At 43.4% G+C, this 60,948-nt stretch overlaps 2 protein-coding genes across 4 annotated transcripts; one reads left to right on the top strand and one right to left on the bottom strand.

Annotated features, from left to right (window-relative positions):
• Positions 1-2,578: 2,578 nt before the first annotated feature.
• On the top strand, positions 2,579-38,086 carry epn2 (epsin 2). 2 transcript variants are annotated; one of them, XM_088936589.1, is made up of 10 exons: positions 2,582-3,198; positions 14,641-15,461; positions 24,992-25,104; positions 27,034-27,093; positions 29,014-29,115; positions 30,842-30,956; positions 34,758-34,925; positions 35,508-35,597; positions 36,006-36,221; positions 37,046-38,076. In XM_088936589.1, exons 2-10 carry the CDS (start codon positions 14,867-14,869, stop codon positions 37,420-37,422), a joined length of 1,836 nt encoding a protein of 611 aa, XP_088792715.1. In that variant the 5' UTR covers positions 2,582-3,198; positions 14,641-14,866; the 3' UTR covers positions 37,423-38,076. The 2 variants fall into 2 exon arrangements, with proteins under 2 accessions (XP_088792716.1, XP_088792715.1); XM_088936590.1 differs by lacking the exon at positions 27,034-27,093 and having other exon boundaries at positions 2,579-3,198; positions 37,046-38,086.
• Positions 38,087-42,028: 3,942 nt separating this feature from the next.
• Positions 42,029-46,895, bottom strand: b9d1 (B9 domain containing 1). 2 transcript variants are annotated; one of them, XM_088936591.1, is made up of 7 exons: positions 46,684-46,895; positions 46,361-46,429; positions 45,204-45,315; positions 44,705-44,801; positions 44,476-44,538; positions 42,792-42,859; positions 42,029-42,425 (listed from the first exon to the last, which is right to left on the bottom strand). In XM_088936591.1, the coding sequence occupies exons 1-7, from the start codon at positions 46,741-46,743 to the stop codon at positions 42,280-42,282; spliced, it is 615 nt and encodes a 204-aa protein (XP_088792717.1). In that variant the 5' UTR covers positions 46,744-46,895; the 3' UTR covers positions 42,029-42,279. The 2 variants fall into 2 exon arrangements, with proteins under 2 accessions (XP_088792717.1, XP_088792718.1); XM_088936592.1 differs by lacking the exon at positions 46,361-46,429 and having other exon boundaries at positions 46,684-46,868.
• Positions 46,896-60,948: the final 14,053 nt, after the last annotated feature.

Genomic DNA, 60,948 nt, shown 5'->3' with positions numbered 1-60,948 from the left:
ATGGGCTTGGAGAGATCTTTAATCTTCACAGCCCTGACATGTTCTCTGAAGCGGCCTCCGAGTCTCCTTCCTGTTTCCCCAACGTAGATGGCTGTGAATGCATTTTCTGCAAGAGATGCAGTAAATAAAGTTGCTGGAGGTAGAGGTACATGATGTCATCTGAGCGATCCAGAATTGTCCTGAGGGGCCTTGAATGAGCGTGGTGTTAGATGTGTGCTTGCAGGTAATGCAGCGAGCTCTGTTGCATGCTGATCTTTATCTTCTGTGACATCACAGACCCCTCTGGATGCCTGCTTTGCTGTTATATTAATGTGCTGGTGACAAAAGAAAGGGAAATATCTAACAATAGACTCTTCCTTTCCTGACACCCAGTCACAGTAAAGCACAGAATACGAGTCTGAAATACTGAAAGGAATGTTCTTTTTTTCAAAAAATACAGAAACATTAAACATGGACCATGTAATGAATAAGCTCAGATCTTGCAGAGAAAAAGTAATCTCTTTCTTTTAAGCAGTCAACCAGACTGTAAAGATTGTCTTCACAGGCAGACGTGCAGAGATACAGACTTGCACTTAATGGAATAACAAGAAAAGCCCTGAGATCACAAAACAGCTGTACGAATCACAAATGATTAAATTGTTCGAATTATTATTATTATTGGTTTTGTGAAGAAACTCAAAGCACTGTACAACAGCACATGTGTAATACACACAGTAGAAGGAAAGAAAGAGAAAAAAGAAAAGCCATCAGACCCAGTAAAACAAGGAACAAACCTAAATGTATTCTTAGTTAAGCATTAGTTCCACGGGTCTTGAATTTTAAGGAACAGCGAACTGTCAAATCAATACAGCTCAGTGGTATGCCGCTCAATATTGTCATTTCTCGGCCACTAGGTGGAGATCATTACCAGTGCAAGCGTTTCAGCACGACACCTGAAGGAAGAAGGGTTATTCAGAGCTGCACAGGTGTTGCGTAAAGGTCATACCTCCAGCGTGCACACAGGTAGCGTTATTTTAGTGGTCTTCATGGCTCTCGGCTCAGTAAGCAACACCAGCTCTGCGGCTGAAGGCTACGTAATTCCAGTTAGCTTTACGCCTGATATTCCTCCCCGAGGGAATTAGCAGGATCAAATCCTTAGGAATCGTCTCTGGTGAAATGATACCTTGGTGTTTCTGTGTTCCTTAGGGCCCGGTAGATTCAGGAACAGTTCGCACGCAAAGATCCCCACACATGCAGGGCTCAGTCGGCACTGATTTACACTGTGGGCCGCTTACATCCCCGGGAGAAGCTCAGGGAGACCTGACCTGGCAGCCTGTAACCCTAGTTTGCTTTTAGATTGATTTTTCCGCTGATTCATCAGCGAACGGTATACTTTTATAAATCCTACATGTTTTAACGATCCTTTATTGATTGCCAAGGAATTGTAAAGGCCTGTTTTCCTCTGTCTTGCAAACAAATATCAGTCTTGAGCACCGCAAACCCCTTGTAGCTTGCAAGCAGGCTCACACGCCCTTTAAAGAAATGACGCAGGCTGAAACGTGAGCAGAGAAAGGGGGAGTTGAGGTTAATTTTGTTACTATTCTGGCTATTTTTATCCGCAGCGACACCCATTCAGAAGATGTCATGCGGGGTTGGCTTGTGAAAGGGGAATGTCGGCGCATAAGGTGGAGACGACATTATAAGTGGCAGCTTTGCGTTAAAGTCAGTTCCGGGAAGGGGGGGCGTCGGGGGTCGACTTCCGAGAGGGTTACGCAGGCTGGAGAACCTCTGGGAATCACACACAAACACAAAATCCCTCAGCAGAAATACCACAGGCTTCTCACAGTGTCCTTCGTAGAGCCAACACCTCGCTAGGCATAGTAACCCTGCACGAATTCAGCTGTCCTTGTCATAAGGCAGTGCCCCACAGCTGCAGCTACAATTGCAAATAAATGGACCGCCGAAGTTCATTCCTGGTACGAGTGACTTTTATTTGAGTAAAAATTACATCACCGAACCCGATTTACCTGTGCCCTACATCATACTGTAAATCCAGGCACGTAACCTGAGAAACAGGAGGTGAGCGCAGTCTAGGACATTCTCGTTTCAGGGTATGGTCCTGAAAGAAACAGTTTATTTCGTTTATGTTGTATGCTGGTGTTAGCGTTGTGTGGTATTGGTGGGAAATGCCATACGTCGAAACACTTTTGTTCCCATTTTATGCAGTCCTGAGGCTGTAGTTTTACATTTTCTGTGGTTTCCAGAAACCGTAGAAGTGACCAAGTCACCCTGTGCCCATTTACAGAGTCAGTCTGTCATTCTTTAAAAATGTAACTGGGATACGTCACAGCCAATTTACAATATTCTGTTCGCTGAATGAAAGTACTGAACTTTAGTAAGAATATTAGTTTATCAAAATATTAGGATCGTGTGTAACTACTGAAGCTTTCCATTACCTGCAGTGGTAAGGGTCCAAACTTTTAAATTGAGCACTGCTCGCCGAGATGCGTATTTATAATGATTTCTGACCCGACACGAAAAGTTTAAAATAACTCGCGAGTCTGTGCCGCACAAGGCAGTGATTGGAGAAACCAAAACCAGATAGCCGCGGGTTTGAAAATAGTGAACAAGTTTCATTCTAAGGTCCGAAAGACACAAGGAAAAACTGCCATTCCTTTCGTGTCGTCTTAGGACATGCGTGCCCATTTAGGGATAGCATATTTTACGTCCACGATTCTGATTCAAGGATTTACCCTTATTGTGGTCTCGGGGAATCGGTATTTTAATGTTGTTTCATTGATATACGGTAAAAACAAAAGTGCTATCAGACCCTGCTGTGTCTCTTGTTCTGGGTGATTCTCTGGCTGTGGTGAACCGTGCGTGGAAATGTTTGGAGCAAGCGGAGAAAGGAAGGCTGCCCGTCTTGTGCGAGCCAGTCACACCCTTCGCCGCCTGCCCCCTCCCTGAGTGAGTGAGTGTGTCTGTCTGTCCGCCATGTTGGATTATGTGGGTGTCACACGGAGGCAGACGAGTGCAACCGGAGACGCTCACAACAACACACGCAAACCCGAGCAACACGCCGATATAACCGCTCCAAGTTGAGACCGCGCCGCCCGTGTGAGCAGTCCTTCCTCCCGCATCCCTCTGAAGTTACGGAACGACGAATAAGTTCCCAACCCCAGTCACTACCACTCGGATAAAAAAAAAAAACGAGGAATGGTAAGTTATGATTTTGCCTTATTTTTTTCGGGAGGGGGGCCGTAGATCTCTGTGGTATGTCAACAGTGATATCTCCATCAAACGGTACCAGTTAGCTCTGTAGCTCGGCTGAGACATAGGAGCGGCCTGTCGAGCCTCCGGCTGGAGTTGGAGATTTTACCCGATTCGGGAGACAATCCACCGCCTAACGAATCTCTCGAAAGTGTCGGTCCCAGAAATCATTTCTTAAACTTTCCAAAATAAAAAAGCGAGCGACATATATAGCCTGCAGTATGTTTTGCTAGTGGCTAGTTGTGCGAGGAGGAAGCGCACATATGAGGGAAGACTCGGATTAAGACTTGCGCTTGTGTATCTTTAAAACTTTGTTTCCTCGTGTTTCTTTCGAGCTATGTGTTAATCAATACGCTGTCCCCGGTATAGTTCAGTTTATTTAATCGATATGTTGTGCCGTTTTATCATTTATATTACTTTTGACAAGTGCATTGCATCTAAATGTTAATGTATATTGTGGATAACCAGGCTGTAGTTGTCATCACCTTCTTCGAGTTGCATGAAGAAAGCAGTCGTAATTTGATTAGGAAATGCCCATATGTCAGTACAGGATCAGAAATATTTAATTACAGCGAAAGTCATTCAAGTGCCAGCGAGTTGGATTTCTCTCGTTTTAAGTATTTGCCAGAGCTTGGCTTTCTTTATTGGAAGTCGTTTGGTAATTGAACGCGATTAAAATTCCTTTGATCAAAAAAAAAAAGGGGGGGGGCGATGCCTATCTTTATCCGACTTGAATGAATGCAAAGTACTACGAAACGGGTACGAGTGTGTAAATAAACGGAAAGTGGGCTCAGCCCTCGCGTTTATTGTTCGCGAGTCTTGTACAGATGCCCACTGTTGCCGAGTGCGCTGTTGGTGCCCGTCATACTGACAGTAAGGCCGGTAGCCTTGCATTAAAGCGGAATTATTGCTGTACTCGAGTGCTCTACAGGGAGAAGATTTGGGGTTTCTGACGCCGAACAACCTCCAATGTGTTTTTATTCGAGGGTTTCTGAGGCACACCCCGTTGGCCGTCGCAAAATCCGTGCCTTTTGTCTGAGCCGTGCGTGACAGATGCGGCCCCCTGCCTGCTTGGGGGCGCCCCGGCTTTGTCTTGCCGGGGTCTCGGGGGCGAGCGGCAATGGAGGTGGTGAGGATCTCTCGCTACTTTTTTTTTTTTTGTTTTGTTTGCTTTTGCGCTGTTGCTCTGCCTGTTCCCTCCCTCGCTAATTAAGTTAATTCTGCAGAGTGGTAACACTTTGCAAAAATGTAGGCTCCCCCCCCCTGCTTGGAGCTCAGTGCCCTTGTGCGTGTTTACACAAATGCCGCGTTACATGTTATCTGCAATATAGCTGTGACTGCGTTTATTGGAAGGAAGTTGAAGGAATTTTGACTTTTTGTGAGCTTTGTGATGCCATTGTTTGATTTTTAATTTGCTGAATAAGCATGTTCGTTTTATGAGCCTGATGTTGTGTATTTTGTTTTAATTGGCTTCCTAAACCTATCCTAGTCATTTGGGCTCTTGTGTCTCAGAGATTTTGTGTTGAACTGACCCCTCATTTCCCAGGTCTGGAGGCCCTTATCCTGGAGGTCCACAGTCCTGCTGAGTTTCTCAGCTCAGCCTAAACACCTTATTGACGCCTTAGTTGAACCGATATCTAGCGCTTGGTTTGAATATTTGCTGACTTTTTTTTTCTACGTGGAAGCCTGGCATTTTGTTTTACTTTTAAAACCTCCATCTTTAAAAGGCAAATTCCAACATGTTTAAGAGCTGAAAAACAGCCACGCGGCTTGAATTAATTCTGTTAGCAAGTCAATTAAGTGTTTAATTATGAGTTGGGTGGAAGGTAGAGGCAAGAGGTGTGTGAGCCTGCAAGACCACAACTGAGATTCCCCTGCTATGGGGGAAGTTTGGGATGTGTGTGGATTGTGGCTTCATACAAGAGTCCAGTCGCAAAGTGACTTCACACTTTGAAAAGAAGCATTTGGCACTACAGATGACCAGTGTTTTTAAAACCAGTCCAGGTGCTTCTTTGTGTGTGCCTACAGGGGGGTTGGAGAAGGCGTTAGGGCTGGTGTCTGTTCATGCTTGTGTTGGATGAATATGGGACGTCACCTTTAAATTTCCTGTTTCACTGCAGAGTGCTACTCTCGCCTGTTTTCTCTTTGATGACAGTGCTGTCATCATTATCAGTGATCAACAATGTTCCATGCTGCTCTACCACCTCGTGTTAAAGAGGCAGGAACGTTATTAAGCTGTGCCGCAGTCCTGCACTGTAAGCTGTAGTCACAAGAACAGAGGTCAGACTTTGGTCTGTTTGATCTCTGGGTGCGTTTGACTCTGCATCAAATACCATTACATTACCTTATGAAGCAGTTGTATTCCCATTTATTGTGCAGATTCTTCTCAAGCAGTGCAAGTGCTGATTACTCGTGTGTTGAAATGCAGTACCACTGCTCGCTTCAACTTCTCATTTGTGGAGCTTTGCTGTTGTTAACTGTTTTAATATCATTGGTTTGGTTCCAGGAAGAAGGAAATAATGGGATCCCATGTAGTTTTCTAATGATACACGTAACCTTTCAGAATGTGCACGATCGTCTTCATGAGCTAAAGTCGCCTAAACCAGTTCAGATCTGTGGGGTTTTGCCTGAGGCAATTGGAACATGCTTTGAGCTGCTCTGTAGCGAGTTCACCCTGTCCAAGTGGACTTGAAGTGGACCTGCACTGAGGCAAAAGTCCCTTCCTGCATGTAGGTTATTGCTTATTCCCGTGTCAGCCAGACAGGTCTCAGTTTGCCTAGCCCAGACAAACCCTTGAGAAACCTCATTCTGTCTTTATCAGACATCTCACCCACATTAGGGCCTGTGTCTACATTTTAAGCGCTGGCAACTTTCACATCTCGGTCATTAAACATTTAACATTTATGTGTTTTCACCTGGATTAGAACGGCGTGGTGAATCGTGATAATACTCTGAAATGGCTGCCCGCCAGGCACGGCACAGCAAGGCAAACAGAAAGGAATGAAAGTGAGATTGTGCCAGGAACTGTGTATGACCTTCGCTTTAGACACCTGGTCCTTGTCACAATGGAAAGTAAAACGTTAAAGACGTTACATAAGCTGTTCTTTATGTGATCGCTTTGCAGATTCGTCTATAAAGATCTTGACAGATGTCCTTTACTTTGGTCAGTCAGCGGGATCTCTTTGTTGTAGGCAGTTGCAAAACTGCATTAAATTGATGAGCGTTTCAGAAGAGTAAGTTGTCTGTATTGGCGGTGCGAGAGGGTTTACTGGCTGTAATCATCGGAGTGGCAGTGAAACTTTATGGTGTCGCCAGCCTGACAGCGCACTGTCATCCAGTATAGGCACATTTCTTTGCAAGGAAATATTTGGTCTGTAATTCATTGTAAACCTTGCAACTATTCAGCAACTTTGGGGATTGGCTCCGTATCAGTAAAGAGGGGTGTGGCAACACACCTTTGCGCTGTCTTTAGCAGCCCAGGCTGCATTCCTATTGCTGTTGAATTCTGACTTTTCAAACACTCGGTACACACAGTCCTTCAGCCGAGACGCACAAACGTGTTGGTGCTTGCAGTGTGTTGTAGTGCACACTAGACCATCCGAGTGCATCTTAGTGTTGACGCACGCGCCATCAGCACAACCCTGTTTTGAGAAAGTCCACCGAAGTGTTGTTTCCTTTCATTGGGGAAATATTGGTAAAACCTAAAGTCTTCTGTCTTCTAATGCTGATTGTTCCTGTGTTGACTTGTCATCTCACCCATTCAGTCAGAGAGATTGTCCTATTCTGATCACAGCCAGGAGGCGCACCAGCAAAGATAACATGTGATGGTGCACTTATTTTTTCATGTGGTTAGTAGAATTTTATTCTTCAGTGTAAGTTTGGACAGTTTCGTTTCAGTTCTAGTGGACAGTATGCAGCCCCAACAGTTATCCATCTCCTGTTTTCATGCTAGTAGTGCTGTCCTTCAGGATCATCTTTTCGAAGTCAGCAGTCACAGCGACCTTATTGACATCCATGCTGTTTGTGGAAGCTGTGTCTAAAGAATTTTATCCATCCATCCATTCTCTAACCATTTTATCCAATACAGGGTTGCACGAGAGCTGGGGCCTATCGTGGCAAGCAATGAGCACAAAGCAGGATTCTGTGTGGGCAAATCCCAGCCAACAGTGTGATTCTGTGATTAGTAGCTCACAACGCTTGTTGAGTTTTGATCCAAACAAACTAACAAAAGATACACAAAAAAAGAAAAAAACTCTCAGGAAATGGGGGCGGCAAGGAGGAAGTCAGACGTTTTTTGGAAATGAGAATGGATCTCGTCACGCTTTCTCGATTTCTTCACTAGCACAGTGTAATCTGTCTATACTTCTCTCTGTTAGCAGAACAGGCCTCCAATAAATTCCAGTACAAGAATATTCGTTTCCTCTTGGCTTTACAAAATAGATTTCTTGGCTGTTGGCTGAAGGTTGATGGTAGTTTGAAAATCGTCATTTCAAGTCGAGGACTTGGAGTAGTAATTCAGGTCACAAGCCAAAGTATATTAGTCACTTAATGCCAATAGTGACCTATCACAGGTACCCCCGGACTCTTGTGTAGACAGGCTACCAGTGCACCTGTGATGGAGCAGGTTGAGCTCAGTCAGCATATGGAGACTAAGTGTCTGCCTTTCCTCCATTTCTGGTGTGTTTGCAGTAATCACATGCATTCAAAATTGGTCAGTTCTGCCTTTGCGTGCTGAAAGTAAAAGGTGTAATTTAGCATCCTTTACTGAGCACCATAAGACTGGAATCCAAGTGCAAGTGTAGAGCATAACAGTAATGTTTAAAAATTACAACCAAATGTTCTGAAGTACTTTGAGTTACAGACAAAAGCCTTGCCTGTTGAATCCAAATGAATCGGTTACAATAGCACGCAGGTGTTTTAATCATTGTGGGTGTGGGTGAAACGTCTTCTGGAAAAGAGGAAGCAAATGTGATGAGGCATGTTTCTTTTCATCATGGGAATCCTACTTCGTATCCTGCTAATTTTCATCAGGGCCTTGAGCACATTGTTTCATGTGATCTGCTGGAAGTCGTAAGAAATCTAACTGCCCAGATAAGTAAAACCCGCGAAAAGAGACTGAATACAAATAGGGCATGGAAGAGTAGGTGTTCTGGCAGCAGGACACTAAGGCGTAAGGATTAATTGATTATAGCCAGTCTGCCAGAGGTATTAAATAAGTCAAGAACGTGTTTGGACTGAGGTGCCGAGCTAGAGATATCGGAAAGAATGAGCAGAATGTAATGACGTTTGAACCCCGTGTGTCAGTGGTAATGCTGTTATATTGTCAATTGTTCTAATGAAATGACAGACAATTATAGCGATGATGAACAATCCTGTCAGGTACCTCTTCCCGGAGTAAAATTGAGGAGGCACTACTGACCTGGTTTGATCACAAGCGGTGAGACTCCTGTGTAACATGCTAATCATTAATACGTGAGTGGTAGAAAGTGCAGCCTCAAGGTAGGTCTGTTGTAATTGATCAGATGCCACTTTTGCATCGAAAAAAGGAATTGCACAGCATGTTAAGTTTCTGTGGAGCTTGTTCCGTTCCAAAAGTACTAGCCAGATTGGCCTGGAATATGTTTAAGACTTTACCATAATCTGGGGAAGTTCACGTCAAACACATCGAATGGTAAATTTTAACCAGTTCTAACTGAAACAGTTAGCTTGCAGTGAAAACTTTGTCAGCTGTATGCCTGTTCATCGCTTTGATTAAAATTGTATGGGGCTCACATGTGGCTCAGGCAGTAAAGACAGCATTGAAGGCGTCACGTGTTCGAGCTTGTCATCAGCTGTTGTTGCCAGCCGATGATGCGTTGCCAAGGGAAGGCTTGGTGTTGGTCTGCTCGAGGTGCTGCAGTTACCCCTTGTGGGCGCTCGTGCTGATGGCCGCGGAAGTGGTTCCGATTTGGAATGGCTAAAATCTGCACTGAACTTCCTGCATAGGCTGCATAGCCTGTGTGAAGTGTGAAAAGGATGAGGCGTTCACAGTTGGGCATCTCAGAGGAGTCTGCCTCTACTTCCTCGTTTTTTCCCCCGTGTGCGGTTACAGGGTTTGCAGCTATAAGCTGAGGTGTAAAAATGAGTTTATAACAAAACAGTTGGTGAGTCTGCAATAAAAAATGAAATTGTACCACCGCACGAGTGAACAGAATTAAATTCATAGCATTTACATTAATTTTCTGTGGGAAATTTGTATTCCTGTAGCTGTTTCACAAGTTTAATGGTTATATTTGTTTTCACTAAGGTGGCATTTAACATAATGTAACTAAGCAGCAGACTTTTTATTCTTCTGTTATCAGTGCTTGCCACATACATATGTGCCCACTGCGGTAGGAATTGCATTTCTACACGATAAAGAACAGTTCAGCAGTAGGGACAATTTTTTCAGTGCATAGTTCAACAAACACCGTCATTTGATCTTTGCTCTTTTAGAAATAATAATTCTAAAATTTAATCATAATATCTTAAATAACTCAGTACAAAAACTACCTTTTTTTCCCTAGAATTCGTCTCTGCTTACTTCAGTACAAAAACATTCCGGAAATGCCAGCTTTAGAATGCGATTGGAATGAAGCTGCCAAAACCTAAACCGGATAAAATTCATTGCACGTGACTGTTGAGGCTTTGAGTAACTGAAAACTTACCGATTTACATCGATTCCATTTTTTTAACTGCTTTATCCAGGATCAGGGGGAAGCTGGCACCTGTCCCAGCAAGCAACAGGTACAAGGGGTACACCCTGAAGAGCACGCCAGGCTGCAGGGCACCTACAGAGTTACAGACTCCTATTTTTTTGGGGGTTTTGGGTTCACAACAGTTTCCTGTTGTGTGTACTCACGCCATGTGACTGGGAGAGGCTGCAGGTGAGCAGGCGGCCCTCCAGCCCAGCGGTCTGGTCGGATGCTTCCCGGACTACACCGGACGAGCCGCGCGGAAGCACGGATTTCAGCTCCGCGTGTAGCTGCGCTCACACTTGGCGCACTGCAGCGGATCAGGCCCCTGAGGCGTCTTTTTCCTTTCGGTGTCACTCTTGAAATAACCCTGCCCAGTGTGGTTTCTCAGGCTGAGCTGCTTGGCATGACCTTAAACACCTGCGACCTCACAGATGCCTCTCGTCTTGTCATGGAAGCAGAGGTGGGCATCCGGTGGCTCTTATTTATGGTCTGTTTTGGAAATACTGAGTTGCACTGGGAGCCAGTGGGTGAAAGGCTTATGATGGAACTGATGTTGTTTGTTGTTTTTTTTCACTCCAGATAATAAGGTATGAAATCCTATCAGGTGACGCTGCCGTTGCTTGGCAGCCGCGCCCTTGGCAGGAGCAGTGCGCCAGTCTGCCAGGGTGTTGAAGGGCGTCGCTTTCTGAGCACGCCGACGTCGTAGTTCTTGAAATGTCAAGAGATTCCGAATTCTAAAATGAAATCGGTGTGCGAAAAGTCAGTACTCAGTTTTTCTTTGAGGGAGGGGATGTATTGACTAGTTTTAGGTGTTTTAGGAAGTGAATCATCAGGTTTTTTTCATGTAATTTGCAGTTTTCTTTAAAAAGGGAAACTGATGTATACCTGATTAACCACATCAAGTGGAATGTTGATTAGCTTTTGAAATCTAGCGTTTGGATGGAGCTTTGCGCACATGTTCTCTGATGGCTTGGAACTCACTTTAAGGTTGTATTGCCTGCCCCACCAATATTGTCAAGAAAGAACATCAGGTCAAGTTCACTGCAAAAGGCCTCTTTGTTGACTTCTTTTCATCATGATTGTGACTGTAATCATGCCAAGCTGGTGCCGATATCCTTAGAACAATAAAACGTATTTTTTCAATTAATTCATTGTGGTTATCTGCTGTTGTTCATTAAAAACTGTCTGTGCCAATATGTCTCCTTTGAATTTTCATCCATAGCTGGAAATTCTTGGACCAATAAGTTGCAAATAACCAGGCAAGATAGATGCTGGTTAAGTTTTCTCTGCTGTGATAGGATAGGCTTGTTGCTGCAGTAATATCACCATTGCCTGTTAGCTTGATGCCAAGAGCATCACTTATTTACAGCCTTCTGATCATTACCTCTTCATGTGGGGTTATAGTTTCTCTAGTTTTTTTTTCTGGTGAATTCAGCAGGCTAACCATCCAGAACTTTGAGTTGCAGTCATGTCTCCACAGGGCAAACGTGGCTGATTTGGTCTGGGCAAGCATACTGTTGTCATAGGCACACACAGCATGTGAAAGAAGGAGCAGAGGGAGTATCTGTTTTTAATTCAGTGGTCAATTTGCATTCTGATGTATATTCTCCTAAACATTCTGGGTGTGGATCTCCAGTCACATAACTGTGTTCTGGTCAAGCCCATTTTTTATTGTTAGTCTTTTAACAATTGCAACCACTTATGAGCTGTAAATGCAAAAAGAACAATCTTAAAATAAGTAGTAGGATGATTCATCAGAGGAAGTGAGGAAATTAATCAAATCCAGTTTGCATTCTTAAGAATGTTATTGAGAATTTGTATTTCCTAATTGTTCTATTGATTTCAACACTGACTTGCCTGAATGTCATTATCAAGCACATCGTCCTCCATGAACATTTAATTGAAGATCAAATAGGCCAGAACTGCCTTGGTATTGCATATCGTACATCCTCAAACAAATGAGGCCTGTGTGTAGGTTTCCAGTGGCTCAGTGTGAGAAATGACAGTGGCGGTGCTTTGTTCCTGGCGCGCCACAGTTGCCTCTCTCTTCCTCTTGTCTGACGGGCTTGAATAGGTGATTAAAACAGCAGATGTTTCATTAGGGCCCCGATGTATTCATGTGTATGCAGGCCCAGGGAAGGCGGAGGGGTGGTGGTGAAGGAGAGCTCTATGGCTGCTCCGCAGAATGACGGGAGTCACATTTCATTGACTCTTAATGAATTTACGGGCTGTGCCAAGTGGTTTTGTTGGGTTGCCTTACCCTCCTCCCCTCCCCTCCGGCTCCCATTCCCCCCCCCCCCCCCCACTTAAGAGCAGGAAGTGCAGCCTCCACATGGCCCCAGCAGCTCTGCTGTGACTCAGAATCCGCTCTTGGTGCAGGTAGGTGGGACTGTAACCCGATCACAGTGAAAACAAAGATTCCTCTCTTTCCCCTATCTTATGAGAAGGGAGAAGGTCAAAGTGAAAGTCATGGAGTGGTTCGAGTGGGAAAAGGGTAGAAATCAAGGAGAGCGGGAGGTTAGCCCAGCTCGGTAATAACTGGTTTTTAACTTCTCTGGTGTTGGATGTTTCGTCACACTAGGTGGACAATCACTTTCTTTCTAGTCAGGCTTGGGTGTGACGAGTAGTGAACTAGCCCAGCAAGTGTGAAAGACTCTCGTCTCGTTCACAATAGGTGCTACAATCCCGATTTGCACGTGGTAAGATCCGAAGATTGAGTCCCCCATTTGTCGGAGGTGAGAAACCATTGCTTGCAAAACGGGTATACTGCAGAACCTGCTTAATTTAAAGAGTCCCAAAGTCAACAAACACATTGGACTTAGTGGAAGAAGGTTATCACTGAGATTGCATTAGTTTTAGTAGGATATAAAATGAATCATTCTGATACTCTAATAAAGGCATTGACTGTCTTTCGGGGCTGTTTTTGATTTCTATAACATTTTAATTTAAAGCGGAACATTGCATTGGCCAGAAGGAGCCTAAATCTTTTTTAGCAGGCACTTAAAACCTCAGTTCCCTCGAAAAAGTGATTGATTTTAAATGTTATGGAGACTGCTGCAATAGGCACGTGTTTTCTTCTTTACTACAAATCATTAGATTACCCTTTGCAGAGTTTTCCCGTTCATTCTGAATGGCCGTTTGGAATCTGTCAAAAGCAGTGAGGAAACAATGCCACTTCCTGGCTTTGTTGCATACCCACATCTTCATCAATTACCTGTCAAGCCGAGAGGCCAGCGCAGTGGTCATCAGTTACTGAGGGGAAAAGGAAATGTTCAAATTAACGCGTGCATGCTTATCTTACACCGGGAGCAGCCAGTTGAAACCCTTACATCTCTCTTTTTTTTTTGCTGTGCCTTGGCTGTTTCTAAATGGATGTGCTGTAATTGCTTCCAGTAAACTGAATCATTTTTTCCAGGATTTTAAGTAATTGATGATGTAAAGGTGCCAATAAAACTAGCATGGTGGTTTTCATTTTTTTTAATGACTTTCCAGTAGCACCCCAGTGGGATTAACAATTTGTAGTCCACATAGATCTTTCTGTATCAAGCCTGAGATGTGATATTACTCTCCTTGTCCACGCCTTGTCTTTGAATGATTGTAGTTGTGCGAAGGCAGTGCATTGACTAACCTGGGTCAACGCTGCCTTTGAATTTCATCACCTACAGATCTGATGTTTGTCTGATGTGGTAAGCTCTGCTGGACTTTTGCCCCAAATATGATGCAGTAATCTATCCCAGTAACTCTCCTCTTATCTGGAAGAGCCAGATGTCGTCACTAAACATGGAATTTGAATCGATAATTCACTTTTTCTCTAGTTGCTCTTTCCTTTGGTGCTTTAGGGTTGTTGGGGCAGGGCTGAAGCAGAGCAGTGCGCTCAGACTTGTGCAGAATTTCCCTCACCCACTCACTCATGGCGTAGAGCACTGTTGGAGTCCATTTCCACATCATTCTGCATGCAAGTTAAGTTCCGGGCTAGCCTTATAACACTGGTAATGGATGTCAAATCAGGCATGCTTGGAGAGCTTGTTTATTTAAATTTCATATGCTAGTCTGGCCCATACTTCATCCACGCTGGTATCTGAGTTTTCAAGAGGCTTTTAGTACGTTGTTCTGAGTTGGTAAAAAGCACAGCTATGACCTATTTCTTTTTATCTCACTTCAAGAGCAGGTTAATAGTCAAATAACTAAAGTTCAAGAAAATGCATTAGTGCAAAGAAGTTGTGGAGTATAGAAATAAGGTAACGGCATGTCTGTACTTTTGCTTGTACATCCATCTGTTCGCATTTGAAACAGACATGCTATTATACTAGATCCTTTTTTTCCAATTTGGACTGGATTTATTGCATGATGGGAATGCCCATCACACTGCCTTCAGCTGCATGTGAATAGCAGCATTGACTTTACACAGTTCACACAATCGCTTTTCCATGTAGTTCAGGTGGGGAGCTGCGTCAGCATGCGTAGGCTGCAAATGAACAAGTTTATTCCATGCTGAAAAGAGAAGAAAGAAAACAACATTTTGGCCGTGGAGCCTTCTTCAGGTGTTCTTTTCTTAGGTCAGGCCTGTGGGTTCCCAATTTGAGATTTTAAAATGCAGTCCCGTTTGTGCAGAGGACATTCATAGCCCTTCAGTCTGCTGTTATCACCGTCTTAATATTTTGTTCTTGCATTTCAGGTTATGGAGCAACTCACTGTGTGAGTTCCCCTCTCTGTCTGGAAATGGTTTTGGCAGGTGCTATCCTGGAGGACCTCAGGCATACAGATTTCTGCTGGTGGAGCCTTTGAGAAGGAGCAGTGTGAAGAATCCCTTGTGGAATTACAAAAGCCGCTTTTACCAGTACAACGCTGCGTGCCGTTCATTTCATTTTGCCCGCGAAACGTTCGAAACGAGCCCCGCCAAAATGCCGAGCTCCTCGATTCGGCGGCAGATGAAGAACATTGTGAACAATTACTCGGAGGCGGAGAAGAAAGTGAGGGAGGCGACCTCCAACGACCCCTGGGGCCCCTCCAGCTCCCTGATGTCGGAGATCGCCGACCTCACCTACAACGTGGTGGCCTTCTCCGAGATCATGAGCATGATCTGGAAGCGACTCAACGACCACGGCAAGAACTGGCGGCACGTGTACAAGGCGCTCACCCTGCTGGACTATCTCATCAAGACGGGCTCGGAGCGCGTGGCCCAGCAGTGCAAGGAGAACATCTTCGCCATCCAGACGCTGAAGGACTTCCAGTACGTCGACCGCGACGGGAAGGACCAGGGCATCAACGTGCGGGAGAAGTCGAAGCAGCTGGTGTTCCTGCTGAAGGACGACGACCGGCTGAAGGGGGAGCGCTCTCAAGCCCTGAAGACCAAGGAGCGCATGGCCCAGGTGGCCACCGGCGTGGGCAGCAACAGCCAGATCCATTTCGGCCGCGGCTCCAGCCAGCCCAACCTCTCCACCAGCTACTCGGAGGAGTACGGCAGGTCCGGTGGCTCACCTGCCTCCTACCACGGCTGTAAGTAGACCGCAGGGCAGGCTGGGAGAGCGAGTGTGTCCAGGATATGAGCTGCAGTGCGAGACCTGGCACTTCCTGCTCTTCTGCTTTCAATTCTTCGCACGGGTTAATGCGAAAACCTAAGAGAGTTTATAAACGAGTGGAGGCCACCAGGCCCCTTTGGTAGTTAGTAATCAGTTGATCCAAGGATCTTATCCAGCCGTTTCTTGAGAGACGCCAGGATCAAAGCAGCTCCTCCCAGTTTCTCCATTATTATATCTTCTATTTTTGTGTTTGTATTTCTTGGTCAAGGTAGTTGTTCAGAATTTCTTCGTTTTGGCTGAATTTACAGAGGTGGTCCAGATTTACTAGGACGTGACTATCTGCATTGCTGCTTTGAAGTGGGTGCCATTGTAGAGGAAGGCTCAGAGATGGAGATACAGAAGCCTTTGAACGTTTTAAGACAATACAGTCTTGAATTAAAATGATTCTGTATGACTCAGTTTCAGTTAACATTCTGAGAAAGGCATTGAGCTGTTTTACAGTTTATTTTGCCAGAGGTCATAGAGGCCAAGAGTCTCCAAGAGTATTTAAAGGCTGTTTGTGGTTAATAAGCAGTGTTGAAAGGTTGGTGCAATGATCCTGTGTTTTATAGACGAAGTGCACATCATGAAGCAGTGATGAGATGAACTCAGTGACCCGGTCAGTTGTGTGTCATTCAGTTCGTCTGAATATATCACAGTTTTCAGAGTCTTTGTGTTGCTTTAAAACTGTGAATGAAGTGGTGAGTGGTAGGCAAGAGCAGGACTGATCTTCCTGAAAGCTGTCCGGTGAAGAGGAGGGGGGGTTTAGTTCCGGTGTTCAGACATCTGTCCTTCCTTCCTGCTGGGTCTCGGCCCTCCTATGTTCAGCTCATTGTTTCTAGCTGTAAGACGCTGACTGCTTGCTTGTTGGGTCATGTTGAGCTGCACTCATTCTGTAGCTGAATCATCCTGATGATGGTCCACTAGCACAGAGTAATGGAAAAATGAGTCAGAGTTCAGAGTTCAGTTTGTCATACGCACAAGTGCAATGAAATGCTTATTTGCATGTTTGCTCCTATACAGGACGTTAAGGAAACACCGCAAACAAAAACGCAGAACAGCAGCAGCAACAGGTTCAATAACATACATCTTAGAGAAAAGAACCCATCAGTGGGAGCCAGCGGCAGGGGTAGAGTTCAGTAATCTGACAGCTTGTGGGAAGAAACTGTCTCTGAATCTGGATGTTCGTGCCTTCATGCTCCTATAACGCTTCCCAGAGGGAAGGGGGAAGAAGAGTGAGGAACCAGGATGGCTGGTATCCTTAATGATACTTCCAGCCTTCCTGAGGCAGCGAGTAGTAAAAATGTCTGAAACAGAGGGGAGCTGTACTCCAGTGATGGACTGGGTTGACCTGACTGCCCCCTGTAATGCCTTCCAGTCAGACAGCAAGCTGCTGCCAAACCAAACGGTAATCCCACATGCAAGCACACTCTCATTAGTGCACCTGTAAAATGTGGTAAGGACAGTCAAAGACAGTCCAAGTCTTTAACAAAGCAGGAGCAGGATGCATTTTTTTTCCAAGGCATATCATCGATGAGTACTGGAATCGGAGTACTTGCTGTCGTTGTCAGCGAGAGGCAGAGAGCAGCTCCCCACAGCCCAGTGAGATGGATATTTCTGAAGGATTACTGCGAGAGCCGTGGGCCGGGGGGGTGTGCCAGGGAGCACCGAGTCCTTGCCGAGGCAGAATGGACTAATCCCTTAATCTGCAATCCAGGAAGCCAAATGTCTACAGCTGTTTTACAGGCATCATAAGAAATGGTTTCATTGCTACTTTTTCCTACATGTGGTGAAATGTATCGGATGCTGCACTTCGTAACATAAGGATTGTTGGTGAAGTTTCTCTCCCAGGAGTCCGAATCGGCACCCCCCCCCCCCCTTCCCTTTGTGTCCCCTTCAGGAATGTGGAATTCCTGTACTCCCAAGGAATGCTGCTCTGCTTGAGTTCATCTTGTTGAGAGAGGAAGTAGGCTGTGCTTCCCCCACCCCCCAGCTCCTGCACATGACAAAAGAATTTGATCATCTTCCCCAGGGAACTAAATAAATCCTTTAAATTGTTGGATGAGCAGAGAGAAAGAATTGACTGGTGGGGGGGGGAGTCGACCTTCCTAAAACAGTGCCTTATAATAATCCGTTTTGAATAACTGTTTCCTGTACTCTTTCAACCAAGATCTGCTTGGTTGGTCTTGCTGTCCCTCCTCTTTTGCATTGTGATGGCTCCTGCGCGTGTTGTGTGTTCGACTTGGGTTTCCGAAATGAAATCGAGCGCCCATTTACTTAAGCAAGAGAAGAATTTACAGAAGCCTTAGTGACTAATGTAGCTAGATCAACGCTTTGTGTTCTGCATTAAGAGCCCCATATTGCTGGGTTTCGGTGAGCCCTGTAGCTGCTCACTTAATGGGTTGTCCTTGGCCACAGATCATAAGCACTTTTCCCTTTAACACGTCCTTAACTGCAAGATCTATAAAATACCGTATAAACTACTGATGGCAGATTTGAATCCTTGCCTCCCACTTTAGGGCACCAACCTATTGAATTAGCTTAGTATTCTGTATTTCTCATTTCGGTAAGTCGCTACTGAATTCGTTGAACAATTCTTTACAAAGCTTCCCTTATTACCACTGTCATTGGCCCAGAGAATGCACTTATGAGCAGCCTGATGGGAGCAGAGAAGATGGTGCAGATGTGCTGGTTGACAGTCAGTGTCTGTAGGGTGGTAGTTATTCCAGTCCAAGTTTTTTGGAGAAAAACGTACTTAATGTGGCTGCTGCTGCTGGCCTTCCTTCTTTTTTTTTTGGAAATGCATCTGGGCATTAATGCATGCCTGAGGTGTTAACAAAAGATCTTTTGAAATTCCTGTAGAGTTTTCCTGTAATTGTTCTTGCAGGAAAATGTAAATGGAGATTTCGCTTCGCCTTTACCCAGAGGTGTGTGATTAACCCAGTGTCGGATTACGGGGATTTAGAGCAGAGAGATGACAACAAGGCTCGTGGAAATGGTCAGATAGTGAGATTTCTTATGTATTCTCACCTCTAGGGACAGTGGTAGCGTGTTCGCGTTAAACTATTGTCTCAATCAAGAATTTAATTATTTAAATTCAGTGTACTGAAAGATCAAGGTGAAGCACAGCTGCTAGCTTCAAAAAACGGCAAAATGTCACACAGTAGTTTGTTGGAGAGAAAAAATGTCTGAACAAATTTTATTTCCCGTCATCCTCATCTAAACTAACCGTGGAGTTAAATGTAACCCATCTTGTGATTTTTCCCATGATGGATGCAATCAGTCCTGACTGCTTCTTGTCCCCTTGGCTGTGGCATAACAGCCTGCATTCAAGGTCAGAGACTAGTCAAAGATTTGAGGTTGTAATTTACTCGACTGTTTGCTAGTGTTTCTGGAGGACATAACGTATGTTTATCCAACAGCTGCTAAACCCAGGACAGCCCTGTCAGACTGCCGAGCCTGGGCAGTGCGTCATAGCTCCGTCGTCATCTTAGTTTGGCAGGAAACAGGCTCCAGTGCACGTCTCTGCAGCTTTTACACAACTGCTGCTCCCACCCAGCTGACCAGCAGTGAAGGAATGATGCACACCCAGGATTTCCAGGCAGGCCTGACGCAACAGGAGAATTTTAAAGTGTACAGTGGATCAGCTGAGGGCTGGGCAATATGGCCCAAAAGTTATATCACGGTATATTAATTTAGGATGGTAATGATATCACGATATGGAATTTTTTTCTCAGAATTTCAATAGAACACGCTTTAAAAGGAGTACAAGACTTGGGGTAGCAAGTTTTTATTGCCTGGAGTTAACTATTAGGTTATTATTAACTGTTGGCTAGCTACTGTGTTGTGCCTCTAGTATTTTTGAAATTTCACATTAATCTGAAGTAGTAGTGGAATATTTTAAGAGCATTTTTTTTTGCAGAACTGAAACAATACCATAAACTTATGAACATGAGTTAAATAAGTAAATATGTAATACAATATAGGTGATAGCAGAGGTTGCTTGTATGACCGCCTCTGGCTAAAATCGTCGCCTGACATAGTTTGCAGCTAACCGTTTTCTGCTCTTGGTCTGACTTTAAATCCCAGCCATTTCCCAGACAACCGATGAAGCACCCTCCTTTTCAACAATTTTGCCACTCGTTCCCGTCTCGCTAAGAGGACGCCCGCGTCTTTTTATTGGCCTCAGATGCGTCTGAGCCACCGGAGATTGAGAATCTTGAACCTATCAGATATATACAGCGCCCCCTGGAGATATGAACCGATCCGCGGGATTTGATCCCAGCAACCTTCCAGCCACAGGCGCAGATCCTTCGCCACAGAGCCGCCGCCCTGCCCTGGGGTAATGGTCACATCACGTGTTGGAGCCAGCTTTTCCGAATGATTGGGTGGTGCTCATCTTACGTTGCTTTCACATTCACAAAGTATTTTCTCACCCGCACGTGCTCTTCTTGAATTGAGAAATGGGGAAGCAATTTTTTTCATTCAATGACAAATCACCTGAATCCTAACGGAATTTAATCTGGGACAAGACACTAGTTATTTAGCATCGAATACGGACATTCCCAAAGAAAGTAAAACTGCGTTCTGCTACAGCTATCGTGATGGAGCAGTATGCTAGGCTCCAACCTTGACAGGCCAAACAACTGTTTATATTAAAGGAACAAGTAAAGGTTTATTCCATGCTGAAGCCAGAAGAAAAGAAACAACATTTCGGTGTCACACCCGAAGTAGGCTCCACAGCCGAAACATTGTTTGTTTTTCTCTTTTCAGCATGGAATGAACCTTTACTTGTTCCTTTTTAGCTTATGCATGCTGACGCAGCTACCTACTTGAACTATTTATATTAAAGATAAATATCACAGAAACAAAGTACAACATCCGGATTTGTAAATAACAGGTGTGTTTCAGAGGCACACTTCCTACGGACCTAGAAAGTTCAGGATTCTGTCCCTTGAATTTGAAAACACCGTAACAGGCCAAAAAGAAACAAAAAGCCTGCGTCCGACATAAAGGATCCTAAACAGAACCAAATCAACCTTCCTATGATATGGATGTCCCAGAAATGCATGGGAGTCAATTTTCCTGTTCTAGAAAAGCATCACCAAACTAGGGGGGGATTTTCATCTGTGGATTTCACAATATCAAATACCAGAATTACCTAAATTAAGATGACAGGCTCTCTACAATAATTTTGAGATTACTTAGCAAGAATCGGATTTCCAAGACTGATCAGATCAAGGAAGGAAAGAGGAGGGTGATGATGTTTCTTCTCTCCACATCTTCTTTGCTGTCCTGTTTTCTCTCCTTTGCTTCTGCTGTGCTCATCCCTGTTGAATGTTTATTCTTGATTTTGGTCCTAATGATTAACTTGTTTAAATCGTCTGGTACACTCTTTGATCATGTTTTAACTTGCCTCCACATATAGCTACGTAAACATCTCAAAACAGTATACTTAGAAGGTGGTAGTATCTTGCTGGGAAAAGACTCTGGCTTTGCCACCACCTAGGTAATTATCAAACTTTGTGTGGATGCTTGAGCACAGAGAGTCCCTACAGCACCGGCACCTATGCAACAGTGGCTGCTCTCTGGCTACTGCTTGCTCAGCCCACAGTCTGCTGAAAACAGCTACGCAAAAGGCCTGGAACCCCACATCACTGTCAGCTCTAGGGAAAAGTAGCCTTCAAACATATCAGATGGTGTTTGTGACATTGCTGTGTAATAAAATGTTCTTTTTGCAGAATTTTACAGTTTGCCAAATAATGAAATATTTCAGGCAGTTAGATTTCTATATATCTTTCCTAATTTTCTTGCTCGTCCTTGGTGGATGTTGAGCAGCAGCATTGTTTCGTTGAAGGCACAGTGTGGTGTGCAGGCATGGGAGAGCTCTGCCATTTCCCTTCCATGCAGTCTAACCAGTACAGTGGCACAGTTTTGCGTGCTCTTTAGAACAGGGCCCCCAAAAGGTCTGTCGTTCAGTGTTTCCTCACAGGTATTTAAGCTTCTTACCAGGAAACTGTTCCCAGCAGCCTGTATGTCCAGAAAGGCCTGTTAGACAAACGCCTTCAATTATGTGATCTGGAGAAACTGGGAGAACTGGGACCTCAGGAAAAAAGAACAGGGAATGCAGAAGGCTTGGAAGAGAGTGCACTCCACCAGTCAGGACATCACTCAGGTCTAGAGGTAATATAGGTGTGATCTGACTGATCAGCCAAGCATCTAGTGGCTGATTGGCATTCAGTTTGCAGAAGGAGGCGTGTTGTATAGTCACCCATCAGACCTAGCTCAGAAGAAGCGTGTACTGCAGGCATGTTCAGGCAGCAGGCCAGTTTTGGGAAAGCCTGCATACAGACGGGAATGTTTAAAATTGGGTCAAGGCCCTTTGGCTGATCATGATTGCTTGTTCAAGTCAGGAGGCTTCTTGAATGATCCCCGTCTTGAATCAGCAGTCTGAGCCATATGAGTTCACAAGATTGCCGGGCAGTTTAGCACACTATTGCAAAAAACACAAAGCACTCTGCAACAACAGGAAGAGACTGGGTTTGGGCCTGTATGAATGTGTTTGTTTTATAAAGCAAGTTACAGATAACATTGAGTAATAACTAAGGCTGACATTTTATCATGGAATGTTACACAGATCACAGAGTCATGGTAAATGAAGCTCATGGGTTGTGCAGCTCAACAGAACCTTTTTTTGTTGGTGTAAATGTCACTGTAATGTGCATAAATCATATTTTTTCATTTCACAATAATACATGTAAAATAACAGCTTTTCAACACAACTGTATTATGCCCTTAAGTATAACTTATTAAGGCTTTGTCAAATCAAGAAAAATTTTAAGTTGCTGTGCTTCCCACCCAGTATTACTGTAACTTTATTAAACTATGGTATTCATTTATTAATGATTTTAGTCTGTTATCTAAAGGCTGCTGGTCATACTGAAGGCTATTGTCATAACACGTCTTGTAATAGGCCAGATCGCTGCATTCTGTGCCAAGTAACATGTTTACTCGATGGATATATTTTAGTTTTTTTGCACGTGTAGAATTTCCTCACTTATATTAAAACTATGGCACATACGCTAACGAAAACCAAGTAATTTATTATTTTTTTCTTGATACAGATTCGTTAAAACTGACACGCCCAAATCTTGGCCCCTGATCCATGCAGTGGTTGGCTGGGTTCTCGGGGACATGCGAGTAATGCGTTTAGACGTTGGGAAGATGGGAAAGTTAAATTTCTGTTTAAAAAGTGGACTGGTCAAAGCTTTCTGTTTTTCTTCAGTGTGTTTTAATTTCCTGTTTTGTTTCTGGCTGCATGGTACCGAAGCACAAGCATGACTGTAGAGCCCTAAGTCAGAATCATTTGGGGAAAAGAATAATGCTGCTGAAAATACTCAGAGATTTTCCAGTGTTGTTTCCAAAGAAATGTTTGTAAGAATCAGCCCTTTGGCCTGTCAAATCTCGAATCAGTGCTATAAATAAAATCAAGTGAACCTCTTGGTGCCCGGTGAGCTTTTCCATTGAGAGCCGTGTCCTCTGAAGGTTTGGAATGCCCCTGAGAGGCCTTGTTTAGCAGGGGTGGAGACTGTGGCTATGCAAGTGATAAACTGACCATTATCGACTTTATTGACGATCAGACTGAGATGGTAATGTAGTGCCATTCAGCCTGGTTCCCAGAGCTCCACTGAAGGATTTGAAACTGCATTCCTGTGTAATGAGTAATTGAACAAGCCGTTCTTGTACGAGCGGAAGAAAAAAACACGTTGCATTCCCTTGTAAAAGGCTTTTTTCCCTTTTATGTGCGTGCATATGCATTGTGGGGGGGATGGGCTGCTTTTTTAGCAAGGTCTTCCTGCAGCTCAACCTTTTGCTTGACGTTTTCCTGGAATAGATGTATTGGTGAACTTGTGCTTCACTCAACAGTGAGTTAAGAGGAACTGAAAACCAGGATACTCGGAACAATGCCACACTTGACTCAGCAGTCCCCTTCCTTCACTTGCCATGTGCATTTTGTGACCATAATTGGATCCTGAAAAATACATTAGAACCTCTTAAGCCCTTGTGGAAGGGTCTGTGTGTGAGGAGTAGTGCCCCAGGACGGCCCAAGTGGGTGTGGAAGATTCCCACGGAGGGTCCGAGTGGGATGCGGAGTGGACCCTGTGAGAGGTGCCCCAGTGGGTGTGGAGTGGACCCTGTGGGAGGTGCCCCAGTGGGTGTGGAGTGGACCCTGTGGGAGGTGCCCCAGTGGGTGTGGAGTGGACCGTGTGAGAGGTGCCCCAGTGGGTGTGGAGTGGACCGTGTGAGAGGTGCCCCAGTGGGTGTGGAGTGGACCCTGTGAGAGGTGCCCCAGTGGACCCTGTGGGAGGTGCCCCAGTGGGTGTGGAGTGGACCCTGTGGGAGGTGCCCCAGTGGGTGTGGAGTGGACCCTGTGAGAGGTGCCCCAGTGGGTGTGGAGTGGACCCTGTGGGAGGTGCCCCAGTGGGTGTGGAGTGGACCGTGTGAGAGGTGCCCCAGTGGGTGTGGAGTGGACCCTGTGGGAGGTGCTCCAGTGGGTGTGGAGTGGATCCCACACCCCAGTGGGTGTCGAGTGGACCCTTTGAGAGGTGCCCCTGTGGGTGTGGAGTGGACCGTGTGGGAGGTGCCCCAGTGGGTGTGGAGTGGACCCTGTAAGAGGTGCCCCAGTGGGTGTGGAGTGGACCCTGTGGGAGGTGCCCCAGTGGGTGTGGAGTGGACCGTGTGAGAGGTGCCCCAGTGGGTGTGGAGTGGACCCTGTGAGAGGTGCCCCAGTGGGTGTGGAGTGGACCCTGTGAGAGGTGCCCCAGTGGACCGTGTGAGAGGTGCCCCAGTGGGTGTGGAGTGGACCCTGTGAGAGGTGCCCCAGTGGGTGTGGAGTGGACCGTGTGAGAGGTGCCCCAGTGGACCCTGTGAGAGGTGCCCCAGTGGGTGTGGAGTGGACCCTGTGAGAGGTGCCCCAGTGGGTGTGGAGTGGACCGTGTGAGAGGTGCCCCAGTGGGTGTGGAGTGGACACTGTGAGAGGTGCCCCAGTGGGTGTGGAGTGGATTGTGAGAGGTGCCCCAGTGGGTGTGGAGTGGACCCTGTGAGAGGTGCCCCAGTGGGTGTGGAGTGGACCCTGTAAGAGGTGCCCCAGTGGGTGTGGAGTGGACCGTGTGAGAGGTGCCCCAGTGGGTGTGGAGTGGACCCTGTGGGAGGTGCCCCAGTGGGTGTGGAGTGGACCCTGTGAGAGGTGCCCCAGTGGGTGTGGAGTGGACCGTGTGAGAGGTGCCCCAGTGGGTGTGGAGTGGACCCTGTGAGAGGTGCCCCAGTGGGTGTGGAGTGGACCCTGTGAGAGGTGCCCCAGTGGGTGTGGAGTGGATTGTGAGAGGTGCCCCAGTGGACCTTGTGAGAGGTGACAGAGGAGGGTTCGAGTGGGTGTGGAGCTCATGAGAGGTGCTGTCTGTCTTTCAGCCACGTCCCCGCACGCTTCCTCGGAGCTGGAGCAGGCGCGACCGCAGACCAGCGGGGAGGAGGAGCTGCAGCTGCAGCTGGCGCTGGCCATGAGCCGAGAGGCGGCAGAGCAGGTACGGGCGGCTGGTGAGAGCTCGACGCAGGGGTCCCAGTCCTCCTCCTGGAGGCCCACACACCTGCTGGGTTTTGTTCCATCAGAGGTCCCTACTTGACCTGAAACGTTTTCTATTTACAATTAAAAGTTGGAGATTTTAAGTCATGACACTTTGTTAGATAAAGGAAAACCTCCAAAATGTTTTAAGAGCTGAAAAGATTTGAAGAATTCAGATAATCCTATTATTAGCTGTAAAACTATGTAACTGAGGAATGGGCTGGAACAAAAGCCAGTAGGTATGTAGGCTACCTGGACTGAAAATCTTTACCTTAAAGTCTGTTTTACAGTTTGACAACCACCTAATGCCAAAACTGACATCTGCAGTTCAAGGGGCAGAAAGTTTTGCCTCGTTCACAGACCACCTGAGTTCTCCTGCCATTTTCTTTTAGCACACTGCTTCCAGTGCTGCCTCTCTCCCAGGTAACACATTCAATCTGGTCTCTGTTTCTGAGCTCCACCCTTAAAATCTCCCTCAATCTACAGAGTTTGATTTTTTTTTGTGTGTGCGCACACCTCTGTTGTTGATTATAAGCCCTGCAGGCTTTCCACTTTTTCACACTTTCAAATGAGATTACGTGAACCGTGAGCTACCGTGATGTGATTGGGATCTGCCATAATTTCAGAGTTCAACTAGCCCTTTCAACTTTCATGCAGTAGTGTAAGAGCATGGAACTGGGTGGTAGAAATTAGGGAAGAAGCCAGGTACTGCAAATACCTTTACCTGGTGACTTGAAGGAGTGACTAAATGTTTTGGCAGGTGACAAACTAGGCTGGTCAGCTAAGGAAAAATGTGTAAAGGTTCCTGCTGGTCCTGGCTGAGAGGCAGCCCTCGATAATGCACATTACAGTTCTTATAACATTGCTGGTTGCCATCTGGCAAAGTAAGGGATGGAGGGCTTCTACCAGGAGCATGTATTTCTGACATCTGGTAATACTTTGCACGTGGATTTAAGAAGCAGACTCTCCTGCTTAGCTTAAGGAGAATGGCTCACAGTAATGAGTAGATTTTAACAGACAGCCACATAAGAGTCGGTGCCCGCACTTGGTATAATCCTCTCATCTTCTAGGCCCCTTGATGGGATTCTTGCAATCCAGTCTTCTCCACTTGATGTTTCAAACGAACATTTTAATGTTCGGCCAGGTCCTATAAGTTTATCCTTTGATCTGTTTCTCTTTCAAGTCCTATCCGTTAACAGCCTTTTCCCTCTTTTTTAAAGGATGTATTCCAACCAAAAGCATGGAAGAGTAGAGCTTCCTGCGGACAGAGGACCGAGATTCTTAAAGGGCGTTAAAGACCAGAATTGTTGATTTAAAGATTCACCAATGATCAGTGGCGAATATAATCATTGCAGTATATATGTTTAGAAGGATATATTGTGCTTAAAGAAGTCTCGGTCCCTGGGTCTGTTTAGGATGGTCTGCCTTTATTTTTCTATCTTCTTGCTTTGTGTCAATATTCTTTTGATCTTGTCTTACACATGCTGGTGCTGCTCTGTGCTCACAGACCATTCTATTGTCTTCTGCTGCTTAAAAAATATACACTGCAGACAGATTCTAATTAACTTTTTCAAAAGCATATTACATTAAGATTTCCCCCTAGCGACATGCCTTGATGTTTTTTTTTTTCTCCAGTCAATCCAAATTGTGCCCCTCTCTTCGTTCAGTCACCTCAAATGTGTTGCTTGTGCGCTGTAGAAGTGCATGGCTGAGGGATTTAAGAGCTACAAAGAAGTGTGCAAGGATTTGTCGCTATAAAAAAAATAAATGGACAGATTGGAGGGCTTCTGATGACAGAGAAGGTACAAGCATGTGCTCGGACCACCCATGTCAGGATGGAAACATGATTCTACTGTAAAGTGTCTCAGGCAATAATTTTTGTTGAGGAAAGGAAGAAGCACGTGGCAGGAGGTCCCGTGGAAGAGGGTCTTACTGGCCGCTGTCACCAAAGGTATCCAATTTTGTTCAGTGGCCTGTGTTCCAATTCTCGCCAGTTTCATTATCTTACCATTAAAACGAAGTTGGAGATGTTTAACCTGCAAAAGATTGTTTATTGATTTTCTGGGTTTTTTTTCAGTGTGCTTTATGCCAAATTGGGTCTACTGCTTTGTTTTTGAATGAAACTGGCAACAAAAAAGGTGTATAGGTTTCATACTTACAGTGCTTTTTTGTTGTTGTTGAAGTTGGTATCGTGGGTTGAAGTATGGCTTTCTGGTGCTGTTATATTCACTGTTTATTTTTACCTTTGGTGTTTATTTCTCTCCCCTGCATGGTTCCCTTGCTTTTCTGCATTTTAGCTTGTCCCTGTGGGTATGGTTACAGCACCTCTTTCAAACCCTGCAGTTAATGAATTGTTTCCCTTCTGTCACGGACAGGCATGCAGTGCAGGCACAAGAAAGAGCAGCATGGAGCTCAGAACTCATTCTGTTGAGTTTGCCAGTAGGGAAGCAATTCCTAGCTGCACAGTCAACACGGGATAATCTATAATAACCAGATTAGAGAAGCAGGAGTGGAGCTGTTTTTGAGACTGTCATTGGTTTTCTCCTTGAAGGGGGTGGGGTTTTGGGTCATGGGTTGTCCTTGAAATGGTCATGCTGATCATATACCAGGTATAGATCTTTTCCAAATCTACACCTACACTTAATGCAAGCTGGAAAATCAATGCTGGGCTGCCCTGGAACTTGCCTGGGTTGGGAGGAGTGTGTCAGATGCCTGTGCAAGAGATCCACTTCCAGTGTACAGCTGCTCAAAACAGCTGAATAATGAACGAACAGAGGGAAAGAGAGAGGAGAGACAAAGAACAGCTAAGCATTTTATGAGCTTTTGGCTTGATTTTCTTATAAGATCATATTACTTTATTGGCCATAAACAATTTCTTGTATTAGGAATGTGTCTTTTCGCATACCCCAGCTTGCTCTCCATGAGACACACAGACGGGGAGAGTAGCTTGGGGTCAGAGCGCAGGGTCAGCCACTTATATGGCGCCTCTGGAGCAGTTGCGGTTAAGGGCCTTGCTCAGGGGCCCAACCGAGTAGGATTCCTCTGCCGGCCGCGGGATATGAACCGGCCACCTTCCAGCCACAGGCGCAGATCCTGAGCCACAGAGCTACCACACCACCCATGTTATGTTAGCAATTTTTCACATATTTTGGAGAATAATGGATTGGGTCCATATGAAAGTCTAGTGTGGAGAAGCACAGTAGAGTGAGAAAAGGAAGCATCTAAAAACGGGAACGCCTGGTTAGTGAACTCTGGAGCTGCGAGTAATAGGACGTCTGCGCAAACTGTCATACACTCTTTGTTTCTTTCCGAATTTATATTATAAATAATATTATTATAATTTGGTATTAATTAAACCTTCGTCTTTCATGCCAAAGAGATGGAGTTCTCAATCAGCTCGTAAAAAAAGCTCAACTAAAACATTGGAGAAAGGCGTAAAACGAAATCAGACCTCTTCCATCTAGCAAAAGGAATGCAAAGCCGTGCTTACAGATTGAGACTTGCGCAGTGTATTGTACACTGGATATTCACCCCTTTCCCTCACCTGCGGTCAATCCGTCCACTCATGAATAAGAGGCCATATTCACAAACCCAGTACCAGCTCCCTGGGTTTGCACTATTTTTCCGATGAAAGCCGATGACCTGGTATATGTTGCAGACATGAATACGGAACTCCTCGCAAATCCCAGGAAGAATCATGCGAGAGCACTTTTGCTCTTCCGGGGAAAGAGGGGGGTGCAGGCCGGTGAGCGTGGCCTGCGGGCAGTGGTGTTGTGAATGTGGCCCGGGCAGTACCCGGGGGGGGGGTCCCTCAGCACAGCCTGCAGGTGAGGGGACGGTGCGGCGGCGCTCACTGCCCGTCTGCTTTCAGGAGGAGAGGATGCGGCGCGGGGATGACCTCCGGCTCCAGATGGCCTTGGAGGAGAGCCGCAAAGACTCGGGAAAACTTGGCAAGAAGAAAAAGGAGAAGGAGGTACGTTGTGCGCCTCCTCTGCAAAAAAAAAAAGCATGTGTGGTACAAATGATCGAGCACTGGCTAGAATATGCTTAGAACAACCCATGTTAGACAATGTTCCACGCAGGAGTTTCAGGTTATGGGCGAGAGTCTATTACAAATTACTCCCATCTGGCTTGTCAGATTTTCTAGTATTGAGCTGATATCATTTCTTGAACAAGACCAAGGTATCGGCCTCAACAGTACGGGAGAGTAGCTTGTTCCGGACTACAACAGTTCTGTGTGTAAAAAGGTGCATCACGTTTTCCATTTTAAAAGCATTTTGTGATTCCACTTTGTGTCCTCTGGTTCATGTTTTGAAATCCATTGGGTTGACTTTTTTTTTTGTCAGAGCCTTTGAGGGGTTTGAACACTTGGATCAGGTCAATTGTGTGTGCAGTGTTGAATAATTCATGTCAATTAGGAAGCACAGTCATCCTAATACATCCTCTTTGGTACTCCACTGCCCCAGTCTGATCTTTCACTTGCCACTTGATCACTTAACTAGTTCTCAGTAGAAATGTGTTACCTTGAATGCGTAGTGCCTGCTTGAAATACTGATTAGTTATCTAGTTTCTGAATGATGAACCTATATAAAAGCACCATATTTATAGTGCACACCAGTTTTGAGTTTTTTCCCCCCAAAATCCATACATTACATTTTTCACTATAGAACCATATTGACCAAAAAAGTACAGAGAGTCAAGTTTCGACCAGAAATACTAAAAAAAAAAAACAATGCAGAGAGTTTAATTTACTAAAAGATTCAGTTTTTAAATTGTTCTTTCTCAAAGTTCAGACAGTTTACAAAAGACAGGTGTGACTACCGCTTCAGAAGAATCCATCTTAGGATGGAAGTTTCTGATCCCCATACAAAGAACCATAAATATTAGAACATGCTCTAATTTAGCTTAAGTACCTTTTCTGTATGATTTCCAGTCTCCATACATTATCGGCAGAATGTCTGGATCAATGTACAAAGCGTCAAGGGACCCATTTCCTTCTAAACAGAGGAAATCTGTTTAAATTTTTTTCTGATTATGGTGTAAGTTTGTAATGTAATTTGGATAACGGCCCAGTAAACTGTGATGTGTTTCCTTGAATCCCCAGCTGTCATTGTTGGTGATAAAGTCGACAGACATTTTTCACATACAGGCTGCAGCCGGGTTTTTTTGGCTTGGCTTCTGCACGGATGCTCATGATTTCCCATGAATATTTCTTACGGGAGTACTGTTGACTATTTCTGTACATTTCATTTATTGGATCTGTTATTTTTGGCCACACTTGAACTAATTCCCCAGGTGGTTTGACTGTTCAGATGGGGGAAAAATGGATGCGTTTTGACTTTTTGTTAAGTAACATTGAGTTCTGATCAATACTCTTTATTTTTTGTCATCCAAGCAATCATTTTACTTTTTTATGAGTATGAAGTGGAGACATAATAAAAAATGATCCAGTGAGGTATAAGAAACACCAGACATAACTGTGATTAGATGCATTAATTTATGTATTATTTACAAGCTGCATGACTTGTATGAATATGTGCCTTAAAATGATGTGTGATCACCGGTGCATTGATGGTTTTGAGTTTGATGGTGTTACTGTGAGATTCATTTAAAATGGTGTGGTGCAGGATGGCAGGGCTGTTTTTTCCTGCACCTAATCCTGCTCTGTTCTTGCCGATTGCCTTCCTGGTGTCTCCCAGCCGTCAGTGCTGATGGACTTGATGGATGTCCTACCCGAAGGCCCCGCAGATCAGACATCAGACCCTTGGGGAGGGGCGGCAGCAGCAGTGGCCCCTGACCCCTGGCAATCATATGGTGAGACACTCCTGCCTCGACTGCTCTGGAAACCCATGCATCGCTGTCTCTGGTCCGACAGATCCAGCCCCTTCTCTGCAGTGGAGCCGCCTTGCCTACATTTTCGGTTTCTAATTTCCTGGTGTTTTGTTCTGTCACACCTGAAGTCTCTTGTTGCAATAACTCCATTTCTAATGACAGATGTACATATTTGTACTGTCACAGTAACTGGAACAAGAGGTTCGTAGTTGCGTGGCTTCTGTGATCTAATGAATAACTAACCTGGGAAGTTTGACCTACCTCTGAGTAAAGGTAGTTTCTGGGATTGGTTTCTGGCCTTATCACAGAGTCGCTGTCCTGCACTGGGTCCACACACAGCTTCCCTGACACCATCAGCTACTAAGAATAGAAACCTACTCAGTGTCTTATTACCCTTTTCCATTTTAGTGTACTTCATTTAACTTTTGCCATATTCTAACACTGATGATTTTCAGCGCGTTTTGCCCCAGTGCAACAAATTGTTCAACCTTTTCTTTTTCTGAGTAAAGCCCATCTTAAAATCCCCCAACCTATGCTGAAGTGGGGGAGAAAACTCTCACTTTTCCACATCTGTGTCATCTCCAACTTGACTTGTATCCTCATGCTGTGTTTCAGATGAAGCTTAAAGCTCCTCAGCAAAAAAAACAGTCCTTTTAAAATCCCCGTCGGTTCTGGCAGAGATTGTTTTTTTTTTAATGCAGTTAGGAACAAAACTAAGATAACTCGACAATGCCCATGTGCCTCCTGTGCATGCTTGGCGTAATGTTTTCAACACAGGTTTGGTTTTTGACATGCTGAACGTTTTTTTATGTTCAGCTCTCCTCCCTCAGTTTTGTTTTGCTCATTCCAGAGTGTTTTTTTTCCCCCTAGTCCTAAAGGTTGGGTCATAGCTTTATATAGTTATTCTATTTCAGGTCTGGATAAATAAGACTTTCAAATGCAAAGGTATCCATTGCACAGCAATAGAACGATGCTGGGGAGAGAGAGCTGCTGAACATGCTGCCTGCCCTCCTCGCGCACGGTGGGAGACACAGGCCTGGCTGCCACCTCTGTGATTTGCTCCACATGGCATCTGTGCACCATGTGTGTTGGTTGGCACCTGCTGTTCTTGTCAGGGATTGAGAAATAAACCTAAGTTCAGTCTGCTGGAGTTAAGTCTTGACATGCTGTGAATGCAAATGCTTTTTACATCAGATGTAACATGTTTCAGAAATCCCAGGAATAAAGGCGTTTCACTAGCTTTACATAAATGCATTCCAATTAAGGAAACGCAGGAGTTCCCTGCACTCTGCAGATTTTCCATCTACTGATTCAAATTTGAGAACCAGTGTGTATCATGATTTTTTTGTTTCCCCTCAGTGGTTTAACTTTCACTTTGGTGAGTAGACATTTTATGGTTTATGCCACTGGTTCTCAACCGGGGTTATGTGTACCCCTGGGGGTACCTCGAAATGTACTAGGGCGTACCTCGGGTGAAGCATTCAAAATGGTGGATTTTCACGTGCTTAGTTTTTAGTAAAATATTGGCTAAGTCTGAAATCATTTAGATTCTAAATGTTATATGCATATATGATATGATTATTTTTTGACTCCACTATAATACAGCACATACATGCAAAAACCCGAAAAACACCCCTTTCTTAGCGTTCTATGCCTACGATAATCTTAGGGGGTACCTGAGGACCTGGCCGACCCTCCAGGGCGAATGGGTGGACAGACCTGGTCCTGGAGAGCCACAATCCAACAGGTTTCATAGCTCACCCTGAAAACAGTTTGTCGATATTTGGAACATGCATGTCTTTATCAATTTAGTGCATTGATTCACCAACTTCAGGAATGACTAACTGTGGTTCTTGAGAGGTCTTTATCTGAAATGGAATATTAATTACAACCTCTCAAATAGGTAATTTCTCTAAAAGCCTTTTAAGAGGTCAAAATAAAAGTCTTCTGACAGTGAAGGTTATAAAAACTTCCAGATTGTGGCTCTCTGGGATCAGGGTAGGAGACACCCGATAACTACTCTTACCGTCAGTGAGGATCTTAAACACAACCGTAACATCACAGCCACAGGGAAGGCGAGGGTGTGTACATATAGTGCCTTGGAAGAGTATTCAGACCTTTCCCATGCTGTCCCATTTTATGAAATAACAAACATTTTGTTCAACTTAATATTTAATTCACAATCTGAATGTTCAAGCTGAAGACTTCTCAGGGTACGTTACTGTAAATTTCAGCAAAAACGAAACAGAAAAAAAAACTGAAACCTTGATTTGCATAAGTACTGGGACCTGTGTGCTGTGAGTTGCAGCTGCTTGTCTTTTTGGTCAGGTGTGGCCATATGGTCTTTGCACACTAACATGGTGCAGTGTTTGTCCATTCTTCTTGGCAGATTTGCTCAAGCTCTTGCAGAGTTCTTGGAGATTGCTTATAGTTGGGACTGTGTACAGGCCACCCAAGGACATTGACTGAATACCTTGGCATGTCACTGTGTCACAGTAGTATTTTTGTGTTAAAAAGGCGATTCATTTAAAAATAGAAGCATTCTTTAGATGTTCCTGCATTGTTTTCAAGTTAGTGTGGCACAAGTCTGCTCCAGCATGTCCATAGATGGTTTTGTTGTGTGGCATTGGAAACATTTTCCTTATTATGTTTTGAGCAAAGGTTGCATAACTTTAGAAAACTGTGCGTCACCAGCAATCCTTCTGCCCTCTTTGTTGACGGAGAATTGCCTCGTCATTCACAGTGTTCTTCTTGGTTCAAAATGGACTCGCTCAGCAGCTTCAGTTTCCTTTAACCAGAGCTAAGGCAATGTGGCCTAACTGGTAGCGTTGCATTCCTCTCCTAGTTAGAATGAACGACAGAATTAGTTGCTTTAGGAGGAGCCCATTCAGAGCTGGATTTACTTTTGTTACGATAATATTCTCCTGCAACACATCAGCCTTGCATCTTTGAAGCTCTAAAATTAAAAGCTATTTGAGAATTTTAATTAAGCATGTAAAAAAGTCAGCACTGTTTGTTTCTCTTAGTCTGCAGGCGTACTGTCCGTTGGGGATTCACACAGTTGGTGCTTGAGATGAGTGAGCGGTTTTGATTAAGGTGGTGCCCATGGCATACAGATATTTAAGAGCACTGAAAAACGGGGATCGCAAATGACCTTAAATGAGATGAGTGCTTGGATTCTGTGGCTACAGGAATACAGAGAAGGGAGGAAGAAGACGATGAAAATCACTTGTATGTGATTACACCTAAGCTGTCTCATTGGACTGATGGACTTTACCTTGCACTAATTATTTCCTTTTGTAATCATCAAATCCACTGGTTAAAAAAACAGTTTCAGTATTACTGTCTCACAGGAAACAGGAAATAAGCTGTTCCGCTGACTTTTATTCTTTTAGTGCCATCAGATCTCCCCCCCAAGAGCTGACGTCTCTTAATGTTGAGGATGTGCAATTAAATAAAAAAAAACTCCTCAGTTACTTTCTGAAAATGAAATCAATATTGTTATATAGTGACCACAGCAAATGTCAGATTTTAATCAATTCGAAATCAACCCAGAATGCGATGGACAGAGGTCACATCTTCGTGTAACGGCGCTGAGAATGATATGCATCAGTGATGCTTAGTGCTGGTTTAGAATACATTAGTATCAGATTGCCCTGTGGGAAGAGTTATTTGACTTGCATACCAGTGTGCTCTCTTAACTGTACTCCGTGCTAATGCCTAAGGTCAGTGTGTTAACGCCTCGTGCTCTTCTCTGTAACAGTATCCCTTCTGTGGTTGCAGGTGCGAGTTCTAAGCCGATCCCAGCAGCCGATCCGTGGGGTGCATCCTCTGCCTCGGCCACTCCTGTGAAGAGTGCAGATCCCTGGGGCTCCCCTGCTGCTTCAGCTCAAGGAATCCCTGACCCCTGGGTCACAGGGTCTGCCAGCCACCCCAAGACCGGCTCCCCAGGTGAGCAGAAAATGTAACGAGGGAAAGAGGTGGAGTCTTTGAAATGTAAAATCATATCCACTCATCAGTGCCGAGTGGCCATATTTGGAAAGTATGGCTCTAAGCTCCATTGTTCAGTTGTTGAACAGCATTTTGTTTGCTTTCCAACAGTCGGCACAATAGAAGTCAGGAGAGGAGGCGCTTTGTATCAACATTTGGGCTGGTGGGAGTGGGATATTCTTTGAAATAATGGAGAATTAGTTTTGTGTTGCATTCTTTGCAGTCTTTCTAAATTCCTAGAAACTATTTGATACCTGTTTTCACATTGCAGGATTTGCAGAATACAGTGCAGCTGTGAAGCTGCTGTTTCTAATTTTTTAAAAAAAAGTAAGACATTTCTTTACGTTGCTCGCTGTGGTCTTTAACAAACCCCTATTTGCCAAAATCTTGTTACTCTACTAAAATCACAACAATGGCTTCAGCTGAGATGCCTTTGATTCACAGTGATTTGCAACTCTTCCAAGTTCAGAAGATCAATGTATATTGAATTTTTTCTGGCCCTTAGAAACCTCACACTTGTTGTGTATGACTATTTCCGTGCAGGCAACTTTGATCCCTTCAGCACGTTAAATGGTACTTCCAAGGATGACTTTTCAGAGTTCGACAGCTTACGTTCATCTTCTACAAAGACAGGTAAGCCTATGCACACATTTTTTGGGGTTCCAGCACTTCACTGTCCAATCTCTGAGCTGTAAGAAATTGAGTATAAACAGCTTAAAATGGTCTTGAGATGTCAGAAATTAAGCATTTTCCATAAAGTTTTTCAAAGTACACATATAACATTATACTCTTCCAGCTTTGACGCTTTAGTGTCATTCAAAGGCGTGCTTGACTTTACTGTGAAGACCCCGTACTGCGAGGGATAAATATATAACAAATGAGTACTGGAATACATAGCATTTTTTAATGACCTGTTAGATTGTTATAATAATGTTTTCATGTACATTTACACCTGTCGTAGGGGAGATGAGTTTGATTAATCAAACCCGGTTGCCCCTGTTAAGAGATCACATGAAAGGATAATGACTTTTGTCCTCTTAGGAGACGTCTTGTCCTCTCGGCCTAGCGCGTCCGCCAGTCCCGACATGTTCGACTTGCAGAGGGGCGGCTCCGGCCCGAGCAGCCTGACCTCCACCACCGGCTCTCGGAAGACACCCGAGTCTTTCCTGGGTCCCAATGCTGCACTGGTGAACCTGGACTCGCTAGTCAGCAAACCAGCACAGCCAGCTCCCATCTCCAACCCCTTCCTTATGCCAGGTACGAGTTAGATGTGTGTGAGCGGCCAGCTCATTCACACAGCGGGAAGCAGGGCACAGTTATCACTGTGATATGGAGTGGAGATTTGGTGGGGATACCATAGTCTTAGCTTGTGTATTAATGTGCTGCTCAGTTCCTGTAAGGCTCTGTTAGAGTGGAACTGTAGTCCCAATTTCTCAGTCAGGTTTTTCCAACTTTTTAATAAAATTGACAGTATCGCAGAGTTTTACAAATTCCAAACTGAGTGCAAAATCATGAAATTTGTGAAAGTACTGTGTAGTCGCCATGTAGTCAAGAGTTTGTGAGAATTGCGACGTGGAGCGGCCCTTCCTGCTCTCTAGTCACTAATGTCTAATGCGATGTATAAGCCAATAAAAACAGGCTGTGCAGCAGACGTTTCACGTAGAAATTTTCCAACCCGATCTGCATGCAGAGTCTGCAAGCAAGTAGTATTTGTCTCCAAAACCGTCTTGAAGTCGAGAGCAATATCTCTATTGAGTTTAAAGAGAAGTCTTCATAAGTCCGCTTGTTCGAATTGTAATAGGGCCGCTTCCCTTGGGAGTTTTGTTGCCTCGTTCTGCATCGCAGAATACGGGGCTGCGCGTACCTGGAAATTTCCTGTTTTGTGATGTGAATTGAGGGTTTTACACATTACTATGTACATGGTTTGAAACGTGCTCACCAATGCTGATTCTTTCTAACCCCGAAATATAAATATAGCGTTGCAGTTGCCCTTTAATTCTCCCCCCCCCAATGCTCATCATGGCCAAACAGACCGGTCTCGCTTTGGTATAAAACGCATGTTTCTCTCCATCCCGTTGCAGGGGCCGCTCCTCCAGCCACGGCTCAGGTCAATCCCTTCCAGGTCAATCAGCCCCAGCCGCCCACCCTCAACCAGATGAGAGTCAGCCCCATGATGGGCATGAGCTCCCAGAGCTTCGGCACCATGCCCGCCATGGGCGTGGACCCCTTGCCCGCCATGGGCGTGGATCCCTTGCCCCTTCCCACGATGCCTCCACCCGGCTCCATGACAATGGTCCCCATGCCAGGGATGGCGGCGCTGGCACCCATGGGCCATATGATGCCTGGCATGGCTATGAACATGCCAGGACCCATGCCACAGCCACTTATGAGCACAGGAATGCCCTCAGCTACCACGGCCGCCCAGGGTGGCGGCACTACCAACCCCTTCCTGTTATGAAGAAAGCTCTGTTGCTCTCTGCAGCTGTTCTCATCAAAGACAAACACCTCTATATTAGTCAACAATATAGCGGTCTGCCGTGCTTTCAGACTGGTTTCGTGGAGTGCTACTTTACTAAAGACTTTTGGAGTAGATGTGGTGTTTACAGTTTTTAATTGGCAGAAGAAGCTCTCTCTGCCCCCCTTGGAGGTAGGTACCCCCTTCACCCTTTACTCCTTAATTTCCTGAAGCGAAACTCTTGTAGTTACTGTGTGTTGTAAACGTGATCTACTCTTACCCTCAAGTGTACAGCTGCTCCCCGAAAGCCAGCGTAGTATTTAGTGGGATACCAATTTTAAACTCTTTAGATTGCTTTAATCTTATCAAAGGTTTAAATAAACTACACATCCTGCTCCGTTTTATTCTGTATTTTAAAGAAAGGTATTCACTAAAGCTAATCTTTTTTTATTAACTTTAAAGTTCTGCATCACTGCATATACACTGTATGTACAGCTTGCATTGTGTTCCGCATTTTCTGTGCTTATTTTTTTTGTCATGAACAGTGTCATAGAACACTAAATATGTACTAATTACACAAGAGGACAAGCTGGATTTCACATACCATTTCAACCCCTGAGTGTTTTGGCTCAGTCACTTAAAAACAACATGCAGGTGGTACTGATCAGTAATTCCTGCGCCCAGTTAACTTGCATTTCAGTCCTGTGATTCCCCAGTCGATGTGCATCTGCTTGCACATTTACTTTCACCAGTTGCTGAGTGTGATGTGCTGACGAGATTGAGTGTATAGTAAGTACCACTCTTGACTATAATTCCAAATATTTCAATTATGAAGACCCCATACCCCAACATCAGTGAATGTTTTGCTAAATTGGGATCCATTGAAGTTGCTGTGCCTGCGAACTGCCTTTTAAAGCGAGCTGTGTCGTCATGAAATAAGCACTGAAAAGACGGAACTCGGTATGCATTAGTACACACAGTATATAGATGATTCAGTCAGTTTACATTTTAATGGATTTGGTGTTCTAAGCAGAGCTTTTGCACATGGTTTAGTTTTTGACTGTTGGTTCACCATTAGTCCTTAGCTGAAGAAAAACAATGGCTGACTGTTGTATTCAATACCAAGTATAAAATGTTACATGGAGAAGTCTGTGCCCTTAGTGCTTAGGACTTTGAAGTGTGTGCACTTCATGTGTCACGGATTCAATTCATGAAATATTGGAGGGTTGAAAGACTGTTAACAAGTACAGTAATAGGAAACTGGTTTGCACGTTTGAAGGTGGCTTTTAATTTTTTTTTACAAAAGTCATTATTTTCTACTGAATACAATCTGGTAAATCAGTTTAATTGGGTAAATGGTGATATGATTTTTAGTAATATTGTAATGCTCAATCTTTGCACAGTTTTAGTTTCATAGGGTGACAGTTTTATATAGACCTAATTGAGTCTTTTAAATCAGTATGCAGCTGCCTAGCTCTCTTAAATAATGCTGTTAAGATTCAAGATCCAACAATCCGAGATATTTTCTTTTTGTGTGTAGATGCTGTTAATTTATATAAGAAAACGTATTGATATTCATAGAAGTCGATATAAAGGGAAATGAGAGAGAAAATGAGAGCAAGACAGGTGAGCTTCATATCTGAGCTAATCCTCCCACGTCTTACTGTCTTATCACCAGTGTAACTTACAACAGGTGTTGCTGCATGATCTTATTTAATTTTTTTTTAATTAAATGCTTAAGCTTTAAGATTTTTTATCGGGACTAACCACCTGACCTGCAGTGCTTTTATATGCACAGGTACCTGATTGTACCTGTTTTAAAATAGATTTTTTTTTTCTCCTAGAATTGGTCATGCCATTATTATGATGTTTTTTTTTTAACGTAGAAATGCAGGTCTGCCTTCTGTGGAGACATTTAAGCGTACAATATACGACATACTGTAGAATTCAACTGCCTGATTATGAACAGAATTCAGATGAAGGGAAGATTTGAAATAGCTGGATTAAACATCAGAGCTAGTTTAAATTGTGCCCTTACTGTGATTGGACAGCATTAGGTTGGAGGCAGTGGAGGGGGTGGGGGTGGGGGGGTCACTGGAAATTCTCATCAATATGCTCAAGAGTACTGATAATTTTTATGTTTTTATGTAAAACTCCTGTAATGGAGTTATAGCATTACATGATGGCCTTAAAAATGCAGACATTGGAACTTAATATACCAAATATCAGGTCATCTTCAAAGCTCCTGCTTGGGCTAACTTTTGATGATATTTTCTAAGAGATACTTGATTGTTCATTTTTAAAGTTTGTAGAGTGTTAGCTTCCCTGTTAAGAATCCAGGTGTCTCCTCCTGCTGTTGGAGGAAGCCAGGGAATTTATTACCAGCGAACAGGAACTGGGACACTGCAACTGTGTGTAAAGGGATACAAAGTGAACCCTAATTTTTAGTGCTACTGGAAACCTACCACACAAAAGCATTATCAATAAAACAAGGTGCTGTATTGGTGGCTCTGTGGCCAGTTCGTATCCCGCTGCCGGCAGAGGAATCCTACTCCGTCGGGCCCCTGAGCAAGGCCCTTAACCCCAACTGCTCCAGGGGCGCCGTCTAAATGGCTGACCCTGCGCTCTGACCCCCAGCTTCTCCCCCTGTCTGTGTGTCTCATGGAGAGCAAGCTGGGGTATGCGAAAAGACAAATTCCTAATACAAGAAATTGTATATGGCCAATAAAGTGATCTTATCTTATTTTTGGCATGGCCATTCCCTAATTTTATATCTGATAAAACAGTCACTTAACTATAGTTAATCAAGCCCACAACACTAGGAAAGGTTTTTTTTTTGCTTGTAATGATCTTGCTGAACTGCGTGTTTGATCCAGTCTCTTCAGAATGTGAGGCTCAGGATTGTGTAGGTGAGGTGAACTTACGAAGGGTGTAGCAGGTAGTTACTGGGCTGCAGAGCAAAGGAGCAGTACCGAAATCTGCAGCTATGTGTTCTTTATTGACTTGTGAAATAAGATTGCTCGCAGTCTTTGTAATGAATTTGCTTCTAAAAACAAACTCCGGTACTGGTAGATCTTCCATGAAACAAGATGCTATATACTGAAGTACTGCTTTAAAAATGAATAATATACATTACAAATAAATGATGAAAGGTAGTGCATTATCTTTGTTGCACAGCTATGTGGTTTCTTTCATTGTAACGTTTCTTTGTGAGGACCACAGAATTTGGCGTGCACTTTCATAAACCTTTACAAAGTACTATTGCATTACCAGCACAAGGAAAACCTAATTCAATCCGAAAACACAGTAACACTGACATTCTACTTATATAGGAGGCACTGTAACTTTTGACTGTTTAAAACAGGTATACAGATATTTGCTTTTGTTAGCAAGCAATCAGATAATCTTCATATTAATTAATTTTAAACCCATGTCATTGTACTGTTTTGATTTTTTTTATATATTTTATTCTTCTGTCAGCTAGTGCCCTCTGCTGGAACAGCTGTGGTAGAGCAATTTTCATTGTAATTCCTAGCGAGTTCAAATAGTATTGAAATTATAATGTACCTACCACACATTTACTCAGGCAACAAGGAAAAAAAAGACATCTTTAAGCTACCAAGATTTATTGGTTTTGATCTGATAGGGATGACGAGGGTTAAACAGGTATGAGTCCTGTAAGAAAATCGAGCCCTGCAGATAAGTAACAGAAATATGCAGACTTAGAAACTAATATCTATAAGGAAAGATCTGTGCTACAAAACATGTAATACATGTTGTGCAAACATTGTTTTGCACCTTTTTAAAACTACATACAATATCTAGCTCAATTTGTCACATCTCGTTTTTTGCTGTAACTGTTTCTACTGTGTTATTTTTCTTGCATTCTGTTACTATATACTAATGATGCATTTATTGTGGAAAACTAACATTTTCATTGAAAACATGCATAAACAAATTTATTTTTTCATGTTATTGTCTGTATATTTACCAAACTGTTTCATATTACTGGGAGCAGGCTGCTTTTTTTATGGATTTGTGCTCGACTTGTTGGCATTATAACTGTATAATATAATTTATCATTTGTACTATTGTAACATATTGTTCTGTATCTTATTTCTGTGTAATGGTTTTTGTAGGAAGTCATCACATGAGAAATGTGATGTTTTAATGCCATTTAAACAGCAGCAAATGTTAAAGGGCCTGTAGCTGCAGTGGTTACAAAATAAATTGTATCACATACACTCTGGGCTGCAGTTCATTTATGCTGCTAGTAGACTGGTACCAGCACAGGATGGAGAAGACCTACATATCCCCAAAATACTCGCCCCACAGCTAGTATCAAACACAGTAATCACCGATGTGTGGCAAGGCAGGGATAAGGTTAAGGCAACCCCAGTTGTCCAATCTGCCTACTGATGAACTAGCATGGCTCTACCTTTATTGCTTACAGGTTGAGCCACTTAGGAAAAGGTTCTCTAACAGCGGTTTAATATTTTTTTACACAGCCATTTCTGAGGGACATTGCAAATTTAAAACATCTAGGTTTTATGTGTGTTTGTGTAGCATGTGAAGATTTTCTCCAATGAATCAGAATTTGAGAGGTGGTGAAAGATGGAAAGAATTTATTCTTGTAATAAAATACATTTAATGTCTTTAAAAAAAGATGATGTAGAACATAACAGCATCTTTTTAGTTCCTCGGTTGTACAATTAGCAGTTTTGGAACTCAAGTCTCTGAAATACTGTAAATGACAGTATGTTTTGATAGCCTCTTCAACATGTATTCTTCACAACACTTGGACCATCTGGACTTGGAGGACCTTATTTCTGATGCTCTTCAGGTTGTGATCTGAGGGCCTCATGAGGTATAGGCTGGATCTGTCGCTAGTAGGCCGGAGGGCTTCTGGGTATCTGTAGAAGTAGTGTCATAGCCAAGCTTCTTCATGTCTTTGGTCACAATGTTAAAAGACAGACTGACAAAGCCTTGAGATTGCACTCGGGTTACTGAAACAGAAAAGGATAACCAACACTTCAGCTTTTTTACGAAGGTTTTTATAATATGAAAATAGAACAACATATTGGTGGCTTCATTGTTTTTTCAAGTATTAATCTGTGAGGAAGATATTAAAGTGAAAGAAGAAGGAACGTTATACTGGCTATCTGTTTTAGGCTGTGCTCTCGTGATGTGCCATGTAGTTCTTCCTTTTGTGCCACAGGTGCAACCTAGCACTGACCTCAACACCACCTGCTAAGTCTTTTTACAAACAGGAAATACAAACTGCCAAAGATCTGAGGCTGAGCCAAACTGGAACTTCAGCTCCGGGGCAGAAAGGCGTGTGAATGAATGCAGCTACTACGGTCTGGACCTACCTTCCCTTCCTTCTCCCTGAGCAACGACCCTGGGGTCTGTGAATTCTGGACGCCTTCCCATCAACCAGCTGAAAAAAAAGAAAGGGCTGATTTAGAGCCTCTTGTCTAAACCCACATCGGCCTGAGCATTTACATTTTGTTTGTGTTAAAAAGGAAAAAGTCGCCACTGATACAACCAGAATATGATCCTAGCATAATTTTAACCTGTACTAAAACAAGTTTCATTTGGAAGACTACTGGAAAAGATGCTGAAGTTGCCAGATGCCTGGAACACTTGTAATGTTTACTTCAGAAGCAGTCTTATGAATCTTATGGGTCTTTGAAATAAAACCATAACAATCCAACATGCAACAACAGTAAGTGGTGACTGGCAGTTGTCATTTCCTTAATGGAATCTTAACAAGTGTTTTGTAGAGTGTAGTGTAACAATGTCGTATCCATCCATTTTCATTAAGTGTTTAGTTCCTATACGGATCACAAGTTAATCTGGCACAAGGAAGGACTTTTCCTGGATAGGACACCAATCTGTCCCAGAGTACATACACGCACATTAATGGGAAAATTTAAGAGACATCAGTTTTCCTAGACAGCATGACTTTGGACTATGGGAGAAACACCATGCAGCCAACAGGAGTACAGAGAGAGAGACTCCAAAAAGACAGTGCCCAGGTTGAAGTTGGACCCAGCAGCTAGAGAACAGTAGGGCTAACTGCCATGCCTCCTGCAGATCTTCATGCTTCATATATATTCATTACCTAACAAATGGGACTCTTGAGTGACTTAGGGTGTATGTGCTCTCTTTTGGAATGTAGCTTGAGCCCTAGTTTAGAAGTTGGTCGTTTGAGCCTGAACCATCCCATTAGCACATGCTCAGATAGGCTCAGGATTCCCAGAGCTCCAGCATACAATTGGCAAAATGTTGCTGAGGTTGGCGGGTCTTCAGCTGTTCAAATTATACTCATTTTACTGTGCAACACTAATCTTGATTACCTGTAAGAGTGCCTGCATATTTGCTACGCTGTCGTGAAAGCCATATGGGTTCTCTAACTGGTAATGCTCCTGTGGGTACTGTGGAGCTTGTGGTGTGTAACCTATCCAATGGTTTTTAGCAACACACACTTTGAAAGGTAGCTGTGTAGTCTTTATTCCTGCTTTTGCTTGTAGAACAGTTGTATTGGTAAGTCAAATAACTATTCTAAAAAAATATGTATACAATCAGACCTTTTCAGAAAATCCAATTTGCATTTTAATATCATATATAACCATAACTTCCAGAAGGATACGAACGTGTAGAAGTGTTATGTGTGCCCTTGAATTTTTGGTACTTGAGAAAGGCCTTTCAGATCTAAAGCAACCTGACATCTGAAGGATAGGCTCTTTGCATTCTACTTGTAATGAAATTCAAAGTGAGAAAAATGCAACAACAGCCTTGGAAAACTGTTCTGCATTCACCAAATTCAACAAGTATTTTACTTCATCTGCACATGCATTTTACTGTTGGTTCTCTGGTTGGGCATAACCTACTGCTTTTGAAAAGCTCACTTAAAACTGGTTGTCAGGACATTTTTCAAGAGAAGCAAATAAGGGCCAGGTACTATTTACACAGAATTTAAAACCGAGTGTGCTAGGGCAGAGCTCAACTGTATTTTCATAAGATGATTAATCTGTGTGGTGGGGGTGTTACCTTGTGAACTTCTGGAGTCTTGAAGTGGATTCTGGAACAAACATTGGAATAGTTCTCTTGTGTCTGAGAGAAGAACACAGATTAATAAGATTTTTGTTTTTGCACACTGTTCACGGGTTCATTATTAGTTTTTTACTGCAAGGTGTACTGTACAGCATGCTGCACTGCACACAGTGCAACTCAAGGGGGCAATGGATAGCAGTACCGAGGAGAGGAGCAGGAGACTTACTGGCCAGGGGTTATGGGAACATGAACAGCGCCATATCCTCGCACCACGTCATTGCCGAACACGTCCAGTCCGTACACACTGACCACGATCTGGGGCCCTGCGCAAGAGAGCAGACACCTGCACCTCAGCCCAGTGAAAGCCAGTCTCTCTTTTGTGACAGCCTGGCCACAGCAATGATAGAAATACCCATGGAAGTGGTGCTGACAAAAATACAGTTCTTGTCACAAGCAAACGAAGCCCAGCAATTGTTCCTAGTCATTCTTAACTGCTACACAAAATTACGCAGAGCCAGATCTTCCTTTGCCATTGACATGCATTCTTCAACAGCACTGCAATGGAGGTGGTAAACACCCATCTACAAGTATATTTTGTCAAATATAGCCAAATATACAATTTGTGCAGTACTGTGTCTAAAAGAACCTTTAGTTCTGTGTTTCTAAAAGAAAGTAGTATAGTTTTTCAGTAGTGGGTAATCGGTGTCAGTGGGTGTGTCACTCACAACCGAAGGGATTGGTGCTCTTGAAGGTGATGTCCAGGGGGAAGTTCCACACACAGCGCTGCTGGGAGTCTCTGCTCTTGGAGGCAATCTGGGAGATCCCCTCCTCCAGGCCCTGCCAGGACAGCGACAGGCATGATCGGAACAGCCTACGCTGGAAGTGAGAGGCCCGCTGGACGCAGCCATACCTATCTGGACAGCGAGCTACTGAGAAACATCCAGTAGGGAACTGCATCAGCTGCACAGGAACAGGTAAAGATTTATTCCAGGCTGAAAGGAAAAGAAATGCAGTGGTTTGGACAGCCACTGCCTCCACACGCCTGAAGAAGGCTTCAAAGCCGAAACCTCACATCTCTTCTCTTTTCCTTTCAGCATGGAACAAACCCTTACCTGTTCCTACTGAGAAAGACGTTATAGTCCTTCAACCTCATCTCCAGTGGTCAACTGTATAGATAATTCCAACAAAAAGGTATTTAAGCTCCCGAAGACCATATTTGTGTCAATTTATGTGTGAATAACAATAAATGACTCCTCTTGGTGTAGCCCTTCAACAAAACACACATCACCTCATGCAAAATGGATCTCCCAGCCTTTGCCCAAGAGGCACAACAGAATTTTGTAGTGTTGACAAGGACCTCTCTCTGGCTAAATGCAGAGTTTGGCTTTTCAGTGGGATTAAAAGCTACCAACTCTCTTCACCATCTTAGGTACTGTGTGATAATACGATTTCAGAATTATTCTTAAACCAAATGAAGGTAATGCTTAAATTAATATTAAACTTTTGTTAAAGTCATATAACTGCTAAACAACTATAAGAAAACAGGACTAGTTTATGCCATTAGAAAAAAAAGGCTGGCTAAATATTTCATATTTATTACGGTAAACGATTTAGTTGTTTCTGATATAACTTTGTCTTTCACATTACTGAAGTTATACATCGTCCTAATTGCAATGATCTTATAAAACAAGGCAACATCAACAGATGAGCTGATCACAAGCCTGGACGCCGGACCACGGAGAGCTGGGAACTGTGAAAACCAGGGCAATATATTAACAACACGAACGTAAAGTTTAAATTGAGGGAATAAAAGTAGTAGAACTTTAAAGCAGAAACAGTACGTTATCAATATAGCAAGCACCCTCAAGCTTAAGTGTCTCACCGAGGTAGGAGCCCAGTCGTGTCCGTATACAAAGCAATATTTGCAGTACAGGTCGTCATATTCTGGAAACTAAGAGACAGTAAAATGGAGATTTAACGAAAGAAAAACAATTTTTACCACTTGAACAGCCCTCCGTTCAACACACATTAAGCCTCTGAAGATACTACACAATTTTTTAAAAGTTAGCAGAGAGACGGGTTGTATTATTTTACAGAACATGATGTGAAATGGACACTGATTTGGCCACAGGAACGCGTATCCAGTCTCGTCTGGATCTAAGTAAAAGCAGGAGGCTCTGTGCGTCTTCAAAGGCGGATACTCACGCTGGCTCCCTCTATCTGACCGTTTATCATGAGCAGAAAAACAGATGGATTGGCTGACATTCTGCCCTGTCTCCACACGTTTCGAAATAATAATAATAATCTGAAATATATGTTCTATCTCATTGCTACTGTTATTTATTCCTATCTGCTCTCCTGTTAGTGTTACCAACGCCTCTGGATACCAAGGACGCCTCCTGTATGGCACAGCGTGAGGACCAAACAGTGCAAGGTAAAAAAGCGATTGAAAAACATCGCCCTGTCCTCCTTTTCAATGCCCAGCCCCGTTAGGTTTATGCTTTTACCAACAGTAAAACATAACCTTGAAAGCCAAGACAAATACTACACCACATTAACACCGAAGGTGCTGAGTTATGTCACGACGTTATCATCTAAAAGGTTTCTCGTCTTATCATCTATGTATACACACCTGAAGAGCTAATTATCGCCTTCTCCTCTAGATGGTACTCATGCAATGTAAAATCACTCTGTTCAAGTTAGTTTTTTTCTTCAGCCATCGGAAATTGAGGTGAAATGAATGAACCAAATGGCTACAATGCAATCAGTTAGCTGGTGATTGGAGTGCGCGATGAAAGGACGGTTTTCTCTCAGTATTGGTGCTCAGCAGTAGGGCTGTAAAAAAACGTCCGTGATAATAAAAATGGTTTTTTACGTTGCTGCTTACAAGAACGTAATCTTTATTAGCTTCTGAGAAATAAAACATTTGGCTAAATGTGGCATCTACGCCTATATTATAACAAGTTTTCTTCTTCTTTCAGTTTGGCAAAAAGGTTGGAAAAAGTCGTAAATTTGAATCCTGCTTTTCTGTTTACCAGCATAATAGCGAGTCTAAAATTAAATCTGACCTCATGCGAAGGATGGTGAACATTTCAAATGTGGTTAAAACATTTTCGTTTAGTATTGCACTTAAGACCGTTTTAATCCATGCTATCAGTAGAAGGCTACAATGACTGCAGAGTTAGACGAACTGAGTACTTCTCCGCAGGTGCTGATGCGCCTTGAGGTGGGACTCGCGTCTTGCTCGGGGCGGCCCCGGGTTCAGCCACGGCGACTGCGGTTACAGTTAGTGGCGGCGCCGGAGATATCATGAGTCAGAGCGCTGTGTTAACGCTTGTCGGGTCCCCGAGTGTTTGTGCTCGGTAGGTAGGGATTAGTGTCACACACTGCCTGTCGTGTTAGTACTGCCGTTTGCACAGTTTGGGTACAGCAACACGGCGTGACAGAGACAGGCGGAGGGCCGTGGTACAAAGCGCTCCAGGAGATAGTAGGAAGGTAGCAATGATACTGACAGAGAGAGTGGGAGGAGGCAGGGACTGTAACGAAGTTTTATTTCAGGCTGTTTATGGTTCTTTACGTCTTTCTTTTCTTTCTTGTGTATCTTAAAGGTCAGGACGCAAAAACAAACAAACAAAATCCAGCGTGCGCGAAGATGGGGTTTCTGCCAGGCCGGGCTCATGTTAGGGCCAGGCTCAGACGAGTTACGAGAAATGTTTTGCCCAGATAATTCGCTCTCTCCTCCTGCCGGAGAGGACGTGCAATACAGAATGTGTACCCGAGTGCCGGCCCCTTGGTGTCTAATTACTGCAGTATTCTCCAGATGGAGGAGGGAGGATTTGGGTCTGTCGTGATTTCTCTTAATTAGCAGGAGGAGGATATGATCAACAAAGCTACTGTTTTGCGAGTCTGCCACAGTTGCACCCTTAAAAAAAAAAAGCCCTGAGATGAAACGTGGACACATCTGCCCTTTATAAAACAAGCTGAATCACATAAATGCAATTTGCCCCACGAAAGCAATAGTATTTATAGTGTCATAATTGTGCTGTTGGATGCTTAAACAGAACTGGCGAGCTGTGTCTGAGAAATGGATGGATGATGAGGGTGTAGTTCAAGCCATTTTGTTGTTACTTTTGTGTAAGTAAATGCAGTTTCACACCTTTAAAATCCAAGGTGTGTTGAACGGACACATGGCTATCTGGGAATTACTGCAACAATAAGAACTCTTGTTTCTTTGTTTTTCCTGGGGGTTGTTTCGCTTAGCATAGATCATGCAACGTGTTCCTTCAGGCTCTGTAAATTAACCGTGTTCCTGTGACCTACAGAAATCACCCCCAGGCTGAGTATACCATGCTTTAGCAGCTGCTTAGAAGCCTTCTAAAAAAGACTACCTCCCCTCCCCTCCGACACTCCTTTCTTCTTATTGTAGTAACTGTGAAACACAACATCCTGCCTGACTAGATAACTATCCTGGGTGGCAATGGTTAAATAATAGCACCATGGCGCCCCCTGGTGATCAGTCCTAATGCTTTGCAGCGACAGTGCTGCATGCGCTCTGCTGGGTATCATTGCTATCTCTGCACTCACTGATACAGTGACCTTTTCTGTACAGAGAGCTAAGAATCACACAGCCCACTGCCCAGTCATGACAGCTGCCAACGTACCTTATACTCTTCCTACCAAAGCTATCTCTAGTAGGTTCGGACTGTAAGGTAGAGCTATTTCCTTTGCTGAATGTATGTTTTAGGGTATTAGAAGACTATCTGCACTCTACTTAAGTCTTTTGGGACACATGATCTTTCATCATCACCATCCCATAATGTCCTTCAGCCTCCCAGTCATCACTCCCTCTGTGGTGTTTATTGTCAGTTCCATCCTGAAGCAGGTGAGGAATGTGCTTTAGTACAGGCAGGAAAGACAAAGACCTTCATATAGCACAGACTGGAATTACAGCAGATAGGGAAGGTATCAGCAGATGGCAGGCCATTTATAGAGCACTGTTGACAGGTAAGCGTTTGCCAAGATGGAATGGACTTCATATCTTTTGTGAGTGAGCGTTGAATAATGTCAATAACTTGGCTTAACAGATTTGGGTCTCTGTGAGGTAGTGACCGACGAAGGACTGGTGTCCCACCCAGGGTGTATCCTGTCTTGTTCCCGATGCTTCCTGGGACAATGTGACCCTGGGCCACTGGGACCCCGAATCGGATCAGCGGTTATCAAAAGGGATGTGGTGATGACGTGAGGTAGTGATAGGTGTCTTTGAGAGAATGCCACCTGTTGATGGGAAAAAAAACCTGAGGAACAAAATGAGGTACATCTGGGGGCAAATTGAATATTTGGCTCCGAAAGGGGGTAGAAATCCATGTGAGGGAAATGATCTGATAGGATAGGCTGTGGAGGAATTGGCCATTCCTCTGGGCTAATTAAGAGATCTATAAGAACAGTTAAGAGGAAAACAGTTTCAGTCTGGGTTTAGGCTACAGCCTAGAAGGAATGAGTTTGAGAGCTCCAGAGTGGGAGATCTCAGTAACAATGAACTGAGCTGCCTTACAGACCTGTGGAGCTCGGCAAGTGAGGGATGTTTGAGAAAATATAGCTTAGCTTATACTGCACTGTGTATTGAGGTAGCAGCATACAGTACCTTCTTCCCCACAGGTGACAGTGAGAGGGGAGTATAGATGAGTCCTGTGTACTCCCTATGCATTAACATCAGCAGACAGATGAGCGGTGTCAGAACATGAGATTAGAGCCAAAAAGTATGTCAGGGATGCAAGTGTTGTTTACAGACAGGTGTCTCTGGCCAAATAGGATTAGCCACTATAATTAGCAATAAATTAATAGTTGTTAGCGAAAACAAGAATAGAGATTAGAGTGGAAGTGATAATTTTAGAGTAGACTGCAACTGGGCAAGGTAGAGTTAATCGAGCTGAATTCTGTGTTGCCTGGCTATGGTGAAGTGAATTTAATGAAGACTGTTATTGGGTGACAGAGTCAAATTAAATACTCCTGTGCCTGATTGTTAGTGAATAGAGATTAGTGAAGATTAAGAACTGGGTGCCATGAAGTTAAATAAGTTGATCCTTCAGTGCCTGGTGATTAATGAATACAGAGTGATGAACTGATGAGAATATCTAATTGATCTGATGAGCATGTGCAGTGTTTAGTGCCTAATGAAGACCGAGAGCGAAGAGTTAGTGAGCACATCTAGTGTCTTTGCTTTGAATCAAGTAAAGAGCAACCTGAAAGGAAGGACTTTGCAGACTTTCCTGAAAGGAAAACAAATAAGAGCTTACATCCCAGGTGAACGACTGAGCACATAAAATACAGAAAAACTAAACTAACATGCTAGTGGTGAAGAGTTCATGGTGATGTGACATGTGCCTGCACAGTTTATTTAAAAAAATATATGTAATCAATTATTTAGATTTTAGTGGCCTTAAAGAAGATTGAGACACACCTCAGCAACAGTAAACTGTTAGTCAACTAGTAAAGAAAAGAGAATTTAGTATAGGGGGTTCAAACTCAGCTCCTGTAAGGTCTAAAGTCTTTAGGTTGTATATTTGCTTTAACTATGTAATTGCCTTTTTCCAACCAAGCTTCAAGTTTTCACATAACTTTAATGAAGTTCTTTCGTATTGTCTGACAATAAACATCACTGAATGCTTTGAGTAAAAGGCTTCAAAAGCCCTTCAGAAAAAATCCCACACATCTAATGAAGCAATCAGGTTAATTGATTAATTGACCACTCAACGTGGAACAAAACCCAGATGACACTAGGCCCTCCAGGACTGGAATCTGACATCCCTGATCTAATTTGAATTAGCAGTGATTCAGTACAGAAGTGATATTGGTAGGCATTTATGGGTTTTGTTCTTCCTTAAGAGCTCATAAAAAATTGTGCTGCTGTAGAGGTTGTTGCTGATGTGCCATTGCATGTAGAACGCATCCTTACAACGCATCCATAGCCACCCGTAAGGGAGGGGAAGCAGGCTTGTTTTCATCTGCGATGGCTGTGACGACAGACAGTGCAGGAGACACTTGGGGGACGCAGCCCCCTTGGCTCTGTTGAGAGAGCAGGAGGTGGGGCTGGGCTTCAGAGAAGTGCCAAACTGCGCTGGCTGTGAGCGTGTGACATGATGGAGGCCGCAGGCCCTCACAGACCTTTCCAGTCCTCCTTGCCCACTGCTGTTATTACTTTGGATCTATTCTCAGCCTCCCTCATTACTATTTTAGGAGCGCTGTTTCTGAAATGGAAAAAAAAAAGGACTGCACGACCAGTGTGCTGAAAAGTTACGAAACATCAGATCCCTTCCAATTCCCTGTAATTCTCCGTGATTCCCCCTGATTCTCCACTTCCATGGAGAAAAATTATTTCAGATTTATTCTGCAACCCATTTTTTTTAATTCATCAAAATGGCACAGTGATACAAAAATACTAGATGGTAAAATGTATTCAGTGATTGTCATTCAGGTGTACTTTTCTAAATTAACTCCTGCAATTATGTGGGCTAAATTTTAAATTCTTCTAATGCTGGTAGATAATGCAATGTTATAGTTCTTTATCCACCGTGCTTTCAATTCTGGTACTTTGAATGAAGCCATGATTTCTAGGTTTTTCAAGTGAATTCCATTTTTTCTGGCTTATTTATGCATGATTGTGAGGCTCACAGTTTCAATCACGGCTTTGTTTTTGTCACATTTTTTCCAGGTCTTCTGTTGAGAGCGGATAGAGAGCGTCTTGCACAGCAAGGAATGTCTGGAAGGGTGCTGAAGAACATGAATGAGTCCGCAAACACTTCGTCAACCTACAAACGTGCATTGCTCTCGGTAGGTAATAACAAACTTTTTGTTGCTGTGTGAGCACATGTTGTTGTTAAAGAGAAAACCAGGAGGAAGGTAGATTGTAATCTTGTATCTACTATCTTACAGTACAAATAACAGGTTGCTACAAATAGCAACTCAGCATGCATCTTTTCTAGAAAAGTTCCCTCCACCCCATCTTCACCCTTGTAGCTGTCTCCCTGACTCATTCCTAGTAAGTGAAGAGGACGGTGACAGACCTTTTAACGCTGAACGCTTATTGATTCTAAAATATATATATATATACACGTATGCTTTCCCTTTATATTCATAAACTCTTTTCATTAACTTTCATTAGAATTTGTCTGAGCTACTGAAACAAAACTTGCCGAGCAGGGATTAAACCAGAGCAAGGAGAACTCAGTGCAGTGAGACTGCAAAATCAAATAAGCAAAGAGGCAAAAAAGGGATCAGGGCAAGTGGCTGCAGACGCACTCTTAAATATCAAAGCTTTGCGGGGTTGGGCTCGAGTAGCCAGATAGACTTGTGTAGACTATTAATGCACAAAGGGCTTCCATCCCCCCAGGATGAGCAGCGTCCCTCAAAGTCACGGAACGGGGTCTGTCGGCGCGGAGCCTTGCACTGCCCCACTTTGAGCTGCCCTCAATTGTCGCTCTTGTCCCTCTGAGGGTCTCTGACTTGGAGCCCCTATTATTAGACAAATCTCCCTGTTCTACTTTCAAAAGCAGTTTTGTAGGACCAGCAGAGACGTTCTGTTCATTCCTCTTCTCGCACTTTGACAATGGTGGCACCACATGTACATTTCTGTGCCGTTTCCAGGCTTTGTTTTGGTTGCCTTAGCCTGCTCCGGAGATAGCAGCGCTTTTGTAAGTGTCGGTATCGGGGGGCCTGTTTTTTTCTTTGTGATTGTGTTGTGGTTTTTCTGGTTGGGCTGCGATGGGTATATGCCAGTTGTGGTTTCTGGACCGATCTTTAATTAATGCAGTCTAAACGGTTATTGTCATTTCATTGACATCTGTTGACATTTACAGGAGATGTTTCCAGGTTATCCTCTGAGTGTCCACACAAGAAAAATGTCAACAAAATGTCATGTGCCCTGGAGGGAGGGGAAGGGGTTTTCAATTTTGGGGATTTCACTGGGATGCTTTTTTAACCTAATATACCAGCCACCTCTAAGCATTTGCAACATAGAATACCAGGACCCCTCCAAATGGCACAGTCCTGTTTCCTGCTGTCAGTTTTAGTGCCGGTTCTCAATATACCCCTTTAATGTCACTCGGGCCCAGGTTGTGCCAGGCTATTGAGGTTGTGCGGCAGTTCGTAAAGTTTTTGAAAGATCAGTATAATTAGAAGAAAAGATTCATTGCTAAATATAAGACTGCAGCAGCAAAGTCATGTCTGCCTCGTTAAGTCTCAAAGTGTTTAATTACCTATAGTTCATGCTTCTTTTATATAAGTAGATATCTATGGCAGTGAAGCAGGGTGTGCTATTTTTTAAGGAAATCTAAGCCAGTGCAGCTCGAGTCTTGCTCATCTTGAGCCACAATTTTAGAATTGGATCCCCACAGTATCTACATGAGGGAGGAAAGCCTGGAGTGAAGAGAAAAGGTCACCTGAGCATTAATGACAGTTGTCTCCTTCCTGGCTTGTTGCTGCTACCATGTGTGCTGCTCTTGTACAACAGTACAACCCTGCACTGCTCTGATTCTTCTGTATTGACATACTGTGGCATTTAACAGTCACTATGTCTTAAAGTGGTATGTTTTAGGACATTTAGCACAGAAATGTTATGTCAAGTGCAGGCGTTCTGTGGTCACACAACAGGGCTGTCTGAGTATGGAGGTGAGGGGTGTCAAAAGACATTCCATACAATTCCTACTGCAGCCAAATAAAATTGAAAATGTTCACAGGGCTCCTGATTTCACCTAAGCTGAATGTTTTGAAATTGATTGAAATTCTACACTTTTTCACACATATGTTAAACACAGTATTTGGTTTGCCTTTTTAATTGCTTGCCCACATTGACTAGCAGATGTAAGTGACGTGTCGATACAAAGACCCATCTATTTCATGTGAGAAAAAACATGAAACACCTCGCACAGCTCGATACCGGTCCTCTGTAGGGTACAAGCACGCTGGTTTCACCTCTCCTCAAGCCCCCAAAATAGAGCCCTTTTAATTTTGAATTTGCATTTTAATAAGGTGCCTGCTGACAGTCAGGACTACTCTCCCTATGGATTGTATATGTCTGAGGAACGTAAACAACAGAAGCACATAGCTGTTGCACCTATGCAATATTTATAGCTGCAGTAATTAAGCTGGGAATCCTCAGCTGTGTTCATACTCAATGAGCCTCCTGTGGAAAGCACTGAGTCAGAGCTCAACACTGTCCTGCCTGCCTACTCAGTAGCTCGGAAGACAAGAAATGAGTGAATATACTCTGCTGTTGCATTGAGAAACATGAGCAGACATTGCCTGGAGCTTCTGGCTGAAACTGTGGAACAGTTAGAGCCCTCCATCAGCTCAGTGTCCTCAAGCCACCTCACTCCTGAGCTGTTGTAGCGGATATCTGTCAATCAGAAATATTAAGCAGCTCTTCATATAACACCTACAAGGCTAACAGCTAAACACCAATGAATGTGCCTTTTTTTATTTGGTTAGATTTACCTGGCTGGCAAAAGTATGTTACTGCAGACCATGTTTTCTGTAAATGATTTTCCTGCTCTTGTCTGTTTTAAGCAATCTGGTCAAGCCTTTTACAATGAAACAGGCTGGAAGTCGACTGAAGACAGTTTAGAATTTAGGCTTGGGGGTAAATGTTTAGGAAAGACAGGATAAAAGAACTTGAAATAAGAACATGAAAAAGGTTCCACACAGGGGGAGAACATGTAATTTTAGTTATCAGCAGTCTAGGTTTGGAACAGATGTGAAACAGTTCACAGTGAGAGTGTTATTATTATCAATCATTAATTATATTAATAATAACTCACACTTAAATGGTGCTTTTCTGGAGACTCCACTCAAAGCGCTTTACAGGTAATGGGGATCCCCTCCACCACCACCAGTGTGCAGCCCCACCGGCATGATGTGATGGCAGCCATAGTGCGCCAGTACGCTCCCCACACACCAGCTTTCAGTGGGGAGGAGAGCTGTTCAGAGATGGAGATTATACATGACGTACGTCAGTGTGCAGATGAGAGGCCTATCCATCCAGTTTGTTTTTTAGTAGCTAATTGAGGATATCATCACACTATCTCTTGAAAGAATGGTGTAACCCTTAACAACATGGATGGGCAAACTATTGAGATATCATTCACAAAAAACTTTAAAAGCTATTAGAATTGGGACGGTATATTGCAGTTGTGGCCACAGTACTAGTTGGAGTTTGGATTGGAAATTGAAAGATCTGGCTGTTGACCAAATTCTGAAAGAAAAAAAAGCTGTTTTCCACACTGCCCCAGCACAGCATGGTTCTGACAATACACTGGGAATCCCATTGGGGTTAATTAAACTTCTTTTGGAATTACATCACAGGGTTTTCATCCCGGAATTACAAGTGCAATGCTATTGCGCGTTGAAATGAAATCTGCAAAGACAATTCCCAACATCGGGCTCCCGTAGTTATTAGGTTTTGAAAGTGCTCGCCCGGGTATGTGCTGAAATGGGTCTAAATTCGAGCTGCTTGGAAAGGCAGTTGTCAGTAAGGCTCAGGTGTACAGTCAGAAGCTCTTAAGCTCTGAATACTGGATTTTCCTGGGCAATATCAATCTCGATTGACACCAGGGTACTCCCAGTGAACGCTCACATCGGTACAAGAAGAGATGTGCAATTAACCCTGTTTCCCTCCAGGACGAATTATGAAATTGTTATGAAGTCAAGCCGCTATAATTTAAAAGTAATTAGATTTTAGATTCTCAGAGTAATTGCAGGAAAATCTACCAGCTGTCGATGAAGTGCAGCAAGGTGACGGTAATGTCCTGTCTAAAGCTCAAGTCATCAGGTCGACAGCAAATCTGTTTGCGTCAATTTGCTCAGGCTTGTGAGTGCTCTCAGAGTTAATGAGTCAAGGGAATAGCGCACCCCTGAGTTTAGGGCATAAAAGCACTCTAATCAGGAAAAAACAAGGATTTCAATCTCGCTGCCTTCATGCTCTGGTGTTTAATGTAGAGTGAGGCATTTCTCATAAAAATGCATTTCTTATCAATTCTGTTTTGCATTTCTTAAACTTGAATATAAGTATTTTTTTTTTACAAATAGTGTTTGTTCATTTACTGAAATGTATGGTTTTTAGTATGCTTTATGATTTTTTAAAACTCACAACAGTATACAAACCAGGCTGTCCAAGGCTACCACTCTTATTGTATGCTACTTTGAAAGGGGAAATTCTTAAGTGATCATATGTCTGGAAAGAATTTACACCAGATTGGGAGATTATAGGATTTCTTTTGAAAAGAGCAATTTTAACTTTCCTCTGTCATTGTCTTCCCTGACTGCGCAGAATAATATATCGTTCACAATTGAGATGATGCTTAAAACTCCTTGACTTTGCTGGAATGAGCAGTAGGTTATTGGAAGGAGCTGGAGCTGCATGCAGAAAAAAAAAGACGAGAGAGCAAGTCAACACTTGATCTCTTAACTCTTTTCTGTCTTTGTTAGTATGAAGTGCCTTATCTGGAATACACAGATCTTCAAACTTCAAACAGGTCAGGAATTTTATACATTGCACACCTTTTTGTTGTGCTTTCTGCTGCTGTGACTGATAGCTAAAATCAAATCCATGAACAGCAACATGACCATCCAGTAAAACATAACTTTACTGCCTACAATAGTTCACATTATATACACTAGGAACAGGATGGTTACATGTGAGAGAAGCGTATTAAGTAATTAGCAGGTAATTGATTCAAGGATCTCTCCCAGCTGTTTCTTGAAAGTAGCCAGGGTATGGGCTACAATAACATGGCTGGGTAGCTTATTTCACATTCTCACAACTCGTTTCTTAAAGAATTGCTTCCTGTTGTTGGGTTTCAATGCACTTCAGTAGTTTTCCTGTTGCGCCTACTGTTTTGTGTTTCACCATTGATTCTGAAGTACACCATATTCAGAAGAGGTCAGACAGTATGCATTGTACAATTTTAAAATGCCTAGATTTACGTTTTATGCTGTTATCTATATATTTTAACGTTTGGTTTCCCTTTTTGATTGCTTCCCCACACTGTCTAGTCTTTTTCATAAGCAGCCTCTTCAGGGTCGTTGTTTTCCTCTTTTATCTAATACTCTGCACTAGTCTACGTTAAGTATCTGCCAGGTGTGTGCCCAGTCTTGAATTCAAGTTACTGTCAATCTTTGAATTTAATGCGCTGCTTCCTCAGTGTTTACTTACTCTCCTAATTTGCTATCGTCCACAACCGTGACTACTGATGTAAATCAGGAAGAGAATTGCTCCTAATATAGAGCCCTATTACTACACACATTTCCCCCATTCCAAGCAGTCACCCCTATTTGTACTGTTTTCTATCTTCTCAAAATCTTCATATACCATATTGTATATTTTGTCCATTACTGCTGCTGGTTGTTCAGGTAACTCTAGTTAGTAAAGACCTAACTTTGCTAAACTCATGTCGATTATACCTCAGGTTCCTACTTCCGTATACAGTAGGTGAAATTATTCCTTCTATAATCTTACATGTAATAGAACTTGGTTATTGTTGTAGAAGTGTTGGGTTCATAATTGTCTCCCTTTTTATGTATGGAAACTATATAAGCAAGTTTCCGTTTAGTGGGTATTACCCACTAGCAAAATGCCATCGTGCCCTGTAAATTGTTAATTTAAGTGTTTCTGAGACCTGAATCTTGTCTGCCTTTTGTCTTCTAATACTATTTAATATAGAGCTTTGTCCCTCTGGGGCTTGAAGCATGTTTTTACTACTATCCCACAGATATTTTACTTTATCCTATTCTTTTGCTGTTGTATTACAAGGAGAATCTTTTCTGATTCCTTTTAGCCTCGAATAGGAACAATAACGCACCATCCTGGGATACCTGCCAGATTTTTTTTCCCCTGTCTGTGCCTGTGTGCCTCTGTTCTGTCCACACAGGGGCTGACCGGTAGCATTGTCATGCTGGCTAGGACATTCTGTGGTCAACTGGAGTGTTTTGTCAAGGAGTAATCCGGGAGATTATGGGAAGGACAGGCTGAGCAGTTTCTCAGACAGATTTGAGAAGCTGTGCGAGTTGCAGCGAGTGTGGAAAGGGCTGTCCTGTCAGTATGTGCCCAGTCTTTGCCCTTCAAATTAATTTTCTCAGAAGAGAAATGTCATTCCTCTTGACCCCTAGAAGAGAGCTTAAAGTAAGACGCACACATTCTACCTTTTACTTTCTTTTCATCTTTAGATTCTGACTCGCATTTAACAGAGCAAGCACTAAAATATCAGTCTTGGTGGGGACTTTACTTTCTGATCATTAGTATTCTTGGTTTGACTCGAGGACAGTGGTGTTTCCTTAGAACAATCCATCCTGTAATTAGCTCTTCCATCACTGAGCAAGTATGAGAGAGGAGTGAGAGGCTGTCACTTCCCAGACTAATCAACTTAGGTTTTGTTAACAGGCACTAGTTATTCAACCAAACTAAATAACAGCAAGATCAGTGTTGCACTTTAATTTTATAGCTGACGTTATTGAGCGTGCCTGCGGTTTAAATCATTTGGGAAATAGAATTAAACCTCAGACCAGGAGAATTCAACTGCCTTAATGGATTTAGTTACAGAGGAAAAAGGTTCACCTGCAGAAAGTGCCAAATGTGCTCGTTAATGGGGTGCTGTTGGAGACAGCAGTGATAAGCCTTGTATAATGATAAATGCCAATTTGGCTTCTGAATGGTAGCTAAAAGAGGAAGCTGGAATTTTATTTCTGAGCATTAAAAAGTAGAATGTTTAAAGCCTGAATGCACCATCTGGTGCATTACTGCTTAGATGCGTTAGAGTAAGGTCATGAGGTTATCTCCAAAGGGACTGAGCCCCTTTGATCTTGCTGTCTGTTTTGCAGAATATTTCAGTAGCTCTTAAAATTGCCCGTTTCAATATTATGAGGAGGACACATGCTGGCCTGGAACAAATTAATTTTTTCTCGAAAAATGAATGGAGGAGAACCGCATAGTTTCACATGCGTAGCAACGTGCAATTTAATCCCAGAAATGGTCCCTTAAATGCTGAATTGAGTAGTCACAACCTGAAACTCCAAAAGGCACAGGGCATTGTCTGTATTTGCAGTGCTGGTTTATTTATCTCCTAGCATAGGCACTGGGAGAGATTACTTGTCCTTTTCCTGTAACATCCATAACCTCTTTGGAAAAAATAACATCAACCTGTTTGAAGCTGGATTCAGGAGATTAAAAGCATCTTGTCACATCCAATTGCATGTTTCTTTTCTGGTGGGGAAACGCGGTGCAGAGAGAAGAGGGAATTTATATCCCTTATATATTTATTTTACCCTGACAGAGAAGGAGCACCATGTTCCTGAAGCCATATTTGAGGATGGAAAAATATGAGTGGGAAATATGCTGAGTGCCCTTATTTTATTGTGTAAATGTACATATGCAGATGTGTGGAAATAGCAATAAAAATACATAGAGCAAATGCAGCAATAATGTGTACAAAAGCTCACATCTCCTGAAACACAACAGGAATCAAATGGCTAGGCAGTGGAAGGGCTATTCCTGTTCACTACCGATCTTTTTTTTCTCCCTCCAGTGTAATTACTTTGTGAAGTGTCATGGAAATGTCCCAAGGATTAATTAAGAGGATGACCTCAACCTTCCTCAGTGGGGACCTTGTATTTCAAAATGTGAGAGTCTACTTATTATTTCTCTAAAGAAATATCTGTATAGAAACAGTGCAAAAAATCTACTTTTGTACAGCACATGTAGGGGATATGAGTATGGAATTCTGTATGGAATATGGTTACGGTAGGGGGAGATTGTGCTGGTTCAATATTTTTGTCCTGTGTCGCTGTAGAGCCCTTCATTTCCAGGAAAAGGTTCACTCACTCTGAACACTGCTGATGATGCCAATAAAAAGCAGTGCTAGTGAGAAAGTTCTGGCGTCTCAAAACTGCCTTCAGGGGATATTCCAGCAGCACCCAGGACAGCTCCAGATGTAAGGTAAACTCTTAATAGCACGTCCCCTGCACATGGATGCAGGGATTGTCCTTGTGTCCACCCAGAGCCTGTTCATTTCGAGACGGGAGAACTGCTAATTTTCTGTGATTTCATTGTGGCGGCTGAGCTTTGTATTCCACTTGTCCTCGTTCAAAACAGGTGATCATTCGTGATCCGGGCTGCCCTCCTTTGACAAAACCTGCACAAGCACAGGAGTGACCTGTAAAATTACGTTCGGGAATTACGTTTGCTAATTTCGGGAGCCATAAATGTTTCGATGTGATGTGAAGGTAAATACATTCCCCTTGGACTACAGTTCTCTCTGTTTCAGGAGTGTAGAGTTGCAAGCTTTTGTGTATCATGTGTTGAAAACGCAGATGTAGACATTTTAACTCCACTTTACTGTCTGTGGAATTGATTGTGAGGTCACAAAAAGGAAATGCACAAGACCGTATGCAGAATGGAAATCCTGCAGCTCAGGAAATCTCCAAAGA

Source organism: Atractosteus spatula, chromosome 18 (genome assembly GCF_055471065.1).
Source record: "Atractosteus spatula isolate fAtrSpa1 chromosome 18, fAtrSpa1.hap1, whole genome shotgun sequence".
Taxonomy (NCBI): Eukaryota; Metazoa; Chordata; class Actinopteri; order Semionotiformes; family Lepisosteidae; genus Atractosteus; species Atractosteus spatula.
This window is presented reverse-complemented; position numbering and strand designations above follow the sequence as displayed.

Coding starts and splice junctions, on each gene's coding strand:
- epn2 (XM_088936589.1), top strand. CDS start 14,867: ATGCCGAGCTCCTCGATTCGGCGGCAGATGAAGAACATTGTGAACAAT. Junction 25,105..27,033: donor GCCGAGAGGCGGCAGAGCAG/GTACGGGCGGCT, acceptor TGTTGAGGAAAG/GAAGAAGCACGTGGCAGGAG. Junction 29,116..30,841: donor AGAAGAAAAAGGAGAAGGAG/GTACGTTGTGCG, acceptor GGTGTCTCCCAG/CCGTCAGTGCTGATGGACTT.
- b9d1 (XM_088936591.1), bottom strand. CDS start 46,743: ATGTCAGCCAATCCATCTGTTTTTCTGCTCATGATAAACGGTCAGATA. Junction 45,316..46,360: donor ACGACTGGGCTCCTACCTCG/GTGAGACACTTA, acceptor CTGTCCTGGCAG/GGCCTGGAGGAGGGGATCTC. Junction 42,426..42,791: donor TCAGGGAGAAGGAAGGGAAG/GTAGGTCCAGAC, acceptor TTTCTGTTTCAG/TAACCCGAGTGCAATCTCAA.